The sequence below is a fragment of the Lepidochelys kempii genome, chromosome 1 (assembly GCF_965140285.1).
Source record: "Lepidochelys kempii isolate rLepKem1 chromosome 1, rLepKem1.hap1, whole genome shotgun sequence".
In the NCBI taxonomy this organism is placed as follows: domain Eukaryota; kingdom Metazoa; phylum Chordata; order Testudines; family Cheloniidae; genus Lepidochelys; species Lepidochelys kempii.
Genome location: NC_136380.1, coordinates 271,049,017 through 271,121,105, shown reverse-complemented (window position 1 = coordinate 271,121,105; position 72,089 = coordinate 271,049,017). Strand labels below are relative to the sequence as shown.

At 42.7% G+C, this 72,089-nt stretch overlaps 1 long non-coding RNA gene across 1 annotated transcript; it reads right to left on the bottom strand.

Annotated features, from left to right (window-relative positions):
* Window positions 1-47,344: 47,344 nt before the first annotated feature.
* LOC140906655 (uncharacterized) lies at window positions 47,345-70,960 on the bottom strand. Its single transcript, XR_012157193.2, has 3 exons — window positions 70,877-70,960; window positions 63,713-63,946; window positions 47,345-47,411 (listed from the first exon to the last, which is right to left on the bottom strand). It is a non-coding gene; the product is annotated as an uncharacterized LOC140906655 (long non-coding RNA).
* Window positions 70,961-72,089: the final 1,129 nt, after the last annotated feature.

Genomic DNA, 72,089 nt, shown 5'->3' with positions numbered 1-72,089 from the left:
CACATCTTTCCAGTGTGGAAAAGGCGGTGGGGGAGAGAAGGGTCAGTTGTCTCTACAGCAGCATTCCCCACTTTTCTTCTACACCTTTGGAGGCTCTCTATGCGTCTGTCTTCGCTGCTCAGTTAAACTAGCTGATTGGCACCCAGGTCTGAGTACCTAGGTTAGCCTTGCCCAGGTGCAGACATCCCAGCTGCATATCGCTACTAGTCTTACTGGCTCTGCACTTGCCCAGGGGTGCAGAGGAGTATAGCACAAAGAACCATGGGGTGAACTGCTCTAGGATTATTTCCTAATCAGTTGCAGGATGATTATTATTTTCTTTGGTGGAATTGTGGGCAGGGCATTGGAAGCCTGTCAGGTGATTTAGCTTGTGTCCTCACTGCAATGTGGGTGGATTCCAGTCCAAGTTAAAGTGGAGTTCAGGCTCTAACCTATATCCCAGCCATGGAAGCTAGGCTGAAAATACCTCTAAACCTGCATCAGAGGTGTTTCTGTTTGGAAGGTAGGCCTAAAACTCAGGTACAAGCAGAGTTAACTGTGCAGTGCAGACATACCCTATGAGTCTAGGGATTCACAGGGTTGGGGGAAGGGAGCCAGCTGGCTGAGAGAGAAGAGAGTGAACTGGGGTTGGTCAAGAGCAGAAACCCATTGTTCCCCAATAAAGTTAGCTAGATCCAGGCCTTCCGAGCTGGGGAATCCAACATTTAAAGAGGGGTATCTCAGGCAACTGCTTCCTGAGAAGCCCTGTCAAAGGCTCTGTCTAAACAACTATGATTTAAGGTGTTAGCTCTTTGGATGGAGCATACATTTGAGCTCTATTAGTTCAGCACATACTAAAGCCAATGTGCCTTGTCCACACTAGACTTTTCAAATGTGTTAGCTTGTGTGAACACCATACATTTTAATTTTTTATCCTAGCCTAGACAAGACTAAAGGGGCCTCAGTCAGGCTCTTTAGCGGACATGAAAGCTGCCTGCACAGATAGCCCTGGCCTCCTGTCTGTCCACCAGGATTCATGAGGTTTGCAAGCTTGCCCTATGGCCTGTTCTCTGTGTGGTGGGGGGCAACTCCAGTCCCCCCTCCCCACCCCGAGAAAAAATGCAGGGGGAACTTCTCAGAGATTTCCCTCTCTTGAGCCCCCATCCCATGGGCTTTCCTGTGGGAGGGGGCAGTCAGGCTATATTTTTCTGGTATGAGAATAAAAAGACCATAAAAAAGGAAAACAGTGTGGCAGGAAGACAGACAGTTGAGGTTTTGAAATGCACAAGACTTCTGGAGACCGGGTTCTTTCTCTAGGAGCCCAAACTGGCCCTGGATTCTCTAGCAGTACATCATCTAGACACTGCAGAAATTAAGATTCGCTACAGAAAAATCCTACAGATTATGGATTAATAGCAACTATTGTGTGTCAGATTCAGCAATCAAGTTTCAATGGGTATGAAAGTCAAAACTTCATGGTGGCTCTGAATCTCAGGGTGAACCTCAAAAAGCATAAGTAATTGTCTTATCACAGGAGCTGCGTAATGTCCTGATTTTCAAATTCCAACGTGCTATAAACTTGACTGCACGCACTATTCTTCAGCTTCTTATTTCTGCAGTGTTCAGGGTCTTGTTTACATTAACTTCACATTGGTGTAACTACATTGCCTGGAGTTAAACTGGTGTACATTTCCTTCATAAAAATATGGCCTGAGGGTTGGTCTACATACAAATTTATACCAAAACGACTAAACTTGTTCTAATGCACACCTTTAACGTTTTATGGTACAAGCCCATGTGTGGACACTTATTTAAAATTAAAAGTACCCTCTTTTGATTTAGTTTAAGTTGCTTTTTTTCCTCTTGTCACTCATGCAAGAAAAGCCAGAATCTGATTCCAAATTATGGTAAAGAAAAATAACATTGCCATGCTGTAGTGTTGCATCATGCATGCTGAAAAAAATTTTGAAAAAATTTTAAAATCTACCGGTACATACACATTGAAGGATCAGTGATCAAAACAAGTGTTTTTCTTTTCAACCCTATTGTTTTAGTCAGGCTAAAGAAGCTGAACAGCCTCTTGTCTGTTCCATAACATAGACGGAACAACAGGAAACTGAGTCAGATTCCACAATGCTTGTCACTGGTTGTGCTGTATATGGTCTAAAGCAGATGGTATGGACTGTTTGATTAACAGATCATCAGCCTGCAGGTCTACTCAAATGAGGACAATAGTTCTCAATACCATAATTGAGAACACATGAGTAAGTGAGGAAGAAAACAAACCTACATGAACTCCAATCAAGTATTTTTAGGGGGAGATTTTCAAAGGCACAAAAGGCAGTTGTGCACCCAACTCCTATTGAATGACAATGGGAATTGGGCACCTGACTGCTCATTGTGCCTTTGGAAAAAAAACAACCAAACACTAATCCTTTATCTGATAAACAGAATATGAACTGACACCAAGATGGTATAAATATATTCATGGCACACAGTCTGGATGGAATGCAGGAAGGTTCATGGTTCTGACATATGCGTATACGTTGGGAGGAACTGACCATCCAAGATGAAAAAAATATAATCCCCATCAGAGAAGGTTGCTCTCCAGTTTAAAATTCTATCGTTATCTCAGCAGTGGTAGTCCGATATTTATTTAAAATAATGGACAGTCATCTATGAATGGATGGATAAAGTCATCGCAGAGAAACTAAATAAATTCTTTGCTTCAGTCTTCACGGCTGAGTATGTTAGGGAGATTCCCAAACCTCAGCCATCTTTTGTAGGTGACAAATCTGACGAATTGTCACAGATTGTAGTGTCACTAGAGGAGGTTTTGGAATTAATTGAGAAACTAAACAGTAACAAGTCACCGGGACCAGATGGCATTCACCCAAGAGTTCTGAAAGAACTCAAATATGAAATTGCGGAACTATTAACTATGGTTTATAACCTGTCCTTTAAATCAGCTACTGTACCCTGTACAGCTACTGTACGGCTGTTACTCTGAAACCTGTACCCAATGACTGGAAGATAGCTAATTTAACGCAAATATTTAAGAAGGGCTCTAGGGATGATTCTGGCAATTACCGACTGGTAAGTCTAATATCAGTACCGGGCAAATTCGTTGAAACAATAGTAAAGAATAAAATTGTCAGACACATAGAAGACCATAAATTGTTACGCAAAAGTCAACATGGTTTCTGTAAAGGGAGATCATGTCTTACTAATCTATTAGAGTTCTTTGAGGGGGTCAACAAACATGTGGACAAGGGGGATTCAGTGGACATAGTGTACTTAGATTTCCAGAAAGCCTTTGACAAGGTCCCTCACCAAAGGCTCTTACGTAAATTAAGTTGTCATGGACAAGAGGGAAGATCCTTTCATGGATTGTGAACTGGTTAAAAGACAGGGAACAAAGGGTAGGAACAAATGGTAAATTTTCAGAATGGAGAGGGGTAACTAGTGGTGTTCCCCAAGAGTCAGTCCTAGGACCAATCCTATTCAACTTATTCATAAATGATCTGGAGAAAGGGGTAAACAGTGAGGTGGCAAAGTTTGCAGAGGATACTAAACTGCTCAAGATAGTTAAGACCAAAGCAGACTGTGAAGAACTTCAGAAAGATTTCACAAAACTAAGTGATTGGGCAACAAAATGGCAAATGAAATTTAATGTGGATAAATGTAAAGAAATGCACATTGGAAAAAATAACCGCAACTACACATACAATATGATGGGGGCTAATTTAGCTACAACTAATCAGGACAAAGATCTTGGAGTCATCGTGGATAGTTCTCTGAAGATGTCCACGCAGTGTGCAGCAGCAGTCAAAAAAGCAAAGCAGATTTTAGGAATAATTAAAAAAGGGATAGAGAATAAGACGGAGAATATCTTATTGCCCTTATATAAATCCATGGTATGCCCACATCTTGAATACCACATACAGATGTGGTCCCCTTATCTCAAAAAAGATATACTGACATTAGAAAAGGTTCGGAAAAGGGCAACTAAAATGATTAGGGGTTTGAAATGGGTCTCATATGAGGAGAGATTAAAGAGGCTAGGACTTTTCAGCCTGGAAAAGAGGAGACTAAGGGGCGATATGATAGAGATATATAAAATCATAAGTGGTGTGGGGAAAGTGAATAAGGAAAAGTTATTTACTTATTCCCATAATATAAGAACTAGGGGCCACCAAATGAAATTAATGGGCAGTAGGTTTAAAACAAATAAAAGAAAGTTCTTCTTCACTCAGCGCACAGTCAACCTGTGGAACTCCTTGCCTGAGGAGGTTGTGAAGGCTAGGTCTATAACAGGGTTTAAAAGAGAACTAGATAAAGTCATGGAGGTTAAGTCCATTAATGGCTATTAGCCAGGATGGGTAAGGAGTGGTGTCCCTAGCCTCTGTTTGTCAGAGGGTGGAGACAGATGGCAGGAGAGAGATCACTTGATCATTACCCGTTAGGTTCACTCCCTCTGGGGTACCTGGCATTGGCCACTGTCGGTAGACAGGATACTGGGCTGGATGGACCTTTGGTCTGACCCAGTATGGCCATTCTTATGACAGCTTGAGAATAAAGAGATTAATCCACAGAAGGCTTCTGCTAGTGACATGATATCACAAACTACTTGAATTTTGTTCGAGTGCACTAGACAAATATATTATGGAACAATTCTGTATTGACAGGAATAACTTAGGTGGTCTTTACCATCTTTGATTTCTATATACTAAAGTACAGCTTTTTGAATGCTATCTACTTTTGTTGTATTAAAAATTGCTTGTAAAACGTATTTGGGTTTATGTATCATGAAGAATCCTAGATAAATAAAATAACATACTTTTCCTATAAAAGTGCATGTGACACCATGCTGTCTGCTATGCTCACAAGAAATTTTACAAGAAGTGTTTAAGGCTCTGCTTCAGCAAAGCATTTAGGCACATACTTAAGTCCCCCCTAAAAATCAATCAATGGGACTTAAATACATACTTAAGTGGTTTTTTGAATCGGGTTACCTACTTTTGTAAAATGGCATAATAGCAGAGCAGTGTTGTTGTAGCCATGTTGGTCCCAGGATATTAGACTATCATTCCCAGACGTGAAAAAGAGCTCTGTGTGGTGTAATAGCTTGTCTCTTTCACCAACAGAAATTGGTCCAATAAGAGATATTACCTCACGCACCTTCTCTCTATAATAGCAGATCAACAGTTCTACTAAAGTTAAAGTTAAGACCAGCTTTCTGTTTAAAGCTTGACTGTTCAAAGTGCTCTAAAATCCATACAATTAATCGAATTGCCTTGAAATTTGGTGTGGGGTACGGTCACAGATCCAAATTTGGGGACATTTGACCAAGGGTTTGCCAAGATACAACCCCGGGGGAAAAAAACAGCTTTTTGTAAAGTTGACACAGTCTTGAAATTTTTTTGCTCAGACAGAGACCAAACCAGGGTTCAGCTCATTGCACCAGGGTCTCAAACACTTGAGGGTTACCCCATCAGAGTGCGTGGCATCCACCAGCCCTTTCAGGGAAATCAAATTAAAACATTGTTTGAAAAAGCATTTGCTTCTCCAGTTAGGCACACTGAGACTCACACGCCTATTCTGGTGCCTTCTGGATTATACTGAGCAACATAGCTATGCCAACCTAACCCCCTGTGTAGATGCAGCTATGTTGACCGATGAAAGTTTCCATCAATGTAGCCATCTTTGTTCAGGGAGCTAGTGTTCCTACACTGATGGAAAAAACACTTTTGTCCACATAGGCTGCATTGACACTATAGGGTTATGCCCTATATGTATCATGAAGAATCCTAGATAAAATAACATACTTTTCCTATAAAAGTGCATGTGACACCATGCTGTCTGCTATGCTATGTGTCAGTTTTCATAGACACAGCCTAAATCTTTTTGATTATTACCTAAATATAGTACCATATAAATAGCAAACCTAGGTGAGAACTACAACTGCCTAAATAATCACCAGCTCCTGCCAACAAATATTTCTTTGTATTAAAAAGCTAGGAAGTTCAATGGCAAAACCCTTCATTAAGTTTGCCCAATGAGAGCTCGTAGCTTTCCAGAACATCAAGTTCAGCAAAACTCAAACTTCTGAAAAATAGGAAATACAGAGTTAAGGTAAATGCCCCCACAACCTTAGCTCTGCCCTCTTTGAGTGATGCCCCATAACACACATACTCACACTCTGCCTCTTGATTGTCGTGGACAGGCACTGCCTACATTTGCCCTACACGCAAACACTGAGCCTACTCCCTCTGCAACAGAATACTACCCAAGTAAAATGTAACAACCACAACCACTTTGTGCCCTTTAAATCCCCTGGACACTTTCACACAGGATACCACCTAAATCTATACATTCCCATACCCATCATTAAATCCACAGACTGCTCTCATATCCCATCTCACTACTAATAGCCATGGTAAGTCCACCACAGTGCCCTGCTGCTGATACAACCTTCAACTCTGTATTAAAATGATTCGGACTGGAACATCAAGATGCACACAAACACCTGTGTCTTTTGGGAACATGCATGGAGGGACTCAGATTTCCTCATACCACGGCCAAAGCTCTTCTAAACTGCTCCAACTAATCCCTCTGTCAGAAACTGGGATGAAAACAATCAGGCCTAGTGGTCCAAGCTCATAGCAGGAGTCCAGGGTGGGGTTGGAGAGAGGCTGGAGCAGGCTAAGGTCTGGGGAGTCTGTTGCCACCATCAGGCAGGAGAGAGTTCCAAGTCCTACAGTGACATTGAGCAGACTGAGCAGCTGTTCCTCCTGTGCTATTTATATACCTGGCCTCAGTGTCACACAACCAGTTTCTGGCTTGTGGATTGGCTGGAGTCTAGCACAGGAGTGACTCACCACCTTACAGCCTCCACCATTCGCTATGGGTACATCTAACACACTGAATGCAGCTAGAGCACATGCTGATAATTCCAGGGGCTATTGCCAGCTCCAGGGGGACAGAGCTAAGGTGCCATGGGCATTTAACTCTGTATTTTCTGAAGTTTGAGTTTTGCTGAATTCAACATACTGGAAGAGCACAAGCTATCACCAGGCAACCTTAACTTTCCATTCATGAAGATTCTTTTCCCATTTGGTTAATTTCTTGAACACCTCCTCAATAAGCCATCAACCCATCAGGGATTATTGAAAGACGCGGGACAGAAAATATATGAAAGCTTGAGTCTAGAAAGAAAAGTGTTGGCTAGAAATGGTTGAAATATAGCAAATTGTTTGCACAAAAAATTAATTACAATGGGTTTGTCAGGTTTGCCAAAACTTCAAGAACACTGGGCATGTTCTGACTTAGGCAGTGACCCCGAGGCTCTGAATTGCATGTACTTATTGATAGTTAGAATATGGCTGTGGTTTGCAGTGGAAGCTCATTGCAATGGGATTGTCAGTCTTATTTTAAAAAAAGAATTACTTGTGGCACCTTAGAGACTAACAAATTTATTTGGGCATAAGCTTTCGTGAGCTACAGCTCACTTCATCGGATGCATCCAGTGAAGTGAGCTGTAGCTCACAAAAGCTTATGCTCAAATAAATTTGTTAGTCTCTAAGGTGCCACAAGTCCTCCTTTTCTTTTTGCGGATACAGACTAACACGGTTGCTACTCTGAAACCTGTCAGTCTTATTTGTTAGCATTTGACTTAAAGCACAAGTCATCTAACATAGTTAAGAACTTTGTTTCTTTGCAAAAAGCTGTTTGTTGTTGAAAACACCAACCCTTTATTTTCATTTCAAAACTTGTCACATGACACAACATTTATAGCCAGCAGATGCTTAACACCCATAACAGAAAAACACTGTATACAAGGACACAATCTCCTTAAGAGATTCATATCGTACTGTAATGAACATGTCAGGACATCCTTGCAGAATAGCCTGAAGACCTCTTCCATTAGAGAAATTAACATACCCTTGTGTAAACTGCTCTTGGGGCATTCTTCTAAGTGGTCCTCCTTGATTCACCTACTATACAATTAGACCAGTCTATAAATTCTTAACCTAAATTGAGTCTATCAGCTCTTAACCACCAGGGCTTGCAGTTTTCTTGTCTCATTGACAGTTCCCTAAAAGCAGCCTGGGGTGAGAGTATTGCCCCTTCCATATAACAGGCCTTTCTGCCTCCCCTTCCTTTCCTGTTCTTCCTTCTTTATAGCTGGGCTTGTTTTCTTCATTGGTCCAGCTGTGGCTGAATGCCCCATGCCTCCACCATTGGCAGTTCTGGCAGCTGTGGGAGTGTCTGGTCACCCTGATTGCCTGTAAGCAAGGAAGACTCTCCTCTCTCTTCTACCTGTGCTCAGTATGGGGTTTGTAAATCCCATATTAACACCTTGCTTTAAACACCACACAGATCTTCATAGGCTTGAAGAGTAGTTGCATCATCTAATGGATCGAGCAGGAGACTGGGAGCCAGAAACATGCCTTCTAATTTTAGCTCTGCCAAAGACTCCTTGTGTGGTCTTTCTTGAGCACTGAACTTCTCAGTGCCTCATCAGAAAAACAGGGGCAACAGTACTCCTATACCTCTATGTGGGTTTGGGAGGTCTAGGCTGAACAGTCTTTGGAGGCGTGGCAGATTTGCTTAATTTGCAAACTTCTGTTACTCATGATGATGCATGGGATGGAAAGAACCCAGCTTGACTGTTAGATCCCAGCATGAATTTGTGGGGCTGCCAGGCAGGGAAAATAAAACCAAGCATCTTTGGCCAAGAACAAGGCCTTACACACCTAAAATGCTTTAGCAGCATTGCTGTGAAACTACCTACACCGACAGGAGGCGTTCTCCCGTCACCACTGGTATTCCACCTCCCCAAGAGGTGGAATACCAATACTCCTGTCTATAAGTAACATGGTAACTTTCTACATACCCTATCTGATCAATTCCAACATTTTAGGGAATCTTCTAAGCATCCCAGCAGTGATTTTGGTGAAAAATTGAAAAACCAGAAGGGTAAAATGGGGGACATACACAGCCCCTTATATCTGGTTAGCAGACTCAGCAATCACTCTGTAATTGTATATAGTACTCAGAACCAGTTGACAGCATCCATTAACACCTTCCAGTAAAACAATACCCCCCCAACAATACTCCCACAACTCAGCTCTGCCCATCATCCCAATACAGGTTAACATGTTTAACCTTGAATGACTTATCTCCCAGACAGAAAGAAGTGAAGGAGGGAGGGAATGGGACTCCATAGAGCCCCTGGCATGGAGGGAGAATGGGGAACAATGGTATGGGGGAGGAGGACACACAGAGCCCCTGGTAAGTGGAAGGGGGTTGCAGGAGTCCCAGAAATAAAGGGAGACTCTTCACCTGGGAAAGGGCAAAGGAGGGTGAAGAGGCCCTGGAGCTGCTGCCCCCAGCCTGGGGAAGAGGGGACCCTGATGCAGCAGTCCCAGGCCTGGAAGGGAGGGCGGGGGTGAAGAGCCCCAGGAGAGGTAGAAGGAGTGGAGGTGAGGCTGAGGGGACAAAACTGATAGGCTGGGGATGGGTAGACATGGGGGAGGGGGGGTAAGAGATCCTGCAGCCGGGGGCCAAAATAATCTTAATAAATTTGGGAGCATTGGCAACACTATTTGTCACACACACACACACACACACACAGACACCACGCGGGGAGGGGGCAGGAGGAGACAAAAATTAAAAGACAGCCCAAAAACACCATAGGTTTTTAATCTCATGATTTTAGGGGTCTGACTCGTGATTTTGAACCTTAGGGCATTGGTGATACTGCTTTCTTAAGCATTAATTTTACTTTAAATTTATTAAAATCTGTTTCCTTGTGTTTCGAAAATTCAGTAATCAGTCACCACAACAATAAAGGGTGAATTTTGAACAGAGGGACAGAGGAGCCTCCAACAGCAAACAGAAAAGGAGTACTTGTGGCACCTTAGAGACTAACCAATTTATTTGAGCATGAGCAAAGCAAACAGTGAGTAGTAATTAATCACCTTTATCAGAGGCTGCATACCCAGCACTGGTAAACAAAGACATGCATGCCAAGTAATAATGAAAACAGTGCCCATCTCATCCCAGTGACATTGGGGTAGGGTAAGTCTCTCATGACTGCTGCAGACACCAAAATGCAATTATTTCCTTAGGTCCAGGGTTGACTGTGTAGCACAGTGGAATCATCTCCCCGCTGCCATTATGGTCCGTAAGAACAAGACACCTGTTCAGATGTAAAGGAGGAGGCCATTAGTTTAAAGTGGTACATGGAAAGAGACTGACACAGACGTTGCTTTGGCAGGGGAGGAAGCAGACCCTGAGAAGTAGGAGCAAAGGTCAAAAAGTGCTGCTGAGTGCAGAACGATCCAAATCCAGGGGATCTGTCTGGCTAGCCAGGCTGAAAATCAAAGGGTTAATCTGAAAGTACGATTCTAATCGTTCTTTCAAAACATTCTTGGGGGGTTTCTCCCATTCCTGTTACCCGCAGCCTTGAAAATACACAAACTCCAGCAACCTTCTCCCCACTTCAGTTAACAAAAATAATTCAGCTTTGCCAAAAGCTGGTATTTGCAGTGCTGAGGTCATGAAAGCGCTAATGGCTCTGGGGTATAGGGCCCCTTTAATTGTAAGGTGCTGCAGCCTCTCATTCAATTACTGCTCAAATTGTGCGCCCACCTCTACTGGAGGGAAGTGAGAGTCTACTTCAGAAACTGAAGGACTCACCTGGAGAGTGCCTGCACCTTTGTATGCTCCTTCTTGCGGTGCAGGGAGTTCTGCTTGGCAGGGGCTTCCTGCGCCCCAGTAAAAAGGGATTGGAGGCAGGCAGACAGGCCTCAAAAAAAGCAGGGTCAGGTGACGTGGATTATGTCACTGCAGGGATTCCATCATTTCCTCTCTTCCCCCTTTAAAGGGTTAAGGGGATATTGCAACTAGCACCCTGCAGGCTGGGACAAGGAGTCCTTCCTCCATGTGCAAATGAGAAGCCCAACCACTCAGTCTGCACACTGGCTCAACGATTAAGCCCTACAGAATTACAGTAGCATCCTATAAAATGTTAGACATTGCACAAGGATGTTTAGGTGGCCTTAGATATCTGTGGTCCCAGGTACCTTAATGTAAGCTCTCTTAATCAAAAACAGATGGATTTCTTTGTTTTAAGGTGATGGAATTTCATGTCACATCATTAAGCAATTATCATTAGCAATGGACAAACCTCAGAAAGGTTCAGCTAATTTCTAAGAAGCATTCAGAAGTGAGCTCAGAGGCTTATCTGGACCTTTCAAGATATCAAAATTGTCCTGGAAATTTAAAAGATCAGGCTTTCTAATGAAGTTTCAGTGTTCCTTGCTTCTAGTCTGGCTAGAAATAGCACAAGAAAAGCCACTCTCCTAGTACTTTGGCCTTTTCACTTTGGGTTTGGGCTAAATTCTGGCAGCAGAGAGGTTCCTGGAAATGGGGAGGAAAAAAAGTGGGAGGAAGAGGGTGGCGTTTTTATGATCTCTTCTTCTACCACCCAAAAGGGTTGATTTTGAATTCAGTTTAGGTTTGGGGCAAAAGTTGAGAAGAGAAATTGTTCTTAATTTTTCCATACTGGTTCACCCCTCCCCAATGTAATTATTATATATTATAAGGCATTTATCTAGGGTTAACATATCACAACTGTATTGTCACCTAAGGTTATTATTATTATTTTTAAAAATATCCCGTCTTTGAGAATGAACATACAGCTGTTTGTCTCAGGCAACCAGTATACTTCCATTTTGCTTCCTTCTGACTGTTCACCAAATGGATATTGGGAGGTCTGCTGTTCATCTTCCAGGTGATAGTCACGGCTGAAAGGTCTTATTTAGAACCATAAAGCCAGATTTGTTCTGTTAATTTTTAACTATCCACCCCACCCCAGTAAATGCCTGCCTTCCTTCCTGAAGGCCACCCATGCTAGAGTATTCCAGCAAGATCCGGTTACAGATCAGCGAACAGCCCTAGCTATGCACTCACTTTACCTTCACCAAAGGGATTTTAAGATACTTAACCCCCAGACAATCTGGAAAATCTAAGTTGATCATTTACTGCTATTCAACCTGGCAAAAGATTCCACTGGGTTGGTGGTGTGCACAGGTATTTATAGCATTCGCATTCACAGGCACAATTCTTAGTGCCTCTGTATACCTATAAACAGGGTGTCGCCAGCAATTTGAAATCATTATGCACACTGCCTGATCTGCTACCCCTACACTCCCCACCTTCACTCCTCTCTGAGGCGGATAAACCAATACAAACAATGGGTCTGATTCTTCAACCAATGAGAATCAGAAGTTATCCCTTTGTATTCAGTGAGTTTACACTGGTGTAAGTGAGGGCTGGTCTACAGAAAGTTTTTGCACCAAGTTAACTAAAACTGGTCATTAAATTGGTGCAAAAAACTGTAGGTTGACCAGCCAGCTCTCAGAGACGAAACAAGCCTGTTATAGTCACTAACGTAACAGGTGCAGTTTGATGCAGTAATTCAGCAGTGTGCTGAGAAAAGGGATGATGAAAAACAAAATAAATGCCCTCTTTAATCATAAGAGCTCTAGACTCCAGGAAACAAATATTGTTTGCCATGCTCTTAACCTGCCTCCAGCTATGCATGTGGTCCAGGCACGTCTACTGGGAGGGAAATAGTATTGAAATAGCTGCTAATTTCAAAGACCATATGTTGGGAATACTTTAACCTGTCTATACGCAGCCAGCGGTTACACTGTATAGAATATAAAGTGGGAACACCAACTCACTTAGATCCCCGCAGGTGCCCTTTCTGTCAGCCACTATCTTGGACTAAGAAAAGGAGGGCTTGTGGCACTTAGAGACTAACCAATTTATTTGAGCATAAGCTTTTGTGAGCTACAGCTCACTTCATCAGATGCATGCAGTAGAAAAAAGTTGAAGTGAGCTGTAGCTCACGAAAGCTCATGCTCAAATAAATTGGTTAGTCTCTAAGGTGCCACAAGTCCTCCTTTTCTTTTTGCGGCTACAGACTAACACAGCTGCTACTCTGAAACCTATCTTGGAATAGTGGTGGTCATAGTTTTGTACTTCATGTGAACAATTCTTTCCTGCACCCTTCAGTTCCTCAGCCCCCAAGTGTTGGGTGGACGCTTCCGCCATCAGTTTGGCTGACAGGCAACCTGCTCCGATATGCTTTAAGATCTTTTTGATGCTCCAATAACTGCTGCTTCAATTTTGCTTCTTTCCGACAGCTCACCAAATGGCTATCGGGAGGTCTGCTGTTCCTCTTCCTGGTGATAGTCCCTAGTGGGCCTCTCTCTGCCTCAACAAAGAGTTACAGCAGCAGAGTGTTTCCCTGGGGCTTTCTTCCCTGCGATAGAGAGCAAACCAAAGACAGAGAGTGGCCAGTACGTGGAGAATAAAACTGCAAGACAGGTGTTGCCTCCCTGAACCAAGGGAGCTGCCTACATTGAACAGGACGGAGTGCTACAGGCAGATACAAGGGAAGCTGCTATGGAATCTATGGCCCCCCACCTCCCTCCTTGCTCCATTTGAGGAGAAGGGAGGAGTGGCCACTTATACCAACACAGCAGACAGGCCAAGTGACGTAAATGGAGGGAAGCCAACCCTAGCAAGGGCCATTTCTTTCCTGTCCACCTGCCTCTTATCTGACAAAACCCCTCAATACTGCTGAGGCACTAGCCAGGAACTCTAGCATTCCTCCCCTGATGTGTCTCCTCTGGGACTCCGGTGGCTCTCTTCTTTGTGGCTGTGTCAGACCGCCAGCCCTTATCTTAGTTCCCTCTGGCCAGCTTTTCCAGGCCTCACATGCATCCCCTGTAGCTGCTGCCAGGTCGTGTAGTGGGGTGTGGTGCTTTTCTAGTCAAAACTATGCAGTCCTGAGTCTGCTGATAGATGCCAGCACCTGAGCTGTAATATTGTAGCTCGTTAAAAATTCTAATAGCTTTAGCATTTCCAAGTAGAATCTGGGCAGAACAGAGCGATTTCAACATAGCAGGTTATTACAACTTGTGAAGTCAGGCAAAATTAGTTAAATAAAGCAAGAGCAGCATTTGGTGAGAGAAATCCTGCAATTAGAAGCTAGTCTGTTCAACCAGTACCAAACAATTAGCTTTATCTGATAACTAGCTAAGCAAAGAAATGCTTTACTGTCCTGTCAACAGGCTCAAACAGACTTCACCACCTGGCCAAGCAGAGCTGCTGTGTTTTCAAACTATTTGCTCACACAAATGCTTGAAATTCTTGCTGAAGTTGTATCCCCTCAGCTATTGGAGAGCTGTTAATGTCTGCATGACGACGCTACAATATTTGGGAAAGGCTCATGTGTATCAGCTGCATGCAGTGCTGCAACCTGGCATGTGCAGTGAATGTGAAAAATATTTGGTTAGTCCTCAAACCTTGAAAAAACAGGATTTCAGACTCCTAAGAGAACAATCGCTCTATTTGTTTCTAACCCCATTGTCATGGCTGCCTTCCCCCCGACACAAAAACAAGGGAAGCTGGTGAGTGTTTGGTGTGCTCATGGAATGGAATGGAAGAAGGCACGGACACATGGTCTGGGTTTTAACTAGGCTTTATTAGTTGAATTACATCCAAAGTTCCTGTTGGGGAACTGCCCAGCACCGTTATTCACACCGCATTGATCCTTTGCCAATTCTTGCAGGCACCCTCCACTGGAGGAGTCAATTGTCACACAAGGAGGGTCTTTGGGCACCTCCACTCACCCACTAGCATCCCTCCCTGTTTCAGGGGTGGAGGGAAGAGGGGACCATAACCTCCAGAGAGCACCACCATCAAGTGCGTTGCTGGGGCGGTCTCCCCAGATAACGCCCCATCCCCTAGTTCACATGAGCACCCAGGGAGTTAGACATGATGCCCCCATCTTGTAAGGAGATGCCCTCGGAAGACCCACTGTGTTACCTTTTTGGATCTGGAGCCTAAATTAGAGAGTTCCTGCCACTAGGCATCTGCCACAAGGAGGCGCCAGCCTCAGTTTGGCTGCCTCCACCCCCATCCCTGACAGGCTACATAGAAGCTCAGCCAACCCAATACCAAGATCATCCAGGAACAAAATGGCACCTATACCAGAGAGGTGTACTCTATCCTCTTATTAAAGCTCAGCCACACACTGGGCTGATAGCTGAGCCACCTCAGGACTTCAGCCATGTCAATACTTTCCAGTTGGCCTTCCTCTGGGCCCTGTCAACCTTTTTTGTAGGTGGACTGAAATCATGTCCAATTTCCTGCTTTGCCTTCCAAATCAGTTGGAGACACCCCCCGCCCCCCCAGGTCGTTCTCCCCTAGGTGGATAATGATGTCCAGCATGTACATATACATAGGACTTATAGGCCCTGGATCATCCACGCCTGGACCTCTGATGCCCCTACACACCCCACTGAATAGCTGCTGTTGCAGCCCCTATACGGAACAAGTGGGATCCATACTCTCCTAGAGGCAAGCCCTAGAATGACAGCCCCTTCCTACACACTCCCACAAACTGGAATTTGGTTAAGAAGGAACGGTCCTCTGGGCAGGACCCTCCCCAGGTGGCCATGGAGCCACATGTGCCTATACAGGACACAGGTCCCCCTCCCCAGATCAGTGCAGAGCAACAGCCTCGCCCACCCCAATTTTATCAAATTTTTGATCTGTGGCCCTTGAGCTGCAGAGTCCCCTCTTGCCTGAAGGGAACAACTCACTGACCCAGGAGACCCCAAATAAACCCAATGGAAAGGCTGCCTTGAAGAGTGCAGCCTCACCCCCAAATGGTAAACCCAAGGAAGAACCTCAATTAATTGCCAAGACACCTGCAAGGTCACTAGTTTCCTAATGTTGCTCCATGTCCTGACAGCTTGGGCCCAACCCTCCCACATCCTGCAGATCATGAATCCCCAATACGGATCCAGAGGACCCACAGCCCTACAGTAAAAGGCCACCCCAGATAACCAGTTAGCTGTAGCAAGACCATGAAGCATCGGATTTGGGGTTCTGGTATAGGCCAGGCCTTGGCCAGACTCTCAGCCCCCCTGAAACTCCTAAACGCTGCTGTGCAAGCTAAAAAGGTGTGCAGTGCAAGTGCTCCCTTGCCATGGATAATGCCTTTAGCAAAAAAGATGCCATAGGGCTGCCGGCATCTATTCCGGCACTTCCTTGGCCTCCAGTGCTTGTGCTCTGAATCTGTTGACCTGCAATTAAGAGAGCATCAGCTATGCCGTTGTTAAGCCCAGGCACGTGCGTGGCAGTGAAGTGAACATTGAAGTGTTCGGCAGTGTTAATTGGTTAACATCTCTAGACAGAAGAGAGTGCATTGAGAGCCTTAGTCACATTAAGGATTCCATGCTGTTGGAGTCACTCCTTCCCCTCCCTGTGAAGGGCTGCCAAGCCCCATGCTAGGAAGGGAAATCTCTCTTCCGCAGGGCAGTGGGTGAGACTTGAGATAGAAGATGTCCTGCCCTTAAATCATTCCAGCAAGAGGGGAATTAAGTGCATTCCAGTTTCTGTCAGGGAGGACAGAGGAGACAGACAAGCCTCTGTTCAGAGCAAAATGTGCACATTTCACAAAGCGCGGACCATTTGGGGCAAGTAAGACTGCATCCTCGGAGCAACTCACTCATCTTAGCACCTGATCTGCATGCTGCATGCCCACGTGAGGGCGCACAAACAAAGAGATGGAAAATCACGGGAGCCACCAGAACACACCACTTGCCAGGCTCAGGGCCCTCTTGGGGAGGGAAGAGTTGAATTTGTTGGCACTGCAATCAACCCCAGTGCTTTGTACGACATGCTCGCTTTTAAGGGTTGTCTCCTTAGTCTTGCCTACACTAGAATACCTTGCACCTTATTTTACAGCCACACTGAAGCTGCATTAGTGCTAGCAATGGTTTAAGGGCTACTGTCATTAAAGCTCAATTAATTGCTGTTTTTCATATTTAATCCATCATTCTTAAGTGTCAGAAAAAATAAATCAATGTCCTCTTAATTTCCCTCATCAGGACACGCACAAGGTCTATGTGCCACTCCAATCTCACTTGAGCCAATAGTACAGGGGTCAGCAACCTTCGGCACACAGCCCATCAGGGTAATCTGCTTCCTGCAGCTCCCATTGGCCATTGGGAATGGTGAACCACAGCCACTGGGAGCTGCAGGGGGCCGTGCCTGCAGTTGGTCAATGCAAACAAAATGTCTCGCGGCCCACCAGCGGATTACTCTGACGGGCTGCGTGCCAAAAGGTTGCTGAGCCCTGCAATAGTAGCTGCTCTGTACAGTTAGGAAACAGTAAATGGAGGAGGGTATGAACCAAATGTGAGCATCCTGAAACAACATGCTCCCATTACAGCTTTACTGAGGACTCAGGGTTGTGTCTACATTAGCACTTTTTGCAAGAGGCAATTCAGTGTCTGGTCCACTTGCACAGTTCCTGGATCCCTAGGTTCAGCAGATGCAAGGACTCCAGAAGTTTTGCATAGCTGATGATGGCACTAGATTCCCCAAAGGGAGTTTCAGAATGAACACCCCATCCCTGCACAGACAGCTGTCCAGCTCTTAAAATGATAGGGGGTCAGTAAGCCTTTTCAAAAATGATCCAATGATTTTGCATCTCTGTTGTCTGTGAATTGCTATTAAACAGATCCCTACACCATCCTGATAACATGAGAGAATTGTGCTGTCTTCAGTCACATAATTTGGTAGGGTGCAGAAAGTGGACTCCACATTACAGCTTTTAAATCAATCAAGTGGTAAAATCCTCCCTTTCACTATTTACAAAATGAATCACAACTAAGGTCTTCTTCCCAGTGGGTCAAATTCAGAGGAAAGTCTGAGGTGATGTAACTTATAGCTCCTTCTGAGCCCTCAGCCTGTTATATCAGATTTGACCAGGTCTACATGAGAAAATCCTGACTGTCCTGTCTTCCTAGGGCAAATGTACTGATTGTGACTACTAGCTCTTTCTGCCCTGCTAAGAGGGGTGAACCTATTGACTTTGGCCATTGGGCTGCACCACCCAGCTAGAAGAGGTGAATACATTGATTCTAGCCATTAGGCATCATTGCCCTATCATGAAGGATGAATCTGTGGCCTCTAGCTGCTAGGTCTTACTGCCCTGTCTTCCTGGGGCAAATGTACTGATTGGGGCTACTAGGCCTTACTACCCTGGTAAGAGGGACAAAACTATTGATGCTGGCCATAGGGCTGCATTGCCCTGTCCCATTAGGGCAAACTTACTGACTGTAGCCGCTGGGCCTTACTGCCCTGCTGACTGGGGCCAATTTAGTGACTCTGGCCATTGAGCCGCGTTCCCCTGCTAAGAAGGGCAAGTATATAGACTGGGGATAGGCATGTGATGGGGTGCACTTGCCCTGCATTGGACGGGGCTTTCCCCAACCCTATCACACTAGGGCTTTTGCAGGTCTAGAAATGTCATTTAAAAAAATCACACCCCAACAGACATTGCTATTCTGGCAAAAGTTTCATAGTAGACCTCGCTTTTGACTCTGTTTCTCTTAGTCTGTATTACACCAGCAGACAGGCTCTACCATGAGATGGTGTGAGGTTTTGGGCTATGAAAGTAGATGCAATAAGAATCTTTCCCCCGGTTTTTGGCAGATTATTTTCCAACATGATCTACACACATCAGGAATGACGTTATTCAGCGCCTAATCTCGAGCACAAATTCTGTGTACAGCTTCTCGACACTCAGTCCCATTACATAATGCTGCTGCAGGTGATGGGAAGTTCCAGATTTACATCATTGAGAAGTCAGGCCGTTTAAGTATTTACATTCTAAAAACGATTGTCAGGGTACTGGGAAAAGAGAGCTAACAAAGTAACAAATATACTTTGGCTTCTCCCACAGGCACTTGCAGCCACTGTATAGGAAAAGTCAAAGCTCTGCCATGGTTTCATTCGCTAGCCTGCCCTCCTTCCTTCCGGAGGCAGAAAACGAAAAGACACAGCACTCCCTTTCTAACTTTATGTTTACAAAACATAAGTGTACATGCTTCTCCTTCCACTTTAGCTGTAGCTGTGGTGTGGCAGCACAAACCTGGCCTTAACTGCTTCCCTGTTTGCACTTGTAACATGAGAAACAATGTGGAGATTTTGGTTGTTTGATAACAAACTGTGACCTCTGCTTCAGAATGCCTTGTAATGCACATTGCCCTTTGTTCTGGGCTGCCTAGTCTGAGTTACTTTTGAAATCTAAGACTGAGTGAACTAAAATCTTAAACATTCTTGCACTGATATTTTATGAAACAGTCCATCCTGGCTAAAGAAGGAACATAAACATAGCTCGATTCCTGTTTATTTTTTTATTCAACTTAGTGAAATACAGGACAATGGACCAGAGTAGACAATGGACTCTTAGGCCTGGGCTAAACTGGGGGGTTTCCAAACTAAGATACGCAACTTCTGCTATGCTATTCACGTAGCTGAAGTCGAAGTATCTTACTTCAAGTTACCTGGCCGTCCTCACGGTGGCGAGGTGACCGCGGAGAGGCGACCACGGCGGCTCCCCCGTTGACTCTGCTTACTCCTCCTGCCAAGGTGTAGTACAGGCATCGATCCCCAATAGATTGATCACTACCCACCGAGGTGGCGGGTGGTGAAGACATATCCTTAGTGTAACTCCACTGACAACTGAATTATATCCATTATGATTAAATCATTTCTGATTTCCTATTTGACAAATGTTCTCTGTTACAGGATTTCTTACATAATGAGCTAGTGGATTTTACTGAACATCAGTGAGGCTCCGTAAGAACTTGCCTATTACTTTTAACCACTTGCCTGATAATGAACATGTGACATTCCATATTCCTTATGAAAATATTATATGAATGACATAACTGAGATACTTTATGCAAGATGGGTCATGTGAGATCATTGGAAAGGTTATGATTTGCTGAATGCGATCATCCAATTTGTATGCCTGTATCATTTCTGTATCTGAAGTTAATATCGACTATGTATCTGTATTTCAACTACGCTACTTTGGGTGACTTTGCTAACGCTTCAGGTACAACAATGGAAAAGTCAGACAGAGTGGATGGCCCATCAGCAAGGACAATGAACTGTGAAAAGCTTGGCCTTCCTGTGGACACTCCATACTGCCATTGACTTATGGATGCTGTGATCCCACTTAGTCAATAGGTCTTGTCACCTAATACTAAAACATTATCTGGGACTTCTTGTAACTTTCCACTGTAAGGGGGGGTGGGGGTGTCAAGTTTGGGAAACACAGGATTCCTCCTTTATGTAAATCCTATTTAAGAGTGGGGAGAAAGGCAAACAGGACTCCTCCTCTCCGTGGCCTGTCTCCCCAAAAAGAAAGACTGAAGGCAAGGTGAGAGTCCAGATTGAGACAGGGGTCCAGTCTGAAAAGGAATATAAGTGGAATTCTGAACCACAGAAACTTTACAACCTGCCTGCAACAATATCTAGGGTGAAAAATGCTATTTGTAACCAATTTCTTTAGTGAAACTAACTTAGTTTGCATGTTTGAGTTCATTTGCCTAGTAATCTGCTTTGTTCTGTTTGCTACCACTGAAAATCTGCCTTTTGTAGTTAATAAAATTTGTTTTGTTTATAATCAAGTTTCTGTAACTTCTAATGGGGGGGGTGGGGCAAAAAGTGTGCACACCTCTCTCCACATTGGGGAAGGGACAAATTTAATAATATATCTTTAGGTTTGTATTCCCAGGGAGGTGGAGATCTGACTGCTGGAGCAAATCCCTTAAACTGAGTCTTTCCAGAGCTGATCTGTAGCTGGGTGTGGCCCTGCCTGTGTGCTACAGAAGGCTTTAATAGCCTGCCTCAGCAGGATAGGTTAAAGGGGGGGCCCATGCTGGCAGAACAGGTAGACTCTGTGGTATCTCAGCACCCAGGTAAAATGCCCCCAAGACAGCCTAACACCACTCATTTCTGTTAATAGGACAGGAACATAGCAAGTGCAGTGTAGCAGCAGCAAGGAGTTGAATACTGAAATGTTAGATCTAGAAAGGAATTCCATTATTCTTCACGGTGGATATTTTTTGATGTGCCATTTCTTCAGGAGTTAAGGAAAGGAAAACCAGGGGTCCTCCTTATCTTAGGACATGGAGGGTTGTGCAGCTAACAGCACTGCAATCCAAACCAGCCACTTTAAGGCTGCAACTGTTTGCCTTTCCCAAATTTAAAGGGACAGCAGCCAGAAGAGTATGCTAGCAAAGGTTCCTATAAGAGTGAGCTCATATTAAAGAGTCTGGTGTTTCTAGGCAATCGCAGCAGAAATAGCTCCCAGGCAAATGGTTTAAATCCTACCTTCCTAGGGACTGAGTGAGAGGTACTGGGGTTTCCAAACCTGGAGCCTACAGTGTTGAAACAGTTCTGCCCATTTGTTTTCCTTTAAATAGAATTCTCTTATAGAAATCTAGGGTTTTGGGGCTGTACTACATACATCCTGTGATTTAAATCTTCTCATCAATGCATCAGAGTGCCCCCATCCAGACCTCTGGGGGGCAAATGCTCTGCAGGGGGTAGTAATAACCTACAGCAAACAAAGGCTGGAGCCAAAGCGAGCTATGTTAGCGGCTGCGTCAACAAGACAAGAGTTCCAACACAGATAGCGTGATGTGAAAGAGGTGCAGCCATGGACGTGCTAACAGTTGTATGGCAGAATTCCAACCCTGCTTAGAAATCTGCACTCAAGTTTTTTGTGCTCCTTATCTCCCTCCTTTTGCTCTGCCCAAGCCTTCCGCTTAATCACTCCCACATCCTCTTCCCATTCACCTTGGTACCGTCTTTCACATTGTTCCATCATAAAGAACCATTTCTGACTCTTCTTGTGTGTCTTAACTACCGCCCCTTCGTTCCAATCCCTCTTTAAAAACACAATCTTCCATGAAGCCTTTTAATAATAAGCCACTTAATAGTTTATATTTTCAATTTTTACAGCTCTGAAATTGGGTCTTGCAATCCTTGGTCATCCTGTTTTTTTTATTATTATGCATTGTTTCATAATTGCATTGCCTGTACTATGCAGATGCTCCAGGGCAGCAAGAACGGTCACCTATGTACTCTACTGCACTGAGCAAACACAATGCTGGCCATTCTAAATTTAGAACCATCACCTCTCTAATTCTATGTAAACAATGCACTAAGCCTTTACTCATTCAGAAATTATAATTATGTATATAAATGTCACTTTTTATTTCTAATTTTAACTCATCTTTCTCTTTTGAAGTATAATTAGAGACCGAAGTTACTATGGAAAATGACATGCATTCCTGATTATTCAACTTATCTGCTCCCTGCGCATTCTTAAGTTATTTTCTAACTTAATTGACATTAACAAGTTTTCGCTCCTGTTAGCATTGCAGAGACAATGCTGCTATGATAGAGCAAATTGATTTGTACTCTGCTGCCTTCATCAACCCCCATGTTGTCAGCAGTATCTTTCGTATTGATGATGCTGTATGAGGGAGAAAGAACACAGTTTAATTTTTAGGACCCTGGTTCAGTTTTACCAGGTTAGCGGTTAGGAAAATAGTCTTGACTTAGTAAATTGAATGAATTTGACAGGGAAGTAATTGAGGAAGCCTAGCTGTGGAGCTTTATGGTGTCACTTTTAGTCACCTTTCTAATTATACCCACATGTAAAAATACATTTGAACATGAGAAACAGAGGCTCACATCACTGATGTTTGTTTCTATCTTTCATCAGCAACAGGATGTGCAGCTCCCAGTTAGTGTGGGACACAACTTAGATGTCAGAATATTAAATCTGATTTCTAGGTACCTCATCTAGCAAGTTTTAGGGGTAACCAAGTTCCTGGTGTGAAGCTGTTCTCAGGCTCTTACTTATCTAAGTCACTCAGAGCTGACTCTGAGTATGTCTCTTCTCCCCCCACCCCACCCCATCCTCCTTTTTAAATCAACTTGGTATACATTGTCTCTCTACAAATAAGTTCTTTAGATATTCAGTATTGGTTTTAAGATTCTAAAATGCATCCAGACATTAATTTCCTCCTCCTCAAGTCCAGGTCACTAGGCCCACATAAGCTGCTTGTGTAGATCATGTGATTTACCAGACTGATATATCATAATGTCAAGAAGATCAATTTCAGTATTCTGGGGGAAACGCTGCATCAGACAGAAAGTCTTCAAGAAAGAAGCATCCAGTCTAATCAACCAGTGACCTATTCTGTTGGCTTGCCAGAACAATATGTAATAATTTGTCCCATAATAACACATCTTTCAACTGAACACTATCCCACCTGCATACAAATTAGAGATCAATACAAAGCACAAAACAGATTTGGATTCTGGCCCACAAAGCTTGGGGGTATTTCTGTCTGAGATTCTTGTGCAGCCCATTAAAGAGGTGATGCTCAAAGGCAAAATTCAAACAAGATCCAGGTTCAGTGACTGAATATCTCACAGTCCGTGGGTGTTCATTACAGGCTTTTGGTCCATTTGAATTACAACTATGTACACATGGTTGTGAAATTTATTAGAACTGTATCAGGCACATTCACACTTCTGAGATGAAGTAATTGTTAAAAGTCTATGCAAATGTACCTTCTAATCATTCTAGTTAATATTACACACGCAACGAACGTTACTGAGGTTGCAAAGTCAATCACTGAACAGTTAGGAAATGCCAGAATTAAGGTTACCTGTGCTCCCTTTTCTCAGTTCCAGTGTGAAGCCCCACCTAACCTGAATCAGCCATTTTAGGGAAAGGCCTTCTGAGTCCCCTTCACCCTGGGCTGCAAGCTCAGTGGCTGTGTGAGGATGCTGCCTGCACAGTCTGGCCAGCACTAGGAACTATGAGAAGCTAAGGCATGCTAAGTAAGGATAGACTCATCTAAGAATTTAGCTGCTAAAATTAAAGTCTTTACTGACCATGTGCAAACTGCGGTTTTTCAAAGGTCTATATCGTCACCAAAATTGGGTGGATTTTCACAGAGGCAACAAAGGTGCATCCTTGACCCAAAGGTTGCCCCCCCTGCCAAAGTTCAAGTCCCTGTTCCAAAGTATGGGCACTCTAGAGCATTTCAAAGAAAAGGACTCAAGAATATTTTTAACATAAGCAAAGCCAGGTATTTCCCCCCTAGCCTTGCTCTCAGAAATGGCTCCGCTGGTTTGACTGCAATTTTTAAACAGAATAATTTAGCCTGAGACAGGCACCCGGAATGGAAAATCTGAGCCAAAATGATTAAAGTTCAACAAAGTTATAATCCACTGAAAATAGGGTCTTATAATCGGAAGTGTCAGGCAACCTTAATAATAGGTGGTGCTATCAACCTGCCTATAACTTTTAATTATGTATTTTTGTAGTGCTTTCTTTTGCATTAATACTCCTGTATTGGTTTGACTAAATATCCATTCGTTCCAGTAAGTTTAACTCTGCTTCAGTAAAAAACATGAGCCATAGCTAAATATTGAGGCACTCAAGCATACAGAGTTTGCTCAAATATACTAGCTTACTAAATATTCCATACTTACCTGTGTGATAGTTAAGATCCAATTCCAACAAAGCAGCAGCTCATTTGTATCACATTCTAGATCTTGAATATAGAATGCTGCATCAAGAATGCTGACAATCATAAAGTTAATTCCTCCAGTGCCAGTTGTCTTCTGTACCTGCTGTACAGCCATTCTATTCCTAACATTGTAAATGGAACATTAGACCATACCTACATGTTCTACTTGGAATATCAGTCACAGGATTAATCATAGAAATTTACTCTAACATTTTAAAAAGTTATATTATTTGGACTTTCCAAATATAGTATTTGTAGGTTCCCCTTTTAGTTTTGTTCTGCATTGTACTTTACAAAGAAGCCTCTGTTGTTGAAAGTTAGATATAGGGACCGTATGCTGAGCAGTAAGAAGAAAGGGATTAAATATATATAGTATAGATGAAATGGTAAAGCAGTGACAAAGTTTTCCATTAAACAAAGATTATAAATTAAGAGTAAATGATCTTTACAGAATACACACACTAAGTTAAAAATACTTCATTTTAAAAACAGTAACAGGTAAACAAGTGCAGAGTCTCCCACACAGACTTCTAAAAAACAAGCATAATATCCTATTTTGTCTGCTGCTTTTCCTTGAAATAGTCAATTACAGATAATTGAATCTACTAAAAAGCTTTTTTTAAAAAACCACAGTAGTTTCTGTATGTGACTGAGAAATGAAAATCTTATCAGATGCAATATAGGAGGGGAAAAATCACTTAGGTGAATAAAGGTTTTATGTTTTGAATTGAACTGAAAACCAAAGGATTTAATATGCCACTTATTAGAACCAACTTTTTTAAAAACTGTTTCTCATCCTCCATTTAATTTCTACTTTTGTTCATTCGTTCACCAAGGCTTCAGAGGATATATGTGTTGTTTTCCTTCAGATTTCAACAGGCAGGATACAGAGCTTTTGCAAGTAGAGTGCGTAAGGTAGTGAATATATTTTCTAAATAAATGCATGAGCACATACAATATGTAACCTATATGAGTTCATATTTGGTCAGATAATGTTCTTCCACCTGTTCATTCAGGCTTTAGACCAAAACACTTGTGAAGCTAATGAATGACATCTGAACAGGGCTGGATAAAAATAGTTTAAACTGTTCTTGTAACATTAGCAAAAGGATCTGACCTAATAGATGACATCATCTTATTGGATAAATTATCTAAACTGGATGTTTCCTCATGGTCTATGACTTGGTTAGTCTTATTTTCTATGTATAAAATAGCTGACCTCCACGGTGGGGCACCGACCTTGTTCAGTTACACGCACCATTTGCTGAGTCAGTCCTACACAGTTTATTTTCTGTATCTATGATACTAACATTTTTACCTTATAAATATCACAATCTTATTTAATCACCAATCAGCTTGAAAGGTACAAATTAATGCAAATTAAATTATACTGTATAAAATTGGTGATAGATAACATTGCTTGTAATGGCCCTTTTTTGTATGAGCGCGGTATCTCTCGCTGTCTATCGTATGTAGGTATAGATACTTACTCTGTTCTTTACTGCAGTCTATCTTCTTTAAAATTCTAAGATTTACTAATGAAAGTGGGCATATGAATAGAACAATAGTTCCAAGGAGCAGATGAATACACGTGCAGTGTGTCTGAGCTCTGCTCTAATTACTAAGGTGTAGCCTGCTGGCAGTAATCTTGGTTTAGCTTTGCCCGTGTAACTCAGGGCTGCAGGCCCCCATGGCAGGAAGTTCACAAAGTGGATGATTTGCGTTAGGGGCCTTGCTGGAATGAAACATTCATTCATTGCAGCAGAGACAAGTAAAGCTGCTCGCCCCTTGCAGAGCCCCACAGGATGGTGGCTAAGGAACAGCTTTGCACAAGCGATACAAGGATACAAACTGCACCCACCTCCTGCATCCATGGGGGTGAATGAACCACAGCATCTGCAGTCAGGCAAGTGAGAGCATAGGCAACCAGCTGTCCTGCTGCTCCATCCCTATCACGTGTCTGATCAGCTTTTTCAGGCACTGGTTCAATTTAGAGTGACAGGTCACAGCTCAAGCATTAATGGGGCAACAGCAACAAGACGCCTCATTATCTAGAAATCCATGGGTGCTCCATGTTGACTCAGAGTTTAGAATGAGTCCCAGCTCACGGCATGTGAAACATAGCAATCTGGGCTTGAATCTTGTCTACACGCAAGTAAGTTGCACTAGTTTATGCAGTTTTTACACTGTTTTAGGTAAAATGGTGCAAACTCCTCTGTGGAGACACTTATTTGGATTTAAGCGTGGCCTGCTTTGATTCACCAACTCTTGTCCAGCAGCTCCTGATCGACTTAAGCTAAAACAAAATAAAGGGTTCTGTTTGGTTGGGTATTTATTGAGCCATGGCATATTGTAATAGGAAGGACTGCAGGCTGGGTTTAAGAGTCAGTGTTTGGGGTGTTGCTTCATTTCCCTAAGCCCTGGTCTACACTAGGAGTTGAGGTCGAATTTAGCAGCGTTAAAATCGATTTAACCGTGCACCCATCCACATGGCGAAGCCCTTTTTTTCGACTTAAAGGGCTCTTAAAATTGATTTCTTTACTCCACCCCCGACAACAGAATTAGCACTGAAATCAGCCTTGCCTGGTCAAATTTGGGGTAGTGTGGACGTAATTCGACGGTATTGGCCTCTGGGAGCTATCCCAGAGTGCTCCATTATGACCTCTCTGGACAGCACTCTCAACTCAGATGCACTGGCCAGGTAGACAGGAAAAGGCCTGTGAGTTTTTGAATCTCATTTCCTGTTTAGCCAGCGTGGCAAGCTGCAGGTGACCATGCAGAGCTCATCAGCACAGGTGACCATGATGGAGTCCCAGAATCACAAAAGAGCTCCAGCATGGACCGAATGGGAGGTACAGGATCTGATTGCTGTATGGGGAGAGGAATCCATGCTATCAGAACTCCATTACAGTTTTCAAAATGCCAAAACATTTGTCAAAATCTCCCAGGGCATGAAGGACAGAGGCCATAACAGGGACCCGAAACAGTACCGCGTGAAACTTAAGGAGCTGAGGCAAGCCTACCAGAAAACCAGAGAGGCAAACGGCCACTCCGAGTCAGAGCCCCAAACATGCCGCTTCTATGATGAGCTGCATGCCATTTTAGGGGGTTCAGGCACCACTACCCCAACTGTGTGCTTTCACTCCATCAATGGAGAGGGAGGCAACACGGAAGCAGGTTTTGGGGACAAGGAAGATGATGATGATGAGGTTGTAGATAGCTCACAGCAAGCAAGTGGAGAAACCAGTTTTCCCGACAGCCAGGAATTGTTTCTCACCCTGGACCTGGAGCCAGTACCCCCCAAACCCACCCAAGGCTGCATCCCAGTCCCACCAGGTGGAGAAGGGACCTCAGGTGAGTGTACCTTTTTAAATAGTATACATGGTTTAAAAGCAAACGTGTTTAATGATTAATTTGTCCTGGCATTCGCGGCTAGTACAGCTACTGGAAATGCCTGTTAACATGTCTGGGGATGGAGCGGAAATCCTCCAGGAACATCTCCATAAAGCTCTCCTGGATGTACTCCCAAAGCCTTTGCAAAAGGTTTCTGGGGAGGTCAGCCTTTTCCGTCCACCGTGGTAGGACACTTTACCATGCCAAGCCAGTAGCACGTAGTCAGGAATCATTGCAGAACAAAGCATTGCAGCGTATGTTTGCTGGCAGTCAAACAACATCAGTTCTTTATCTCTCTGTGTTATCCTCAGGAGAGTGATATCATTCATGGTCACCTGGTTGAAATAGGGTGCTTTTCTTAAGAGGACATTCAGAGGTGCCCATTCCTGCTGGGCTGTTTGCCTGTGGCTGAACAGAAAAGTTCCCGGCTGTTAGCTACGAGGAGGGGGGAGGGGTTAGCCACGTGGTGGGGGGAGGCAAAATGCGACCTTGTAACGAAAGCACATGTGCTATGTATGTAATCTTAACAGCAAGGTTTACCGTGAAAGAGTGTACCCATTGTTCTATAAAATGTGTCTTTTTAAATACCACTGTCCCTTTTTTTTTCTCCACCAGCTGCATGTGTTTCAAGGATCACAGGATCTTCCCCTTCCTAGAGGCTAGCAATAATTAGAAGGTGAAAAAAATGCATTTGGGATGAAATGTTCTCTGACAGAGCACAGACGAATGTGTGGAGGAAGACAATGTCAGAGTGCAGGAAAGCACAAAATAAACGCGAGGAGAAGTGGTGGGCTGAAGATGATAGGTGGCAGCAGCGTGATGAGAGGAGGTAGGATTCAATGCTGAGGCTGCTGGAGGATCAAACTAATATGCTCCAGCGTATGGTTGAGCTGCAGGAAAGGCAGCTGGAGCACAGACCGCCACTACAGCCCCTGTGTAACCAACCACCCAGCTCCCCAAGTTCCATAGCCTCCTCACCCAGATGCCCCAGAACACGGTAGTGGGGCCTCCGGCCACCCAGACACTCCACCCCAGAGGATTGCCCAAGCAACAGAAGGCTGGCATTCAATAAGTTTTAAAGTGCTGTGTGGCCTTGTCCTTCCCTCCTCCACAACCCCACACAGTGCTTCCCTCCTCCACCACCCCTCCTTGGCTACCTTGGCAGTTATCCCCCTATTTGTGTGATGAATTAATAAAGAATGCATGAATGTGAAGAAACAATGACTTTATTGCCTCTGCAAGTGGTGATCGAAGGGGGGAAGGTAGGGTGATTAGCTTAAAGAGAAGTAGAGTGAACCAAGGGGAGGAGGGTTCATCAAGGAGAAACAAACAGAACTTTCACACCGTAGCCTGGCCAGTCATGAAACCGGTTTTCAAAGTTTCTCTGATGTGCACTGCATCCTCCTGTGCTCTTCTAACTGCGCTGGTGTCTGGCTGCACGTAACCAGCGGCCAGGCGATTTGACTCAACCGCCCACCCTGCCATAAACGTCTCCCCCTTACTCTCACAGATATTGTGGAGTGCACAACAAGCAGCAATAACAATGGGAATATTGGTTTCGCTGAGGTCTAAGCAAGTCAGTAAACTGCACCAGCGCGCTTTTAAACGTCCAAATGCACATTCTACCACCATTCTGCACTTGCTCAACCTGTAGTTGAACAGCTCCTGACTACTGTCCAGGCTGCCTGTGTATGGCTTCATGAGCCATGGTATTAAGGGGTAGGCTAGGTCCCCAAGGATAACTATAGGCATTTCAACATCCCAAACAGTTATTTTCTGGTCTGGGAAGAAAGTCCCTTCCTGCAGCTTTTGAAACAGACCAGAGTTCCTGAAGATGCAAGCGTCATGTACCTTTCCCAGACATCCCATGTTGATGTTGGTGAAATGTCCCTTCTGATCCACCAGTGCTTGCAGCACTATTGAAAAGTACCCCTTGCGGTTTATGTACTCGCCTGCTTGGTGCTCTGGTGCCAAGATAGGGATATAGGTTCCGTCTATGGCCCCACCACAGTTAGAGAATCCCATTGCAGCAAAGCCATCCGCTACAACCTGCACATTTCCCAGGTCACTACCCTTGATATCAGCAGATCTTTGATTGCATTGGCTACTTGCATCACAGCAGCCCCCACAGTCGATTTGCCCACTCCAAATTGATTCCCGACTGACCGGTAGCTATCTGGTATTGCAAGCTTCCACAGGGCTATTGCCACTTGCTTCTCAACTGTGAGGGCTGTTCTCATCTTGGTATTCATGTGCTTCAGGGCAGGGGAAAGCAAGTCATGAAGTTCCATGAAAGTGCCCTTATGCATGCAAAAGTTTCACAGCCACTGGGATTCGTCCCAGACCTGCAACACTATGTGGTCCCACCCGTCTGTGCTTGTTTCTGGGGCCCAGAATTGGCATTCCACGGCATGAACCTGCCCCATTAGCACCATGATGCCCACACTGCCAGGGCCCATGCTTTGAGAGAAGTCTGTGTCCATGTCCTCATCACTCTCATCATCGCGCTGACATAGCCTACTCGCCCGGTTTCGCTTTGGCAGGTTCTGGTGCTGCATATACTGCTGGAATATGCGCGTGGTGTTTAATGTGCTCCTAATTTGCCAAAGTGATCTGAGCGGGCTCCATGCTTGCAGAGGTATGGTATCTGCATGGAAAAAAGGCACGGAACGATTGTCTGCCATTGCTCTGATGGAGGGAGGGGTGACTGACAACATGGCTTACAGGGTTGGCTTACAGGGAATTAAAATCCACAAAGGGGGTAGCTTTACATCAAGGAGAAACAAAAACAACTGTCACACAGAATGGCCCCCTCAAGGTTGAATTCAAAACCGTGGGTTTAGCAGGCCAATGCTCAACCCACTGAGCTATCCCTCCCCCTGGTATTCCAGGCACGACTGAATCTCCATTAAACTTTTCAAGGTCCCCCTGACAGACCTCACCAATACGATTGTCGGCCATTGATTTCACAGAGGGAGGAGCAAATGAATACAAAACAAATCTGATCTATTTCTTGTTTTGATCCACTCCATATATCTTTTACATCTTTGGCTGGCAGTAGACGGTGCAGAAGAACTGCTAGCCATCCTCACCTCCTGGCTGCTCGCCAGAAGACAGTGCAATATGACTGGCAGGACTAAAGAGAATGACCTGGTCGAGTCACTCCTATTTCAGTCCCTGTGCCCATGTCTGCCCAGGCGCTCCTGACCGACCTTACCGAGGTGGCCAAGAGCACCTCGGACATGATGACGACGGTTATCAGGCCTATTGCACTGTCTGCTGCCACAAGACAATGAACTGCTGCTGTGTCGCAATGCAGTACTGCGTCTGCCAGCACCCAGGAGACGTACAGTGACAGTGAGCTGAGCGGGCTCCATGCTTGCCATGGTATGGCATCTGCACAGGTAACCCAGGAAAAAAGGCATGAAATGACTGTCTGAGGTTGCTTTCACGGAGGGAGGGAGGGAGGGAGGGCCTGACGACATGTACCAGGAACCACCCGCGACAATGTTTTTGCCCCATTAGGCATTGGGATCTCAATGGCTTTTTCTGTACTACAAGGGAGGAATATTGAGAGAGCCTGTTTAGGAGGCAATCCTGTAAAGAAACAGTGCTGGCTCTGATACAGACACACTCTGAGGCTTTCGGCAACATCGCTGCCCCGTTTCTCCATCTGGGAAATGAAGATAAATACCCTTCTTACCTACCTCACAGGACTGGGAGGATTAAGCAGATAATGAATTAGGCCATGTCTACGCTACAAAATTATGTTGCCCTCGCTGACATCGGCATACAGCCACTGCAGTTATTAAATTGCTTGTGTGTGTGCACACTTGGCTCCTTGTGTCAGTGGTGCGCATCATCATGAGAAGTGCTTGTAGCAATTGTATATGCTTGTACAATACATCACACAATTGTCAGTGTGGGGCATTGTGGGATGGCTCCTGAAGGCTAGTAACTAGGTTGCCAACTTTTTAATTGCACAAAACCGAACACCCTTTCCCCACCCCCTACCCTGAGACCCTGTCCCTGCCCCACCCCTTCTCCAAGGCCCCACTCCCACTGACTCCATCTCCTTTCCCTCCGTCATTCGCTCTCCTTCACCCTATTGCTTGGGCTGGCTGCTGAGGAAGTGAGTTACTTTCATTTTCACTTCTTCAGCATGCAGCCAGCCAGCCCCGCCCCTACCCCCAGCACCTCACCCAACTCAGCCCTGCTGGAGGGGAGGGGGGAGAGAGGGGTGCTCTGTGTGGGGGGAGAAAAATGGACGTTATGGGGGGCAACAAAGGATACTGCCAGAGCTGCTGAGCCTGCCTCACCTCACGCCGGGGGAGAGAGTCTCACTCACAGGTGAGTTCCTTCCCCCACCCCTAGCCCCTCCCCTTCCCAGAGAGCCCAGCAGCCAATCCCCTCCCTCAGACTGTGCGGCATTCGGCTCTCTCTAGGACCCAGCATCCCTGCTCTTACATGCTCCACTGCTTCCTGTCTATCCAGGCTTCCGGCAGAGTGGTGCCCCAGACATACTGGTGCCCTATGCAGCTGCCTATTCTGCCTATGGCTAAGGACAGCCCTGTGGATAGCATTTTAACATGGCAAAGTGCAAGCCTTTATCACACTTTTACTAACCATTTCCAATAAACTCTGTCACCAATCCCCATGTTATCTTTTCACATCAGTTGATGAAGCCTCAAGAAAAGAAAGTGGAACGACTTGAAAATAATAGAGAGAGAACCCAGTTCTGTCTCTAGTATCCAAATTTGGCACAGCAAGTGTTGAATGTCAATAAACTATCAACCAGTTCCATTGCCAAAACAAATACAAGGGACTGGCACAGGAAAGGGTTCTGCAAAGCTAGAAATGTGGAACAAATCCCGTATTTGCTTATCTCGAGGTGGTACTGCAAAACATAAAAGGGGGCCTCATGTAAAGCACTGGAGATGAAACTAGGAATCCACAAAGCTCCTATATTGCAGCTGAAAGTGGATATAACACAACCTGCTTTTTGCACACAACCTGAACAGCTGTTTGCAGGAACATTTGCCACGTAGGTCACTGGAGAAAAAGAGTAAGGCGTTGACAGACTGACAAATGAGTTAGGTTGGCGTAGCTCCGACCCAATTGGAAGACAAACACTTTCATGTACATGCATGTGCAGTACTAACCACACACATTCAGATGAAGCATGCACCTACTTGGAATCACCCAAAACTAAGAAATGCCAACCACGTTACCCCTCAATTCTCTGTTAATTTAAAAAAATATACCAGAAGTTCAAATGAAACTTATGAAAAGGCCTTCATCTGAAAGGCTGCAGCTGCTGTGCCTGGAAAGGATTGTGCTACTGTGCTCACAGACCTAAAAGATAAGCAAGTGCGCAATTACTATGCAGAATTGCTCCCTGTTTCTCAGCCAGAAGCAGCACTCCACTGGTGTCTTTCAGGGTTTTGGCAACACCTGCATAAGGAGAATTTTGCTAAATGGTCAGCTAGCCATGGACACACACGAACACAATCTAGTCATTGTTCTAATTAGTTGGTGTTCAGTGGTACATGAAATCCCAGAAATTTAGTCCTTTTACACTCTACAGGAAACTCAATATTGAACAACCCCCCCCCCCCAAAAAAAAAACCCTTGCAAACCACACTTTAAACGAAAGAAGGATTTTTTTTTTTCTTTGCTCTTCATTCCTAGGGTAAGGACCAGCCTGTTTCAAGGAAACCTTTCCTCAATATAGGCTTCATAAGGAGGTGGATTATCACACCAGTATGGTAGATACTAGACCTGAAAACTGGTTTTGACCTAATGATTAGAACAGGGGACTGGGAACCAGAAATCATGAGTTTCAAACCCTGCAACTTGCTTGCCAAATGGCCTTAGGCACATCATTTAACTCTTCTGTACAACACGTGTAATAATACCTTCCATGCCATACAGTTGTGTCTCACTGGTTTGAGCATGGGGTTGGAAATGGAGTTGGAAGACCTGTATTCTATTCTTGACTGCCATTGACTCACTGTATAACTTTAAGTTCTTTAACCCTTTGTACCTCAATTACTGCATTTGTGAAGTGACAAATAACACTTACCCACCTTTGGAAAGTGCTGTGCAGCCTGTGGATGGAGAAAATGCAACTGTTCAGAGTACGATTCCTCTTTATTTTGTATTATGAGTAGAACACTTAGAATATAGAATCATAGAAATATCGGGCTGAAAGGGACCTCAAGAGGTCATCTAGTCCATCGGCCAGTGCTGAGGCAGAATTAAATATACCTAAATAATCCCTGACAGGTGTTTGTCTAACCTGTTCTTAAAAGCCTCCAATGACAGGTATTCCTCAACCTCACTAGGTAACCTGTTCCACTGCTTCACTATCCTTATAGTTAGAAAGGTTTTCCAAATAGCCAATCTAAATCTTCCTTGCTGCAAACTAAGCTGATTACTTCTTGTCCTACCCTTGGTAGACATGGAGAACAATTGACCACTGTGTCCTCCTTAAACAACCTTTTACATATTTGAAGACTGTTATCAGGTTCTCCCTCAGTCTTCTCTGCTCTTGACTAAACCTGCCCAGTTCTTCCAACCTATTCTCATAGGTCAGGTTTTATAAACCTTGGATCATTTTTGTTGCTCTCCTCTAGATTCGCTCCAATTTGTCCTCATCTTTCTTCAATATATAACTGACTACCAAATCACTTACTTACCAAATATAAAAACTCTTCAAAGAGATTTATCTCCATCTCTCCTTTCACCTGGTGCTACTTTGGAATTTTCATGATCTTAACTCTTGTTTATTAATAATAATAATAATAATATGTAGCATTTATATATTGTCATATAGTGCTGTAGTGAGGGGACATGGCCTCCCTTGGAGACTGATGAGGAGGGACGGCCACGCACTCCTACAAATGTGTTTTATCTTCAGATCACTGTACAGATATTGCATTCAATTCACCTCCTCTGGCACTGGGGGACTGACCTCTGTGGAAGGTAGTTGGTATTTATATCTCATAGCCTTTAAGGCCAGAAGAGTCTATCATGATTATCTAGTCTGACCTCCAGCACATTGCAGGCCACATAACCTCACCCACTCACTCCGGCAGTAGGCCTATAACCTCTGGCTGAATTACTAAAGTCCTCAAATCTTGATTTAAAGACTTCAAGTTACAGAGAATTCACCATTCACTGTATTTCAAACCAGCAAGTGACCTGTGTCCCATGCTACAGAGGAAGGCACAGAAAAAAAATCTGCAGGTTCTCTGCCAATCTGACCTGGGGAAAATTCCCTCCTGGCCTCAAATATGGTAATCAGTTAGACTCTGAGCATGTGGGCAAGCCCCTCAAGTCAGACACCTGGGAAAGAATTCGCTGTAGTAATACAGAGCCCTCCCCATCTCCGGCCATTGGAGATATTTGTGAATAGTAGTTGCTGATGGGCCATATGTTCTGTGCTCCAAGAGGCATCTTTCCTTGCTGGTCCATCCCATCTTCCATTCCTTGTAGGCTTTCTGCTTTCCCTTAATAATCTATTTGAGATTCTTTTTCACCCAGTTTGGTCTGCAACTCTTCCCTACAATTTTTTCCCCTTGCTTGGAATGCAGGCTTCAGGTAGTTTCTGCAACTTTGATTTAAAGTAATTCCAAGCTTCCTCCATGTTCAGATCTTTGAGTTCTTCAGTCCAGTCCACTTCCCTAACCAGTTCCCTTCATTTTTCAAAGTTTACCCTTTCGAAATCAAGGACCCTAGTTGCAGACCTATTTTTGTTTATCCTTCCATTTAGTTTAAACTGAATTAGCTCATGATCACATGAACCCAGATTGTTCTCTACAAACAATTCTTCTGTGACATCCTCACTACTTACCAGTAATAAATCTAAAATGTCATCACTTGTTGTTGGTTGACTATTTGCTGAAGAAATCTGTCAGATATCACATCCAGGAATATCTGGGCCCTACCATTATTAGTAGCACTTGTCCTCCAATCTATGCTGGGAAATTAAAGTCTGCTATAATCACACAGTTGCCAGTAGTATTTATTTCATTAAAAATATTAAAGAGGTCTCGGACCATATCCAAACTAGATCCTGGGGGTCTGTAGCCGACTCCAAGCACTATCCCAGTGGAGCCTCTGTTACCTTTCTACCCAAAAGTGATTTTGATCTAAACAGATTTTGTTTTATCTGTTCCATCACTTCTAATTTCTTTACAGTCTATCTCATCATTAATATACCATGCTACTCCATCACCTTTACTTTTATTTCTGTCTTTCCAGAACAGCACATACCTTTCAATATCTGTAGTCCACTCATGACGACTATTCCACCATGTTTCCAATTTATCTGGTTTCACTTCCTGCACCAGTCGTTCCAGTTTCTCCATTTTGTTAGTCCAGCTCCCTGCATTGGTGTATAGACATCTTAGTTGTTTCTGCATCTCTGTCCTCCCTCGTGGCTTTTGCTGGAGGGGCAGTTTAAGTTGCAACAGGGGCTTCTCAGGAGTTCCTCAGTAGAGGCAGCCAGGAGGAGTTTTAGCTGTATTCCCTCCCTGGCTACAGCTGCCCATGTTTGCAGCAGTGACATTTGCCGGTGGAGTGGTGTTGCAGGCACCTTGTCCCTCTCCAGGAAGTCTTTTCACTGCAGGGAGAAGGGGAGGAGCTTGTTTCCTGGGTTATGTGATAGAAGCCGGCATAACTCAGGGCTGAATCTAAGGCCTGGTCTACACTACATGGTGAGGTTGATCTAGCAGCAGATCATGCTCGAGCTGTGAAAATGTCTGTTTTTGACGGAACTTTAGAGGCAGTGATTTATCATGTATTTCCGGCCATGCCCAAAATGTGCTGCTATTGCCAAACAAAAATAAGGCACAATAGGACTTCTGTAACATTTCTGTGCTACCCTAATCTAGATGAGATGAGTCTGTGCTGACTTCATTTTGGTCACTTTGTGCTTTACCTAGGAATACAACTGGGGTTATATTTTCCCACTGCTTGGAAACCCAGCTTATTAAACTGGATAATGCCATTGATCTATTTATAACATTGATAGAGAGTTGTAACTAACATAAGACTCATGCCCACTATACATTTAAAACTAAAAAGTGGCTTTGTAAAAATGACATGGGTTTCCAACTCTACTGTGTCTCAGTCAGGGTGGATCACCTTGTGAGGTGTCTTCACATTAGCTCAAGGTCACAGACTCTATGATTCTATGATTCTATGACTTTCCTATATTAGTTATTTTAAATAATATTTCTGATAATCTGATAACAATTTAAACAGTTATTTCTTTAAAAAAACACCCTTATAAGTTATGTCGTATCGAAAACAACTTTCTAGGTCACAAAAAAGAAAATGGAAAGATGAAATAGGATTAGCTGTACAAGCACAGAAGGGTTCTATACTTAAGTTTGTACGTCATGAAAACAACAAAGTTGATCAAGAGCATCAAGTAACTGCCGAAGAAAATTTTTATGCAGATGAAGCTCAAGAAACTCAACAACACAAAGAACAATCATTTGAAACAGATGCAGACACAAAACAAGAAATTACAACAGTTGAAACTGTACTAGCATAGGATATAGATGACATTGGTACATGGCCGTAATCTTTAAACAAAGAATTCCGTGCCATTATACTTGAGAAAGGCCCTGTGAGAATAAAAGTTCTTGAATATCCTAAAGACATTAGAGGTAGGAAATTCACAGAAAAAAATTACTACAAAAGACTTTCTAATGGTGAAATTGTCAACAGATGGTGGCTTGTGTACTCTAAATGCAAGGATGCTGTATTTTGTTTCCCATGCAAGATTTTCAATAGTTGCAATTTTAAGATAGCAACCATGGGTATTAATGATTGGAAAAATCTTAGTCACACATTACCGCAACATGAAAAGGCACAACACCACATTGAAAGTATTTACAAATGGTGTGAGCTGAGTGTAAGGTTAAAAAAATCAGAGAACTCTTGATGCCAAAAATCAAAGATTGCCGGAGTCAGAGAAACAGCATTGGCATTGTGTTCTTGAACGTCTATTATCTATTGTTGAATATCTATCAACAAACAATCTTGCTTTTAGAGGAAGCGTTGAGAAATTATTCCAGCCCAAAAATGGCATTTTGGGGGGCCTTGTACAGCTGCTGGGAAAATTTGACACAGTGATGAGTGAACATCTCCGAAAAGTAACTGAAAATGAAATATATGACCACTATTTGGGACCAAGAACTCAACATGAACTGATCATGCTAATGAGTGATAAATGAGAGACAACATTGTTTCATTGGGTACTTTGGCAAAATATTTTGCTGTAATTCTAGATTGCACTCTGGACATATGTCATCAAGAACAGAAGTCATTAGTAGTGAGATTTGTCGAAATTAGTGATTCAGCACAGATTACAGTTAAGGAATCGTTTATCACATTTTTAGAAGTAGAAGACACTACAGGTTTTGGACTTCTTCAAGCTCTCCTTGATGAACTAAAATGAATGGGATTATCCATAATGAACATTAGAGGACAAGGCTATGATAATGGTGCCAGTATGAGAGGATGCATTTCTGGCGTCCAAGCTAGATTGCTGGCAGAAAATCCACGAGCCTTTTTTGTTCCGTGTGCATGTAACAGCCATAATTTGATTTTGTGTGATATGGCCAAGTCTTCTGTAGAAGCTATTTCTTTTTTTGGTTTGCTGCAATGCATTTACGTGCTGTTTTCAGCTTCCACTCAATGATGGCAAATATTCAAAGCACATGTCAATGGTATTACCATTAAGCCTCTATCTGAGACACGCTGGGAAAGCAGAGTAGAAAGTGCAAAAGCGTTGAGATATCAATCTGAGGAAGTTTATGAAGCACTGGTTGCTATTTCGGAAGAAGCCAGAGATCCAAAAGCTAAAAGTGAAGCACAGTCACTGGCCTCTGAAATATCCAGCTTCAAGTTTCTAACACCTGTTGTAATCTGGTATGACATTCTTGTTAAAATCTCAAGTGTAAGCAAAATAATGCAGAGTCCAATGATGCAGCTTGATTCAACACTTACCTTACTAAACAACACACAAGACTTTTTAGTGAAATACAGAGAAAATGGATTCAAAGAAGCACAGGTTACAGCAAGAGAGGTTGCACAGGCACTCGGTGTAGAACCAAAATTTCCATGTCCGAACGTGACACGAGTTTCAAGGAAAAAACGGCAAGCGGAATATGAAGGCACAGTTGAGCCCATAGACGATCCAGAAAAGAAATCTGAGGTTGAATTTTTTAACGTTGTGATGGATAAAGCAATATCTGCCATTGATGAAAGGTTTAATACCTTTTGAATACACCATGAACAGTTTGGATTTTTGTATGACATAACTAAATTCAACGAAATAGGAAAACAAGAGCAGCAAATGACAAAGTGCAAGAACCTACAGAGCTTCCCGAAGCACGGTGATAGTTTTGATTTAAATGGACTTGAACTGTACAAAGAATTGAGTACATTGTCATCAATGTTGCCATATGCAAAATCGGCAATGGACATTGTACAGTTTATTCATACCAGCAAACTTGTTGACATATATCCTAATGTGTATATTGCCACTCGTATTCAACTGACAATTCCTGTAACAGTAGCATCAGGAGAATGGAGTTTCTCAAAACTAAGGTCATTAAAAACTATCTCCGTTCTACAATGAGTCAGGAACACTTGACTGATCTTGCTATTCTTGCGATCAAACAAGACATCACTTTGTCTTTGTCATACGATGACATTATTACTGATTTTTCAGCCAAAAAAGCCAGAAAGATCGCTTTTAATTAAAAACAAATCCTTGTTTCAATACCTCTTCATAGAAATTTCCAATAAAACGTTGACAAATTTTAAAAATTATATTATTTGCATCATTCTGTCAATAAATCAGAATTTTTTCTATAGCGCTACTTCTTTAGTGCTAGTCCATCTTAATTAAGTTAAACTGTTTTTAATAAAGTGCATGTGGCAAGTTTTCCAATACTGTAAGCTTATGTTTGTGTTGCTAAGAGCAAGTCAGGCACAGGGGCACCAGTTTAATAATCCCACCTAGGGCACCATAAATCCTAAGGACAGCCCTGGCTATCCAGTTGTATGAACTATTTGCATTTCCAAGGGCACTATGGGTACATTTTTCAAAAGAACCTAAGTGACTTAGGCTACCAAGTCCCATTTTCAAAAATGACTTGGGCACTTAGGAACCTAAGTCACCTTGAAAGTTAATATAATTTGTAGTTTAATAATCTTATTTTACTTAATTTAATGCATAAATTTGCTGTATGAGCAGGATTGGATGGATTTGATTTTTATTGGAAAATGTAGGTAAACGTCAATTTCACCACGCGCACAAAGAGACAAAAAATATTTCCATTGATAATTATTGAAATGTACATCAGGCAAAGTAAGAAAAATGCAGCTTGAGAACATATTTAGAGTCTGGTTTAAGGATATTCACTTTGTATATTTTTACATGTGATGTTGACAATTTGTGTTTTAACTGTTATAAAACTTTGACTTTTTGACTCTCAACTTCTACTGTCATCAAATAATTATTGTCTGACATCTCCCAATTTCTGATCCCCCCCAATAACTTCCCACAGCTGTGATAATTTATATTGATAAAAATAGAAAAAGCTTCTTAAAAATAAACGTCAATACTATCTGTCAAAATTATAAAAAAAATAAAAATGGAATTCTGCCAAGCCTATATAAGTCATTTCAAAAATAAATAATAAATAATAATAATAATTAGAACAACAACAACAATACCATTCTCTTATATCACACCTTTAATTAGTAGATCTCAAAGTGTTTTACAAAAAGAAGTCAGAATCATCCACATTTTATAGCAGGGGAAACTGAGGCATCTAAATTCTCTGGTAACTCAATTTCGAGACTAGATTATATCAGGTACAAGTGTTTCCCACCTGCTGCTGACCTTTTATTAACCTTTTCCTCAAAATGTGACCTGCAAAGAAAACAAAATTTGGATTTGTGCCATGTTTGCTTCCTTATAATGAAAGTCTTTTTTTTAAAAAAAAAAAAGGTATTTGTTTTTTAACTCAGAAATTCACATCTTGTTTACTTACCAGCCATCTACTTGTGGCTTCCATCATTGTACCTGGAGAGAGCACCTCGGACATTACAGAATGTTGCTTCACAAGACCGCTGTGACGTGAGGTATTACTATCCCCATTTTATAGACAGGGAGTTGAAGCACAGAGAGATTGTAACTTGCCTGAAATCACACAAGATGTCTAAGGCAGAGCCGGAAAGTGAACCCAGATCTCCCAAATCCAGTCCACTGCCTTAACAACAAGATGACATGGAAAACTTTCTAATGACTGGAGGACTGGTAAGATGACATTTATAACTTTGATTTTTAAATGTATGAATTAACACCCTGGAATTGAAAGTCTGAGGAAACTCACCATACATAATTCTGAGACTACAAAGAAGAGTTCCAGCAAAAATGTGGCAGGTCAGAACTGATATTTCTGGAATTTCTAAACATGAAACACAAACAGAAAAAAAATTCTGGCAGAGACAGAAGGTAGAAAAAGAGAAAAATCCTGTCTAGTCCATGTTGGTAGCAACAGAAAATCATTCTCCATTGGTGGCCTACAGTATTTGAAGTGAGGTAGGAGCATCTCATTTCCAACATGTGTCCATATCACAAAATCCACCAAACACAACTGCCAGTCTCCACAAAGAGGATAAGTATATTATAGCCATAGAGACTTAACTATTCTCTAGTACACTGGTTCTCAACCCGCAGCCCAAACAGCACAGAGGTGCGGCCCATGTGACATCCTCAGAGCCACACAGGTAGCACATATATTCTGTGGATGCAGCCCACATAACACATAGAGACCTGCATATACAGCCCACAATGGTAAATAGATTCAGAACCACTACTCTGGTCCCTAATGGCTGGACCCTCCAGATGAGAACTGAGGGACATACTAAAAAAACGTGAGGAAGGTTGCAGGGCAGGCACACCGTAGTAGTTTGCGTGTTTATATTACCTTTCAAGGACATTACAGTTGTTTCTGAAGTGTTAGAAAGTCTAGAGAGTCACAGTAACTTTAACCAAAATACCTTAATTCTCATTAGCCAAGCACCACCACAACCAGAATTGGGTGTCTTCATACAGAAACCTTAAAGTCCCAGACCGTGAAATTGGAGCCCTTGAATGAAAAGAACAAGTTAATGTGGTGAGAAAGCAAGAGATAGGAATCAAGCACATAAAATTTATTTTCTGTAGGTGCACATTTTTCCATACTCTAGATGCAAACAAAGGAACATGCTATCTCTATGGAGGAGAGTTAAGGTATTTTTTGACTATCTTAACTGTGAATTTCTATAACTACAAGAAACCCAAATATTTGAAATGTTAACATTAATTTTGAATTTCCTTGGTTCGGAGGTGATTTTTGGGAAAAAAACTTGAATTCTTGCATGGTAGTATACACTGACACCATGAATGTTTCTGCAACCTTAATTTTATCTTCTCCTTGGTTATTGTGTTGGTTTGTTTGAGGCAGTATAACGGTTCTACTTAGATTAGCGTGTTTTGTTAACATTTTGCAGGGGTTATATTTTGCATTCACCAAAGTACAAGTCTGTGTTTACAATACATTATTTATTTTTTTTGGCTGTTTGCCTATTCATTAACAAAGTAAATTAAATATTTTTCAAGCCATCGTCTCACTTTGTTTGCTGTTTGTCCTAACCCAACTACAAAATCTAATGGACATGGAAAATTACTGCCCAGTGCGATGTTTTAATTATGGAGATCTTTGGGGGGAGGGATAGCTCAGTGGTTTGAGCATTGGCCTGCTAAACCCAGGGTTGTGGGTTCAATCCTTGAGGGGGCCATTTGGGTCAAAAATTGGGGATTGGTCCTGCTTTGAGCAGGGGGTTGGACTAGATGACCTCCTGAGGTCCCTTCCAACCCTGATATTCTATGATTCTTCAAGTATTTAGCTGTCATAGTATCAGTTCACTTACTGGAAAGTCAACAATGGCCACCACAGGGCTATACTAAAATAACCTAAATCTCCTCTTTGGATATATTTAATTACATAAACAGAAAGCAATTATGCATTTTGCAAAATATGTAATTAGTCTTTATTCTTAACTTGGTTCTCGCATGCTGAAAACATTGAATATATTGTCTACTGGTTTATTTTTATACAGGCATTACTGAAAACCAGGGCAGATCATTCACTTGTTTCTACAGGGTCTCATAAAAAGCCACCGTGATTTTACTGGCCTAATTCTCTAAAAAGGTATACTTCTCCACCCCACTGAGATCTTTTGTGTTCTTAAAAGATCCAGTTATCAAACTTTGCTACCTAAAAGTAAAATCTGTGTTTAGACACCTAAATCAGCCCATAATGTTTAGGTCCCTATCTACAAACACCCACATTTGATTCCCTCAAGTCCCCTCCGATAAGAACATGCATTGCAGTGACCAACCTCCAAAAAAGGATTCAAAGCCTGGCCTGTTAATTTTGCGCTTAAAGTGAGCTGGCAGAGGTAGCTGATGAGTGACACTGGATTTACCATCATCTTGCCTCACTTTCAGTCTTTGGGCAAATCTACATGAGGACGTTAAATCAGATTAGTTTGCTTGCTGTAAGTACATCAACTTAACTATATCTAACTGAAGTGCATCCACACTGCTTTGTCATACCATTTTAAGGTACTTCCTTTGTTAATCATGTCCACACATAAGGACAACCTGCAGAGATGCACATGGAATTGCTAACCTGCCTTTTACCCACCCACCTAGCATTGCAACAGGGGACCTGTACAGGGGGGAAGTAATTTGGCAAACATCCTACCATCTCGAAGCAAACTCCGGAATGGAACAAGAAGATGGAAATGGAATTCCAAAATTTGTGTGGAAAAGCAACATTTTATCATTGTTGGAATGGAGATTAACACTGGGACAATAAGTACTTATTTTTTTTCTGATTTATCTTAGCACGTACCTTAGCCACAGCCTACACATACAGGGGCCTTTTCTTCTTCTTCTTCTTCTCCTCCTCCTCCTCCTCCTCCTCCCACTTTTACCATCATCTGGGGTCAGGTCATTGTGCAAGCGTCTGCCATCTTTATCTCTCTGAGGCAGCATTAAGGTTCTCCTGATTGCCATCTCCTGGCTGATCCAGGTGTGAAACCAGGCAGTGTAGAATAGCAGTGGGAGTACTGCCAGACACAAGTAGTTAGGAATGGGTCCACAGAAACCTTAAAACGTATGACTACATAATCGCAAGCCTCCCAGCCCAGGTCGACATACTTGGGCTTGCAGAGCTCATACGAGCACTGTATTCTGAAAGCCAAGTACATTTTGGAAAGACACCTCATCTACACTAGTTTTGAAAACTATACGCTACAAATATGAGAACTTCTAGAGAGTAGCATTTAAATCAATCTACTGTAGCAGAGAATGGGAATTCCCTATAGCAACTAGTAGGTAAATAATACAGGAGGTCTGGGTCAGTCCATATTCAGCAGACTTAGGGTGCAGGAATTTCAAATGGGATTGTTCTCTCATGCATTCAGCACACATAGCAGAAAGTGCAGCAATTGGTATGTTGAAATCAAATGCCACTTTAAAAAGACATTTAAAAACTAGACTGGACAGGACACTAGACAATACTGCTCTACAGGGGACAGGTGATCTTGCATTTGAAGGAAGTGGACTCAATTACCTTAGTTCATGTCATCGAGTCCATCTCCCTAACTGAAGTTAGTGATAGAAAGGACCTGTAATTAATGACAGCAGAGCAGACAGTTTGAATCTTCTGCTCCTGGGAGATGTGTCAAAGAGACCAAGTTGTAAGCATGACCTCATACATTTTTCTGTCCTCTCTGACCGTCTCAAGCACCACTGAAGACTGTACTTCGGAGCACATACCCACCCCATATGCCTCAGTCCCTTACAGAGCTTACTGAAACACATTTCAATTTGTCTTTCAAGGCTGCCTCTTCACGGTGTGAAGTCAGCAACTAGTCTCACCAAGGTAGTCTTGTTCACTGACTATGCTCTCTCCAGGACACTCTTTACTAGACCCTTGCCAAGGATTTGTCACCAGGATGGAGCACTATTCCAGGGAATCCAAACATTCTGAGGGAAAAGTAAAATTGATTAACAAGTTTCACATGGGAAACTAGATAATCACAAAGTAGTAGTATCATTTCTGGGTTACCAAAGGTGGGGGGAAGAAGGGAGAGACAGATGCTTATAGCCAAGCAGGAAAAGGCAATTGGGAAAAGAAAAGGAACTCTCTAAACACAGATGATGTCTTTGTGTGCTTAAGTACATGCAGTGTGTGTTACTGTTATGCTTACAAGAAGCACACGCTTCTAACTAATTCAAAACTAGCAAAATGGAGTATGAAGCAAAATAAGCAAAATGGACTAAAATTTGCTCAAGACAATTTTCCACCATTAGGCTTTTGGCCTACATTACTGAACTCTAACAAAGGTCCAATGGTCACTGCTCCCTAATGACAGCTGGAATTTGCTATCAAGTTACAGCAGGGGTTCTTAAACAGCGGGTTAGGGACCCCTCAGGGGGTCGCAAGGTTATTACATGGGGGGTTGTGAGCTGTCAGCCTCCACCCTAAACCCCACTTTGCCTCCAGCATTTATAATGGTGTTAAATATTGTGACAAGGTCGGGCCAGATGGCTACAGGAGAGTAACAGAAGACAGATATATTAGCCCCAAGTTAAGTGGGTCCCTTTTCCCTGGGTAAGGTAACAGGGAAGATTCCAGAACAATCAGGAACCTTCTGGAGACAATTAAGATAGACAGGCTGATTAGAACACCTGAAGCCAATCAAGAAGCTGCTAGAATCAATTAAGGCAGGCTAATCAGGGCATCTGGGTTTAAAAAGGAGCTCACTTCAGTTTGTGATGTGCATGTGAGGAGCTGGGAGCAAGAGGCACTAGGAGCTGAGAGTCAGAACGCAGACTGTTGGAGGACTGAGGAGTACAAGCATTATCAGACACCAGGAGGAAGCTCCTATGGTGAGGATAAAGAAGGTGTGGGAGGAGGCCATGAGGAAGTAGCCCAGGGAGTTGTAGCTGTCGCACAGCTGTTCCAGAAGGCACTCTAGATAGCTGCATTCCACAGGGCCCTGGGCTGGAACCCGGAGTAGAGGGCAGGCCCGGGTTCTCCCCAAATCCTCCCAACTCCTGGTCAGACACAGGAGGAGTCGACCTGGACTGTGGTTTCAGAAAAACGGCCAAGCTGAGGGCTGCCATGAAGCTCCAAGGTGAGCAAATCCGCCAATAAGCGCAAGTCCCACCAAGGTAGAGGAGGAACTTTATCACAATATATTTTAAAACTGTTTTTAATTTTTAAGGGGGGGTCACACTCGGAGGCTTGCTATCTGAAAGGGGTCACCAACAGAAAAGTTTGAGAACCACTGGGGTACAGATACTGTTCCCTCTAAGCTGTGCAAGTGTGCACGTGCACACAGATCCTAAACCCTGTGCACACAGCGAAACACTGCAAGCACAAAAATTTGCACAGAAGCACAAAAATTTGCACAGAAGAAATTTTTTGCACATGCGGCCTGTCAAAAATTAGAGGGAACATTGGTTACAGGGTTCAGAGAATGAGGCACGATGTGATTAAGAGTGTTGGAGTACTTCACGTTTGGAAGTGAGCATCAGGTCCATCACAGCAAAATTTGTCTTACCCAATTAAACTCTTTCAGCACTTACAAGCTATGTGGCATGAGTAACCTTACACGGCAGTGGCCCATTTTTGCCTTTTCCTTTGTTCGGGATAGAAGTGCATTTCTGAATTTGCAGAAGCATAAAGATCTCATTTGAAAAGAAATCTAGTCAAGGTATTCGGTAAAACTGAATGTCCTAAATAACAATTCTGAGATGAGCAGTCAGCACATAAGTTTAGAGTAACTTCTTTCTATTGATATCGTTATTCCTTATCAGGTCTCTCTCAATCTCTATTTATCATCCTATATCCAATCCTACTATTCTTTCCAGGGTCATAGAATTCGTAGCAGCCATTGAACTTCAGTGACAGCTCTCCCTAATATGCTCAAAGTAGTTTCACTCTTTGGACTTCACATCATGGTCACATAGGACCAAATGCTACCACTGTTACTCATGTTGAGCAATACTTTACTACTCCAATGGATCCATTATTAATTATTAGTATTAGAAATAATATCTATTATCATAGCACCTCTGAGCCCTAGTGATAGACAAGCACCCCTTTGTGCCTGATGATAAACAAACAGAACAAAAAAAGACAGTCCCTCCCCCAGTGAGCTTACAATCTAAGTACAGTCATTTTAATAGGACCTTGAGGTGTACAGTACAGTGTGAGAATATATATGAGAATCTGTCCCAGAGAATGTTCTGGTTTGTATAATAAATTATCTGTTATGATTAAGATTCCATTACTCCACTATGTTCTCTCTGTCCTTCCCAGGCATAGACACTGGGGGTCATGGGTCACTTCAGATCCAAATCTGTAAGGGGGAAATCAAAATGATATCAATAGAGAAATCTATTCTCTAAAATAAAACAAAACCAAAAAGCCACCAAATACATTGAGATCACTGCAGAGGGTGAGGGTGTATGTGTGTGTGTTGAGAGATCACTGCAGGGGTGTGGGTGTGGTTGTGAATAAATCACCACTTGTAAAAGTTCTCCATTAGATACTGAATGACTAAACTGTGAAGTTCTGCAAATTGACTTTATGCATAGGAGTTTGAAGCAGCATGGGCTAATGGCCTGAGCTCAAGACTAGAAGCTAAAAGTTCCCAAGGTATAATCCCAGTTTTGGCATTGATTTGCCATGTCTGATTTTTCCCCCATTTGCAAAATGTAAATAATATGCTGTCAGCGGTTCGCAAGCTTCGTTGCACTGCAACCCCCTTCTGACAACAAAAATTACTGTGTGACCCCAGGAGGGGGGACCGAAGCATGAGTCCACCTGAGCCCCGCTGCCCTGGGGAGGAGGGGCTGCGGCAAAGCCAAAACCCGAGCCTCACTGCCCCAGACAGGGGGGCCAAAGCCAAAGCCCAAGGGCTTCAGCCCCAGGTGGGAGCCTTGTAAACACCTGAACCCTGCTGCCCAGGGCTCAAGCCATAGCCTGAGCCTCACGCCTCACCGCCCAGTGCTGAAGCCCTCGGACTTCGGCCCCAGGTGGTGGGGTTCGGGTTTTGGCTTCGGCCCCAGCAATCTAACTCCAGTCCTGGTGACCCCATTAAAACGGGATCGTGACCCACTTTGGGATCCTGACCCACAGTTTGAGAACCCCTGCTGAATGTAAGTCAGTGCAGCTCCACTGACACAAGTAAGGATCTGGCCCAATATTGCTTACCTTACAGGGTGTTGTGAGGATTAATTAATTGAATCTATATGATGCTGAAGACAGATTACACTAAATGCCAAGTATTGTCATATTAAAATTCTACAGACACCTGCAGGAGGCTGTTAGTTACTTAATCTGAGAAATCAAGAAAAATTGTTAAGTAGCGGAAGAAACACTAGTCAGAAATTAAGCAAGATCTCCAGCTGCCATCACCTCCTGAGTGCCAGGTCAGGAATAACGACGGCAGTTCTGGTGCAGCTGTTATTCCACATAGCAAGCAGAATTCAGATTAATTATCACACTGGGCCTGATGTTTATACTTTATCCTTTCAGCCTTTCCCTAGTTTCAGTGCTCCTTTGTCTAGTACTCTTAAAAGGTTGGAATAGCTGATCTGAGGCTGATCCAGTTTTAAGTGACTGTCTGGTTCAAGTATTACATTTCAATTTGGTGCTGATCTGCCCCAATCCAGCACCTCTCCTTCCCCACCTCTAGCATGCCAAGGTATAAATGCTGCTGCAGCAGGTCTCCCTTCTGTTGAGCACTGCTGTGAACTTTTTTTAATCAGACTTGCCAACACTGCTGAACATGACCCTCAGTTCTCACAAGATTTTAGCTTACTAAAGTCCTACCATTCACTGTGATGCCTTGTTCTTAAATGCAAGTGGAATATGGGTGCAATCAAGAGTGATCTGAAAAAATCCTGCACCAGCCAATGCCCCTGGGCCTAAGCCATTGTATAATTCATACTTGCAGACTCCAAGGGAGACAAGTGTGCTGTTGAATAGATAATCTGGAAAGAGGAACAGTATCAGTGTATTATATATGTAGAATGGGAGGGCCCCAGAAAAGAGAAGGGACATGCCCTAGGCCAGAAATCTATGTTTGTGACACACCCAGGCAGGAAGAGAACATTCATGCTCACTGACCCTGATTAGGAGAGAGTATCCCTGTTTTTCTAGCAGTGAATTTGCCATTTTTCCACTCTTATACTTCAGAGTATTTCAGTGTACTTCAACAGATTTGAAAAGGTGTGTCTGTTTTTCTTCCCTAATATCTATATTTATAGCTTTCCAGAGTTGGCAGGTGCGCAAAACAGAGAAAGGAACATGTGTTGGATACGAAAACATTTTAAAAACATCACTGTTTTTTGCCTCCTATGAAAAAGACAACCCCCATTTATTAATCACAAGCAACTCAGCATGCCAGATTCACATCTAGGGTAACTCCACTGATGTGTGCAACCCAGCTCTCCTTTCAGTGAAATGTTTGTCCCCTTTGATAGAGGCAAGCACAAAGCCGGTAGAGTTCAAGCAGGAATGCATCTGGTCCATTATTTCATGTCTTAAAAACAGGTTAATAGATTGACATTGCACAGATTGTTAGTACTCTTCTAGCACAAGTTTTAGTTTTGCTTTGTCAGAGATCTGTGAGACTCTTGCAGAAATTCCAATAGTCCTGCTTTGACTGGATATAATGATGTTTTCACAAAGAGCAAAGTTTAGATAGACTAATAGATAAGGAAGAAAAGGTCACTTGAATGAAGCAATCTGAGGCAAAATGTACATTCTGAATTAACCAATCTGTAGACTTTGAACAAAGCTTTCCTCTCAGATCCACACACTTCTTTCCAAAAATGGGGACTGGTCGAGTGACTAAAGCACAGGACAGAATCACGAGAGCTGGCTTTTATTCCTGGCTCAGCTACAGACTTGCTGTGTGACCTTGGGCGAGTAATGAAACCTCTGCAGTTCCTCATCTGTAAACATGAATAATAGCTACCTCCTACCTCACAGGTTGAATTCATGAATGTTTGTAAAGTGCTTTGACGTCCTTGGATGGACGTGGATGTAGAAACACAAGTCAAAGAGCTACAATACGGTATTGTTCATTTATCGATCTATGATACTTCTGTGGTTCCCACCTCCATTATGGTCGTATCCAAGCGTCTCAACATCTTTGTCGTATTTATCCTCACAGCACCCCTGAGAGGTTGGGTAGCTTTATTGTCCCCATTTTAGATATGGGGAACTAAGGCACAGAGAGACTAAGGGCTTGATCCTGCACTACTGAAAACAACAGGAGTTTTGCCATTGGCTTCAATGGGAGAAGGATCAGGATCATTCCTTTCTATGCTCTCCATATGTGTGGAACTCCCACTGATATCACTGGGAGATCAGCACACTGAGCAGATGAAGGTGAGAGAGAACATGATCTAAACCAAGAGTTTTGCTCAAATATATTCAATTCAAGTGTTTGTAAATGCCATTCCTCCACTGAGCTCAACATATATACACAAATAGTTTAATTCACTTACTTTGTTTCCTGTTTGTTGTCTATAAATGTTTGATAAGAAATAGTTAAAGAGCTAAATAGTGATATTATTAGATGCCACTCTTCTTCAAAATTTGATACTAAGCATTTGTACTATAAAAAGTTTTGCTTAATCCTTGATAACTTGACACATGCATTTAATATCAGGTTTGCCTCTATGTTGACATTTGTCATAAGATTTCTATTAATAAGTTTGTTTACTGAAGCTTTTTCCCCTCCACATCCTGCCACCAACATTGTGCACAATCAATCAGTTTTAATTGTACCTCTTCTGGCTGTGAAATGGGAAGATGCTAAATTTTAAGTTCCTTTAGGATCTAGTAATTAGGCACCAAGTTGAATGACCCTATAATCCACTTACCCTTAGTGATATAATCACCAGTATAATATTCAAATAGAAAAAAGAGCAAGCAGAACTTTGTGTGTTTACTCATTAGTGGTCACATCTGGTTGCAAAGATAAAAGGGCTGCTTCCACAACTACAGGACTCAAGCCTGAATGACAATCTATATCTTCTAGTTTATTTGAGGCATTCTCAATCTTTTGTATGGTTGCATGATAGTTTACAAATCCAGTGCAGTATAAAGAACTGGACTCTAGAGTTTAACTTAATTATGTTTGTCCATGTATTTTGCCCATTCATGCCAAGAAGTTACCCCTTTTCAATGTACTATCTTAAGAAAATGGAGTATGTAGTGTTTATAGAAATGATTGGCTGCTAGTATTTAATTCCGGACAATCAACTGAATATACAGCTTGTTACATAAAACTTTCCTAAATATTTTCTCTCCACTGCTGCTATAAGAATGCTTGACCTAATGCTCATTTCTTTTCTTGCCATTTGACTTTTAAAATCCAGGCCTACTCAAGCCTGTACATTTGCAACAACTGTACTTTTCCTTTAGCTGTTTTACTGGTTGAGGATGATGCAGGCATTTCATCTGATACATAGACATGATTGCTGGTGCACCCCCAAGCACAAGCTATTAATATCATTTACTGCAGTGGGGGACTCAAGCTATTTCTTGCCATGCAACTAGATAAGCTGCATATTTGTAAAAGAAAGGGGCAGATCATGAGCTAGTGCTCCTGAGAGCAAATTACCATAATAAGAACTCCATTGTTCAGTAGCCAGGCAGATTAGCTGTTGTCCCGACTGAATCTGGTTTATTGGGAAGAAGATGCGACTGCTGTAAATTCTGGCTGCCACCTCCCCTGTTACATCAGCATCTGCAGCAATGGCACTTTTTCGGCCTCTGCTTTTTGAGAAGAACTATGTAGGAGAACTATCAGGAAGGGGACACTCCATACTGCATCCTCTGTTTCCCCTACTCCTTTCCCATTTAAAGTCATCAGCCTGCTTTCCTGATTCTCCACCAGGAACATTTTGGGCACCCCACAGAAAAGACAGCCATTTATTTTTTTCTTCAGGCCCTGGAACATTTAGCAGTTAAAAGTACAGCTGACCATTTTTAACACTTAAATTTGCAACATTTATAGAATCTCCCTCAGAAGAGTTTCCATGAGATGCCCACCCATACAAATCACTCCCTCTGTGAATTCCGTTGCAAGCTTGACAATGCTGCTGACCCTATGTGAATGATTCAGCCAATGACAGTATATCACAGCTAACAAAGTTTACCTTTGGAACTTCTGATATCCCCTTCATTCCAACATGCAAGTCTAATTTTCACCGGCAAAAATCTTAATACTGCTATAGCAACAAGTTATTTTGCATTTTCTTTTATTTCACTTTCCACATCACTCCATTAACTATACTTTGTATAGGTTCTCTGCATGTAGGACATTTATGTTCTGGCAACACTCACTGATTTAATAGCTAGAAATGGTAAACCTGAAAGCCTAAATCTGATAATTTTAAGGTCCTTTCTCATGATGTCTCATTGCCATAGGGGAGAGATAATGGTCGCTGGCAGTTTATTTTGCTTTCTTTTCATAACATAACCCCTACCTCCCCAATTTAACACAGGATGCAGTGTGAATTTCTGCCTGCAAAGTCAAATCATACATTCCAAGTGGTTACAAAACATGCTCTTTTGTCAATCTCATTTCAGCTACCATCATTTTTCTAGAGAATCCTACACATCAGATTACAATAGACTATAGTTTCTGAAGGACATTATTCTAAACTGTTGAACACAGATTATTAATTATAAATTGAATTATACTAACTCATTAGAAATGACCAGATAACACTACAAAGGTACAGACAACAAAATAAGAGATTTGGCTGGAATGTCTTTTCAAAGAGCTAATTTAGCAGATTTAGTTGCAATCTTATAATTATTGGCTCCGCTGTCATATCTATTACTATGCTCCCAGCCACTGCTGAATATATACATGTTGCAACATTGAGCATTTCTTGCTATCTAATCAAGGAAATCAGTACGTCTTTTTAAAAATGAAAAGGCAAAAGCTATGATATTTTCATACTGTACATTTACTGCTAATGTTGCAAACAAGAAGCCAAATCAAAATCTAATTACACCTAATAGCTTTCTTATTACATTTAAATTCAAATGGAGGTTGAGCATCCAGGTAGGGCAAAAAGATCTTTCTGCCCTATCTTCAAAGGAGTCAAAGAGCAACAGTTTAAGAGGCTGCAAGCACGCCTGCCTGGATTACCATGTTTTGATCTCCATTGAGGAAGCCCTTGCACATCTTTAACTGGCTCACCTCAGAGTTCTCCATGAACACAGAAGAGAATTTCCCTGTTCTTCATATCCTTCTCCAAATCCTTTGATTCTAGTTATGACTACATTAATTTATCTACCTTGTCAGCTAGAACCCCACCTCCAAGAATAGCTACTGTAGTTCTGTTCAAGAACTAGTGATCCTTTCATGCACTTTGTTACAATCCCTTTACATTTCCACAAACAGCTACCCAAGATCTCTGGTTTATGGATGACACAGCCCTGCTGAATCACTTTGCTTTCCTTTCACCATTATAAAGAGGCCATATGGAATAAGTCAAGTACCAAAACTATGGTTACGAAGCTCCAGATCCGTCATCTTCTATTAAAAAAAAAAAATCTAGACTCCTCATTAACAACCAACACAAAGCAAAGCAAACTGCCTGCCAAGTAGGGCCCTTTTCCTGGTCAACATCTCCGCTGCACTGAAGTCACAGACCTCTTGTTATTCCAGAGTGAAGGACTAACACTGTTGGCCTACTGCAGAAGCTGAATGGATCTTGCTGGATACCAAAGTCTCCTGGAAACGGACAAACCTCTCGCTAAACATAAGGTGGGAGACAACAATCTATCAGCACTCTGGCCTCAGATTCCTTTCCTTCTACTGTCCCTCAAAAGGCCACCTTGGTATGACAGATGACCTATGACAGATGAAGGGACATGGGAGGACATTAGATCACCACCAGTGGTGATCCAGTACTGAATCTGACCTATTGCAACACAAGATGATCTTGCTTCCTCTAATGGGGCTCTTCTACAGATCAAGGTGCATGTTTTCAAATATGATCTCAAATTGTGGGTGCCCAACTTGAGATACAATAGGTTTGATTTTCGGAAGGGCTGAGAACCCACACTACCAAAGAGGAGCTGCAGGTACTCAGCATCTTTCAAAAATCAGTTTCAGGTTGGTCATCCAAGAACTGAAGCACCCAAACGTGGAGGTCTTGATTGAGAATTTGGCCCTAAGAGATCCTTCTCATTTGACACAGCACCTGTAACATCCCAACCTGCAGAACTGTTCTGAGTGGTGGCATCAACCCAGAATGCTTCCAAAGAATGGCAGAGTCTGCTGTTTCTCACATGGAAGAGCTTTCAATCTATGTTGCAGATAAGACTGATCAGATCTGTAGCAGTTCTTCCTGGAGCCATAGTAGAAGCATCGGAGCTGGGGTAAGCAACATTTCCTTTCCCTGTTTGACTTTCAGTGCCTCACTTGGAGTTTCTAGATATACCGCAAGGTCTGCTCAAAACACCTGTGGGTTGGACCCAGGCCCTCATGATGGTAGAATGCCTTCTCTTTATTTACAGAAAGAGGCCAAGCTGCTGGTAACACTTATATGTTGTGAATTAGGTTTTGCTCATCTGTTCACAGTAGGTAAGCCAGTCATGTGATTAACCACCCCTTTCTGGAAAGGTAATTGAGAAGGATGTGACAGGGCATCTTCAACATCTGCTATCCTCCAACTCGTTGGAGTCCAACCAGTCAGTTTTCATATCTAGAAACAGCATTACTCATCTCAGGTGATGAATGTTCTGCTTGAAGCAATGAAGAGAGGCTAAGTGTCATTGCCAATACTTGATTTTTCATCCTGTTGCTCATGAGATGCTGCTGAGCTGACTGCATGAGGTGGGGCAGACAGATTTTTTAAATGGTTCTACTTATTCCTTTCAGAGACATCTTACAGGATGGTGGTGAGCGAGTGACTACTCTACTTTCAAGGCCATCAGTTGTGAAGTTCTATGCACTCCACTGGAAGGGAGCACCCTTTGGGATAAAAAAATACTTCCTTTGAAGAACTGTTAACTTCTTAAGTCTTTAGGGTTTCTCTTAGAAGTGTCTTCTCAATTTGGTGGTCATTCCTCCTCCTGTCTGGGCCTCACATAACTTTCACGCAGTCTCTCCTGCAAACTGGACCTGAGGATCATCATCCACACCAGTTGGACATCTGATTACGGAGTAGCTGTTGGTGTTGTTGATGATGGTTCCGGAAGCAGACCAGATTGGGAGGCTGAAGCTTACAGCAGTTTCCCATTGCTATGTTACATAACCTCACATGTACTGCAAGCCAGAAAGGTTGCAACAGGCTCTTCAAAATTAACATAGGACACTACAAGCCAAATTTTCTCGTGGTATAACTCCACTGAAGTCAATGAAATTACTCCAGCAAAGAATTTGGCCCCACCACTTTAAGTCCAAACTCTTGCACTTTCAAGCACTTCCAAACCTCAGGAATTTTCCTGGTTCCAGCCCCTGCAATGAAGTTTCCCTTCTTTGAGCTCACTTAGCCATCCTGAGTCCTAATCCAGCTCCCTGATTATCAACTGGTTCCCCTAGAGATGGTTCTGCAGCTCCCAAACCTGCTGCTTTTCTTGGGCCCTTTCTGACTAGATGAAAGGCTCCTTGTATAGGCCTCACTCAAGTCTCCTTCTCTTCTCACCCCTCAGGCTGAATTCCTGGACTCTCCCTCTTTACATTATAACTGCTTGACTCTCTCCTTCCACTGCTGGCCAAAAGAACATGGCTTCCTCCTTGCTTTACCCCAATTACCTACCTCTGGTTGGTTGGGAAAGCGCTTGTCCTGTTCTCTTTATATTCTAATTAGCTGCCCATTTTCTGATTAGCCCTGAAGCTGCAGCAGACCAGCAGCACAGAGTCAGGTTCCTTCTGGAAAGACATCAATAGCCCTTTTCATTGGCTATTGCAATGTACAGAGGCCTATCAGAGCAAGATTGGAAATATTAGCAGAGAATAACGATTCAGCTTGGAAAGAGGCAAGCTACTACATGTGGGAGAAAATAACTCACAACACACGTGCCCAGTAGGGAAGGATAGCCTGGGAAGCAGTACTATCTAGGACTATACTGCCTCATCTTTACCTAGCAAAGCCCTCATAAGCAGGATCCAGTCACTTTCTAGCTGCAAGGCTCACACACAAAGCAACAGCATTGAAGGCTGTTTTTAAAAAGTAATGTTACCTACTTTAACTTAGCACCTACAAAACTAAGTATAAAGAATGGATGCAGACTGCCACTTCTGTTGTTCCAATCATTCAAAAATTTGCTGGTGCTGAAGTGCGCTGCATAATTTCCCCTAGTATTTCACTGGTACCACACATTTCTTCAGTTCTTTGCAAATCAGCTAAACTGATGTCCCTTTTAATGCTACAGCATTCCTGCAGCCATATGCATTGAACTTTCGAGAGCCAATAGAGGAACCTTGGCTGATTCACACTCCCCCAGGAATATCCTATTACTCTAAAAGGCCCAATACCAGATCTCATGGAAACCAGTATAGCTGACCATCCTGACTGACAGGGATGACCCAAATACATGTCTTACTTCATGCTTTAACCCATATCTGGCTACAACAAATCACCAATGAGAAGATATTCCAATACCACGATCTTGTTTACAGCCAGGCCACCTCATCTCTGCCCAGTTTACTCACACACCGCTCATGGCTGAGTCTTTTCAGTTATGTGACAGGCTGCCACAGATCATATTTATGTTTAAGCCTCATGCTATCAGAAATGCAACAGTTACTCATTCAACTAAAAATGGAGTCTTACCGGAGTGACAACTGCTAAAAGTTTTCTACAAGGCCCTTCATGTGTCATTACTCCCACTTACCTCTTCCATACACATTTCATCTGAACCAGAGCATACATGATCAAATAAATCAGAGTGCTTGGATACCATGGAATTAGGCAGCACAGCAACACTGCTGATAGAAGTATGTTATCACAGCAAGCCTGTAGGGATCACCAAGCCCACAACTATGTTCCTGATGTTGGGGACTCTACAAGTACCAAAACTAATCTTCAACTTTTATTGTGTGGGGGGAGGATATAGAGGGAGAAGGGGGAGATGTATCTTGCCCTTTTCATTAGAAATGTAAGTCAATCAGTAATGTTCAAAGTTAGTTAGTGATTTTTCCTTTAAAAAGCCATGTGTTAGTTATGTTCTTCCCACTCCCACCCTCTAGTTGCATAGTGCTGGGTTTTGGAGGCCTGTGAAACATAGTCCTGGGTCCCTCCACTTCCAGAAAGCCTACAGACCAGTTCACAACTGTGAGAGGCTGCCAACAAGGCTGCTCTGAAAGCACTAAGACTGTCACAAGCTCCCTTTTGGTTGATGGCCAGCTGCCTGCAGCTAATGTGGCCACAAGGAGGAACAACAAGGAGTCTGGTGGCACCTTAAAGACAAACAGATTTATTTGGGCATAAGTTTTGGTGGGTAAAACACCACTTCTTCAGATGCATGGAGTGAACATTACAGATGTAGGCATTATATAATGACACATAAAGGGAAGGGAGTTACCTCACAAGTGGAGATCTAGTGTTAACAGGGCCAATTCGATCAGGGTGGATGTAGTCCACTCCCAATAATAGATGAGGAGGTGTCAATTCCAGGAGAGACAAAGCTGCTTTGCAATGAGCCAGTCACTCCCGGTCCCTATTCAAGCCCAAAATAATGGTGTTAAATTTGCAAATTAATTTTAGTTCTGCTATTTCTCTCTGAAGTCTGTTTCTGAAGTTTTTGTTCAAGTATAGCTACTTTTAAATCTGTTATAGAATGTCCAGGAAGATTGAAGTGTTCTCCTACTGGCTTTTGTATGTTACCATTCCTGATGTCCGATTTGTGTCCATTTATTCTTTTACATAGGAACTTTCCGGTTTGGCCAATGTACATGGCAGAGGGGCATTGTTGGCACATGATGGCATATATCACATTAGTAGACATGCAGGTGAATAAGCCTCTGATGGTGTGGCTGATGTGGTTGGGTCCTCTGACGGGGTCGCTAGAGAAGATATGGGGACCGAGTAGGCAATGAGGTTTGCCACAGGGATTGGATCCTGCGTTGGTGTTTCTGTGGTGTGGTGTGTAGTTGCTGGTGAGTATTTGCTTCAGGTTGGGGAGGGTGTCTGTAAGAGAGGATGGCCTGCCTCCCAAGGTCTGTGAGAGTGAGGGATCATTTTCCAGGATAGGTTGCAGATCATTGATAATGTGCTGGAGAGGTTTTAGCTGGGGGCTGTACATGATGGCCAGTGGCGTTCTGTTATTTTCCTTGTTGGGCCTGTCCTGTAGTAGGTGATTTCTGGGTACCTGTCTCACTCTGTCAATCTGTTTCCTCACTTTCCCAGGTGGGTATTGTAGGTGTTTGTCTCGGTCTGAGGAATTGGAGCAAATTCGGTTGTATCTTAGGGCTTGGCTATAGAAAATGGATTGTGTGATGTGTTCTGGATGGAAGCTGGAGGAATGTAGGTAAGTATAGCGGTCAGTAGGTTTCCAGTACAGGGTGGTGTTTATGTGACCATCACTTATTTGCACTGTAGTGTCCAGCAAGTGGATCTCTTGTGTGGACTGGTCCAGGCTGAGGTTGATGGTGGGGTGGAAATTTTTGAAATCCAGGTGGAATTCTTCAAGGGCCTCCTTCCCATGGGTCCATATGATGAAGATGTCGTCAGTGTAGCGCAAGTAAAGGAGGGGCGCTAGGGGATGAAAGCTGAGGAAGCGTTGCTCTAATTCAGCCATAAAAATGTTGGCAAACTGTGGGGCCATGAGGGTACCCATAGCAGTGCCATTGACTTGAAGGTATAAGTCATCCCCAAATCTGAAATGGCTGTGGGTGAGGACAAAGTCACAAAGCTCAGCCACCTGGTGTGCCGTGGCCTCTTCAGGGATACTGTTCCTGACAGCTTGTAGTCCATCCCCATGTGGAATATTGGTGTAAAGAGCTTCTACATCCACGGTGGCCAGGATGGTGTTTTTAGGAAGATCACCAATGCATTGTAGTTTACTCAGGAAGTCGGTGGTGTCTTGAAGATAGCTAGGAGTGCTGGTAGCGTAGGGTCTGAGGAGAGAGTCCAAATAGCCAAATAATCCTGCTGTAAGAGCCGATGCCTGAGATGATGGGGCATCCAGGGTTTCCTGTTCAAGGAGGAACAGTTCAGCAATATGAGATGCAGCATGGGTTAGTGCTGGAGCTAGTTAAGGGACTGCTGTGTTCTAATTCCCAGTCTGCCACTGACTCCTGCTTTTTAGCCCTGGTTAAATCATATAGGCTTTTTCCTTTAGTTTCTAGAAAGTGGGATAGAACATGTCTACTCCACAGGGCTATTTTGACGATTAGATAATGTCTGCCTAGTGGAGTATAAAAATTATTTATTAGAAAGAAAGGAAAAAATAAGAATTGTTATGGACTGTCAAGAGCCAGGGTGATAGAAGAGAAGGAGGAGCATAAGTTAGAGAACAGAAGGAGAGTAAAGGCAAAGCCAATATGATGTAGAAGAACAAGGGGGTAAACAACAGAAAATGAGGTGAATATGAAGGAAGGAATTAAAAAATAAAAACTGTAGACAGACTTGAGAAAAGAGATGGCAATGATTAGATAGGTCAGATATGGAATGAGGAAAGGGAATAGGGAAATGGTAGAAGGCAATGAGTAAGATTACAGCTTTTAGGCAGAGGGCTATTTTGAGTACTTACACTATAGCTGGCATCTCTTGTTTCTAAAGTTAAATAATTGGTGGTAATAAAAGACCAAAAATAACCTAAAATTCACTAGGATGTGCACAAAGCCCTTCCATGACCAGGTACCTAACAATGCCCAAATGCCAGTTTAATTTAGAGACTTCTCCATTGGTTTTTTTATTTTAGGATCTTGGCAGCTACTCCTAGACACTCGCACAAGCAGCTGGGCTCCACCTTCCCTGTAGGCCCAATGTTTCCCTCTTCACTTCAAAAAATATGAGCTAGTTACAAAATATCTTCTTGCAGACCCTTCTCAGAATGCTACAGCTGGTCCTGGTTATCCTACTAGGCAGAACTCAGTTACCTTTGGTGGCCATAAAAAGGTGTTTTGCAGGCCTACCTCTAACTTCCAAAGTCAGCTCCTGGCAGTATTTTGTCTGCCTGCCAAGGCAAATGTTTTGCATAAAACAAAGACCTTCGGGATCCCTTTGCTAAGGAGTAGAGCTGGGCAAAATTTTTGTTGACAAATAGTTTATTCGCCAAAAAATTCAGTTTTGGGTCAACCTCAATGCCACAAATTCAGGTCCAATTTGGCAGATAATTTCAGCCAAAAATAAATTAAAAAAAAAAAAAGTCAAAATATTTTGACATTTTCTATACAAAATGTTTTGACTTTGTTTACAAACAATTCTTTTAGAATTTAGCTAGATATTAAAAATTAAAAAGAGTAATACATCTGAAAACTCATTTTTAATTCTTTTGTTTTTTAGGTTGACCAGAAACAAAATTTTTGGCCATTTGTGGTATAGCCACTGAACTGAAAAGTCAATCATTCTCTCAGCTCTACTAAGGAGTACTGCAGTTGCCCATGTTGATTATTGCAAGTCTTTGGTGGCTGTAGCTAGCTAGTTGGTACTAACTGCTTGTATAACAGCTGTTGGGCTATGAAGCAGTAAACACAAGGCAGTGTCTGTATGGATATGAAACATACAGAGTTGAACATAGGGTTTTTTTGCTAGGTGACACATCTTTGTTTTCTTTTACAGCCTTGCTTTAGACTGACATGCAAGGCTGTACTACAGTATTATAAAAGATTCTTGTTCCTTTCAGAGGCTAGCGGAGGAAGGGAACGTCTCTACTTCTTTCCTTCTGCCGGTGAACAGAGGGCACAGATAGTGGTGTGGTCTCCCTCCTTGTTCTCTCCAATTCTGACATGGAGAACCATCTCTTCCTCAGAGTAGGAGATGGATAGTCTTCTCCCAGATGACACACCTCTTTTGTCAAGTGCTTCTGCTTCTCCACATATTGGTGGGAAGACTGAGGCCCAGAAATTTCTCAGCTAGGCCCCAAGAGCTTTTGCTGCTTCCATTTAAAATTCCACTTTCAGGAGTATCTTCCCTTCACCAGTCTTGATCTAGGAAACAAGCACTCCCCATCAAGCTAGAGAATGGGAAGTAGAGGAGAAATGCTGTCTGCTAAAAACAAAAGAGGGGAGTTGTGTTCCCCTTTCCCCTTGCCTCTCCTGGTATTTTTAGAAATAGATTATGTCCTTGGTTTTTATAATTTCCTTTAATTTTGTTAACATGGATATGATCACTGACCTCTGGAAGAGAGAAGGCCTGACTAACAGTGAGCCCTAGGAAATATGGGGTCAGGGCTCCCTTTGTGCTAATACACATTCAGTATATAAGTGTCTGCAATCTAGTGTGATGTTTATAATGCCAATAAAAGTTACTGGATTCAGTCCAGAAGCCAACATGAACTTTAAATATTAGCATCTATCATTTATATGAAAATCTTTATATATAAAGATATATAAATATATCTTTATTTTCCTATAGAAATGGAAGGCCATATAAATACTAAAGGCTTGATTCTGCACTGCCTTACCTTGTTGATCCTTTACATCAACACATGAGGGTGTAAGATGCCATATTTCTTATTTGGGAGCCATACATACTCATTTTCCTCTGGTATACAGAACCCCACACAGTGCAATGCAGTGGGGAATTAAGCCCTCAGACTGTTCATGTGGAGTATCAACTTGACAGCACTGGAAACCAAAGTAGTTCATTTCTTGACCACAGGAAGACCCCATAATGCCCTACCAGTGTGTCTCAACCTGCCATGGAGGGATCAACATCTAGGCATGAGACTGAATTTTAAGTTTCTATAACCAGTCATTCTTTGGCTCCTGTTGAGATTGCTAATTAATGTGTTGGTCATGGTGTTATTTTTGCTGTAGATACCTGTCAACTGGAGACTTGACTGGAACCACCAACTAATTTCAAGTACTTAAGCCATTAAATGGTAACAGCTTCAGATTAACGGGCAATTAATTCATGCCCTAAAAATAAAGGTCTCCACGCCCTCCAAGCTAACCTGTCCCCTCGCCCCCAGCTCTCTCTCTTTTATACTATTTTATATTATTTATACTAACTATAGTCCCAATACTTAGGTTTTAAATTTTTTTTTACAAAACTACTGTGTTACCATGTACGTCATTATCCAAACTGAACGTAAATAGACGTTATGGTTTTTTCACCCTTTCATTCAGTGAACGATGTCTGAGTTCCCATCAGTGCAGCACAGAGACATTTTACATGAAGTAAAAATTGTTGTTTTTGAAATCTAAAAACAACCCTTTATGAAAACTTCTGTAAACATGGCAGTGTAATAAAACCAACAAATATCTAAAATGTTGGGCCTAGAGGTAGTATGCCTGTCGGGCCTGATTCTGAGAAACACAGAGATGCCACATTTCCCATTAAGGCAATATTTATGTGGTGGAGGCACCACAGAAGACCTTTTATGTGCACTTTGGGTGAATGGGTGTCACTCTACTTTTCGTAATGCCCAGCTAAATGTAACTCACTGGCAACTGTGTGTTACATATCTGTGCTGATCCACAGAAGACATGAGTTGCTACTTCCCCCTAGCTATTGAGTCTTGGCTCCTGAGCTAAAGCTATAGCAGTTCTTGCTTTTATTTCTGGAGGTCTCCAGTTCAAACCCCGCTGTATGTCAGCCAAGAGGACGGGTGTCATATAAGCAATAGTAAGTGTATTAATTAGTGCTCTCACATGGTCTGCTGTACCTTATTGCCCAACTATTTTATAACTAAGGGGCATGTACAGCCCTAGATCCAACTCCCATGAATATCAAGGGGACTTTTGTGCATAGGTCTGATGTAGTCTAGAGCCCCAAGAACTGTAGTAGTCTGACCTCCACAATTTTTTTTGGAAAGCAGAATGCTGCACTTAGCAAATGTTTGTACATTTGACTAATACGTACTGAAGCTGTACTTACACATGTAACTCCAGCAGAGTGCATTCATGAGGAAAACCATACAAGCTACAGGTTAATCATTCTCTGAACGTCAAAAGCCAGGGCAGATTAGGATGTACAGCGTGTTGGCTGGGCTACAAACCAAGCTGTTTTAGTATTAATAATAAACTTCTGAGGCAAAGAGATTTTTAATAGCTTTGTAGCACTTCTGCCGAGTCTGTGTAGGTATGGAGATTCTCACTCTACTGATTGTAGGGGGGTGTCGCGGGGTTGATACATCCATCACCCTTTGGGGCGCAGGGGTGGGGGTCGTTATGGCCCCACACTTGCATCTGTAGGGTTGTCCCCGGTCTCGGGGCTGCATGGCCCTGTGGCCTTAGTCAGATGACCCTTGAGGTCAGGGCAGTGCGGCCTGATGGCTGGAGTCAGTAATGGCCCCTCCTGCTGGGGCAGTGCAGCCTAGCGGCCAGAGTCAATAGTACTAGGGAGCTGGACCACCACCCTGTGGTGGGTGGTGGCCAGGATAGGGGGACCTGGGCCCTACCTCTTCACTGGGTCTCAACCCAGGGCCCTGTAGGTGGTGGGATTGCCCGCCACCTGCTCGGCGGGGATCCTACCAAGCCTGTCTTCCAGGGTCACTTCCTACCTGATGCTCAGCAGTCCACTGTCTCCGGGTCTCCACAGTCTTTCCCCTCTGCGTGGCGTCTTGAGCCTGAGCGTAGGGGTCCATCTCTCGTTGGCTGGCCTTCGCATCCTGGAGTGCAGGCAGTCCTTCCCCAGGAGTCAGCAGCACACCTCCTTCCTCACCGATGGTCAGCCCAGACTGAGCCACTCTGCTGCCTTTTATATCCTGGCTCCAGTTGGAGCATACCCAACAGAGCTGAGGGGGCAAGAGAGAAGGGTTAATCCAGGGATCAGCAACCTTTGGCATGCAGCCCGTCAGGGAAAGCCGCTGGCAGGCCGGGACGGTTTGTTTATGCAGCATCCGCAGGTTCGGCCGCTCGCAGCTCCCACTGGCCACGGCTTGCCAGTCCAGGCCAATGGGGGCTGCGGGAAGCAGCAGCCAGCACATCCCTCAGCTCATGCCGCTTCCCGCAGTTCCCATTGGCTTGGGTCAGCGAGCGGCTTCCTCTGGCAGGCCGCGGGCCAAAGGTTGCTGATCCCTACGTTAATCCCTGTTGTACTGGTGCAGGGTTGTTACACTCCATCACAGGGGGAAATAAAAATATTAAGAAAGAGAAGAGCTTTTATTGCATTGCTAAAAACAAAGAATGGTGTGGAGAATTTTTCTTTTATTTAGTTATATGTGTTTCAGTAAAGCAGATATTCTGCCTCAGTAAAAGTGAGCTGGTCAGTATATTATGCATCCCCCTCTGTGCTCAATCTACACAGGATAAGAGTTTGTTACCTTATTAGTAGTACTGTAGTGCCCAGAAGTCCTAGTCATAGATCAGGACCCTTTTGTGCTAGGTATTGCACAAACAGAACAAAAAGATGGTCCCTGCCCCCAAAAGCTTACGGGTTAAGTGTAAGACAAGAGACAACAGATTAATACAGATGGGGCCGTAGGAGGAATTAATATTGGTCAGCATGATAGCAGTGGTCTTAGCACCAGTAGCCTAATCAATGTCAAGTTTACATAGGTATCATGGCAGATGAGTGGTTTGAGGAGTGATTTGAAGATGGGTGAGTTGTGGATGTTACAGAACTGTAACATGTTCTTCTTATCTCTGTTCCAGTTACCCCCACCCACCATGTTTTATGTTGTGTAGTTGTTGCACATGACAAGATGTAATGAGTTTGGAGATACGGTATGACATATGTACCCTTCCTCTGCCCTCTCTTCTCCCCTTCCTTAAGAAGTGTCCTTCATGGCTCCTCAAATCAGATTAGAGAGTGTTTAGGGATGGGGGAGAGAAATAGACACTACCACATCACTAAATTTTGCAAAGGGGAAATTGCTTCTCCTACTTAAGGCTGCAACCTGCTCCCATTATAAACCCTTTAAAGTTTGTTTTAGCCTGGAAAATTGCCAGGTTTTCTTTGCAGGCAAAGGAAGAGAAGGTTTCTGGAAAAATTCTATCTACAGAAGTCAATAGGGGTCTGCCTGACCAGACAGTTTGCAAGATTGGGGCCTAATTTTAAATAGTCATTTTTCCTGTTTCCCTTTCATAAATCAAAATGTTGTCAAATGCCAAAAGTAAACAGTTTTTTTCTGATCTCAGTCAGTCATCCTAGCTGTTACTTATAACAACAGCAGGTAAAAATTTGACTGAAGTGTGAATTTTAAGCTGACAGTGGCTGTCTAAATTTTGGCAGATGCTGTAGGATTGCTTGCAGTGTTAGCGGGTGAGAGAGGACCGATGATTGGTAAGGTAATTTCTGCTCTCTGCAGCTCTCACGACAGAAGGCACTATTGCCCAGTGAAGTCAGGATGACAGTTTTAATAGTGTGAAGTCAAATTAGCTTTCAACTGCTGTCGGCTGCCTCTAGGCTCCTGTCACATGTGAGGTTTCAGAGTAACAGCCGTGTTAGTCTGTATTCGCAAAAAGAAAAGAAAAAAGAAAAGCCACAAGTACTCCTTTTCTTTTTGTCACATGTGAGAGGCCTTGTATGGTAGATAACCTTAGGCTAGTCTCTTTGTGAAGTAGTAACTTGGCACAGTAGTAACCCTGGCAGTACTGTAACGCCAATAACAAAAGCCTGTTGAGAGTTAACCAAAGGGTAACCAAAAAGAAAAGGAGTACTTGTGGCACCTTAGAGACTAACCAATTTATTTGAGCATAAAGTGTAACCAGTTCATCCTGTCTGATCAAAGACACTGGTGTGAGCAATATGAAGTACTCAGACATCATAAACCCAGGATGAAATTCAAGTCTCATTGAAATGAGTGGGAATTTTGCCATTTACATTAGTGAGCTTAAAATTTACCCCAAATGATTAATAAAATTATTTTTCAGTTATCTCAAAAACAGACCAAAAGAGATTATAAACAGGATTGGCATGGGAACCAGGGTTTCAGCAGTACCCTTTCTGAGTTTCATGGTGCTATGGTAGATTCTCACTCTACCGATTGTAGGGGGGAAATAAAAATATTAAGAAAGAGAGGGGCTTTTATTGCATTGCTAAAAACAAAGAATGGTGTGGAGAATTTCTCTTTTGTTTAGTTATATGCGTTTCAATAAAGCAGATATTCTGCCTCAGTACAAGTGAGATGGCCAGTTATGCATTCCCCTCTGTGCCTAGTCTACACTTGCTTTCTATTTTCTTGGTTTTGTAATGAATTGAATTACAATTCGTAATTGCTGTGCGAGGACTTTTTGGTTATTTGTTGCCATGAAATTTGTTTAGGTCTGCCATGTTTGTACTAACATGACTAACTTTGAGCAAAACCTGACAAGAAATTTTGGAACAGATTCACAAGCATCAACATCACCAGGTATTAGATATTTTGCCAAAATTTAGCAGTTTCAAGTTATGAAATTAACTGGGGAAAGTTTGACAGCAATGAAACTTATAGATCAGAATTCTCTTGCTGGAATTGTAAACAGGTGAACCTCAGATATAAATATCAAAACCAGTAACTAATTAAACTGTAATTAAAATATACCCACAATCCTGTAACTGAATCTATTAAAATGGACATTGATAAATGAAAACAGCTGATCCTGTCAAGTTGTCAGTAACACAAAGAAAAATCTCTTACCAAGGTTGTTACACATCATTAATTCTCTTCCACTATATTTTTGTACAAGTGCAAAGTATTGTTTTTAAACCGCTAATGAGCATGTAAATGTAGCATTACCTACATATATTGTCATTGTGAAGCCAAATTCTGCAAGTGTGATGGGTTTGTAATACCTCAGATCCTTTGTAAAATTTGAGGAGGAGCACCTGCTTTCAGGGAATAAAAAGTGTTTAGTTTTCTATCCCCAAAGGCACTGACAGAATCTGCCCCATAAAGGGTGAAGAAATTCTTGTACATTCTTGAATACCAATGGTGTATCCGGCACTTTGCATTTATTTAGTAGGTCAGATTCCCACTGTTTTTGTGTTGGTCCGGTGACACAAAGGGAATAGAGAATTGCCCTGAACTAAGAGGAATCCCAAGGTGGTGAAAAGCCAGCATAAAGGGCATTTCTGGGAGTAGCCGGAGTATAATGTGATCCAACAGTCCCTGGTCAGTGAAGCAACCCTTAGGGAACTGGTCTGGCTGGAAGAACTTAGAGCAACCTTTCAATAGGGTCACGGATCAGGGAAATGCCCTGCCACTCCAGGTGCTATTCCTAATGCAGAGGTGTTTTGACACTCTGGTTAGAGTATAGCAATAGCCTGGGAAGCGTATTTAAAAACATTTCTAATTGAGTGTTTGGTAATGTCTTGATGTAAAATGCAGGGCATTTAATCAGTTTTCTGCCAAAGGACACCCAAATTAGTTATTGTTTAGGGTTACTTGCTGTAATTGTTTTTATTATTATAGTCACTAGGAGCACAAATTAAGTTAAAGGTTTAAATGCTTCACGATCTTGGCCCCTTGAAATACAATGGAAAAGAGCTTTCTGAAAATTGTCACAGTCCAACCTATGCTTAAACTATAAGGTAAGCAGATCTAAATCAGACAGGTAGGACTTTGTGCATCATCACCATGTCTAAGAGGACAAACAACCCAATACTCATAATTCCCAGTTGTCTTTTTGTATAGCATTATAGAAATGACTCAGTTAACTGATGGAACAAAACCTCTTTTCTACCGTACACTGTCATGAGCAAAGTACATCTCTCTAGTCTGTTCAGTTTGTGGATGTTTAGTGTGGAATTCAGAAGCATTTGGTATTGGCCCAGCTCTGCTCCCATGGTTCTAACCATCATGCTACTTTCAAGACTGAAAAAAGAAAAGGAGTTCTTGTGGCACCTTAGAGACTAACCAATTTATTTGAGCATAAGCTTTCGTGAGCTACAGCTCACTTCATCTATGCATACTGTGGAAAATACAGAAGATGTTTGGTTTTATACACACAAATCATGAAAAAATGGGTGTTTATCACTACAAAAGTTTTTCTCTCCCCCCACCCCACTCTCCTGCTGGTAATAGCTTATCTAAAGTGATCACTCTCCTTACAATGTGTATGATAATCAAGGTGCGCCATTTCCAGCACAAATCCAGGTTTCTCTCCCCCCCAAACAAACCCACTCTCCTGTTGGTAATAGCTTATCTAAAGTGATCACTCTCCTTACAATGTGTATGATAATCAAGGTGGGCCATTTCCAGCACAAATCCAGGGTTTAACAAGAACGTCTGAGGAAGAGGGGCGGAGGGTTAGGAAAACAAGGGGAAATAGGTTACCTTGCATAATGACTTAGCCACTCCCAGTCTCTATTCAAGCCTAAGTTAATTGTATCCAATTTGCAAATGAATTCCAATTCAGCAGTCTCTCGCTGGAGTCTGGATTTGAAGTTTTTCTGTTGTAATATTGCAACTCTCATGTCTGTAATCGCGTGACCAGAGAGATTGAAGTGTTCTCTGACTGGTTTATGAATGTTATAATTCTTGACATCTGATTTGTGTCCATTTATTCTTTTATGTAGAGACTGTCCAGTTTGACCAATGTACATAGCAGAGGGGCATTGCTGGCACATGATGGCATATATCACATTGGTAGATGTGCAGGTGAACAAGCCTCTGATAGTGTGGCTGATGTTATTAGGCCCTGTGATGGTGTCCCCTGAATAGATATGTGGGCACAGTTGGCAACGGGCTTTGTTGCAAGGATAGGTTCCTGGGTTAGTGGTTCTGTTGTGTGGTATGTGGTTGCTGGTGAGTATTCACTTCAGGTTGGGGGGCTGTCTGTAGGCAAGGACTGGCCTGTCTCCCAAGATTTGTGAGAGTGTTGGGTCATCCTTCAGGATAGGTCGTAGATTCTTGATGATGCGTTGGAGAGGTTTTAGTTGGGGGCTGAAGGTGATGGCTAGTGGCATTCTGTTATTTTCTTTGTTAGGCCTTGTCCTGTAGTAGGTGACTTCTGGGAACTCTTCTGGCTCTATCAATCTGTTTCTTCACTTCTGCAGGTGGGTATTGTAGTTGTAAGAATGCTTGATAGAGATCTTGTAGGTTTTTGTCTCTGTCTGAGGGGTTGGAGCAAATGCGGTTGTATCGCAGAGCTTGGCTGTAGACGATGGATCGTGTGGTGTGGTCAGGGTGAAAGCTGGAGGCATGTAGGTAGGAATAGCGGTCAGTAGGTTTCCAGTATAGGGTGGTGTTTATGTGACCATCGTTTATTAGCACTGTAGTGTCCAGGAAGTGGATCTCTTGTGTGGACTGGACCAGGCTGAGGTTGATGGTGGGATGGAAACTGCATAAGCTATTACCGGCAGGAGAATGGGGTGGGGAGAGAGAAAACCTTTTGTAGTGATAAACACCCATTTTTTCATGATTTGTGTGTATAAAAACAAACATCTTCTGTATTTTCCACAGTATGCATCCGATGAAGTGAGCTGTAGCTCACGAAAGCTTATGCTCAAATAAATTGGTTAGTCTCTAAGGTGCCACAAGTACTCCTTTTCTTTTTGCGAATACAGACTAACACGGCTGTTATTTGTGCTGGAAATGGCCCACCTTGATTATCATACACATTGTAAGGAGAGTGATCACTTTAGATAAGCTATTACCAGCCGGAGAGTCGGGTGGGAGGAGGTATTGTTTCATGGTCTCTGTGTATATAATGTCTTCTGCAGTTTCCACAGTATGCATCCGATGAAGTGAGCTGTAGCTCACGAAACCTTATGCTCAAATAAATTGGTTAGTCTCTAAGGTGCCACAAGTACTCCTTTTCTTTTTGCGAATACAGACTAACACGGCTGTTACTCTGAAACCTTTCAAGACTGAGTAATTTTGAGAGATTATTGGAGATGGGATAACTAATACGTTTGCTAAATATCTATGTCAATTATATTTGCCTAGCTGAATCAAAGTCTGCCAGATATCTGGCAATACATATTACCAAAAAAATAGGGTTAGATGTAGAAGTTATTGAGACATTTTGAAGTCTCACAAGGGCAAACCAGCCACTCAGTGACAGTATTTAAATTATCAAGTGTGTGCCTGAACCATTTTGCAGCCATTGAGATTGCTTCCTGGGGGCAAGGAGAGGTTTACAACAGATTCTCTCATTATTACAAGGCAACAAGCATTATGTAAACTGTCAGGAGAACTTCTGAATAGGTTTTTATTCTTGTTGATTCCCCACAGAAATGGGAAGAAGCTCAAAGAGAGAACCAAGCTGTTATCCTTAGTAGCTGTCCTCACCTTAGACAAAGATGTCACATGCCAAAACAGTCAGAAATGTACATACATCTCAACAGAAAACAGTAAATAAAGCAGTATCTAAGACTATTTTTGTTTCTAATCACTGGTGTTACTGGTATTGCTCAGCTGATACAGTTGGCTGCTGGGCTTAGTTTTGAATGTATTTAATATTATTCCAAGGGATCTAATTTTCAGCTCAGACTTTAGAAGGGCAGCATAAAAAAATGAAAGAACAGTTTAGTTTGAGGGATCTAAGTACCTCATTACATTATTTGTATTACAGTAATTCTTATAGATCCTAACCAAGATGAAATGGCTTTAGACTTCCAAATAATCATTTGCACTTACAAATGAATATCGGTCAAAGACATCTGCTTTTATTTGACTCTAAAACGTATGGGTACAAAAAAGGTGAACTTTTAACCTTCTGGCTCTCCATGTTTGGAAAGACTATTGTTTTTGTTTGAGCTAGAGAGCTAGGAGTTATGCCTGCCAAATATGACTCACCTTCTCCGTTTTCACCCTTCAAAGAGGTAGCACCATCTCCATTGCTTCTGCCCTTATGTCAGCTTTGCTTCCCAAATTCACTCTCCTCTGCCGCCGTCCCTAACAAAAAAACTAAAGCCAGCAGTAGTAATGACAACATTAGTATTAGTGGCTGATATTTGTCTCCCTTGTAAGGTGCTTTGAGGCCCACGGATGAAAAGCACTGTATAAAACCTATTTATTTTTCTACCCGTCCTGCCATGCAGTCTTCTCTTCCTAAGACCAAATTTAGTTCCTCTCACATCACTGCGCAGCAGACTGCATAGGTAACTTGGAAGAAGAAGACACTAGGTCTTCAGCCGTGTCCAACAGTTGAAGAGGCTGGCTTTAACCAACAGCTAGCCGCAGCTCTTAAATACTGAAAGACAGGTTCACATTACACCTGTTGATTCCATTATAAGTTCCTCTGAATCTCAGTATTTCCAAATAGAACCTCCAAATACAAGTATCATCTGAATACAGAGACTAGTCAGTCACCATCTTGTTCCTTTGTCTGGTTTCTCAACTCAGCTGCATTTGGAAAGTTTTCAGAGTAACAGCCGTGTTAGTCTGTATTCGCAAAAAGTACTTGTGGCACCTTAGAGACTAACCGATTTATTTGAGCATAAGCTTTCGTGAGCTACAGCTCACTTCATCGGATGCAAGGAAAGTGACAACCTTTTCTCATTTTCCTGAGTGAGTTCATTCTAAAGAGTAGTGATTGTCTGGTTTCACCTACAGGGTTCCTATTGCGGTATTTAGTGCAATGGATGAGGTACACCACATGTTGTAGTAGGCATATGTAGGACCACGGAACTTGACAGGTGTGTTGTGGAGAGTGTTGATCATTGCAGTAGCAGAGGTATGTCTGCAGGTTTTGCATCTGTTGTTCTGGCAGGGTCTGGTACTGCTTTGAGTCGGTGAAGGTATATAAGCTCAAAAGCTCTCACCAACAGATGTTGGTCCAATAAAAGATATTACCTCACCCACCTTGTCCTTCTAACCTCTGATTAACTCTGTCACCCAGCTCTGTCTCTGAAATACTAATCACCTATATTTGGAGAAGTGATCAGGTCAGACATAAAAATAATCTTTAAGAAAAAATTTTGGAGAGAAAAAACAAACGTTTTAAAAAGGAAATTATAGAAGGGGAAAGATACATTGATAATGAAGTGAAAAGGGAAAGGATTGTTTT